General features: G+C 31.8%; 2 protein-coding genes across 4 annotated transcripts; both read left to right on the forward strand.

Annotated features, from left to right (window-relative positions):
* The first annotated feature begins 13,735 nt into the window (after window positions 1–13,735).
* Window positions 13,736–44,282, forward strand: LOC143079801 (uncharacterized). 3 transcript variants are annotated; one of them, XM_076255392.1, is made up of 5 exons: window positions 13,736–14,864; window positions 20,130–20,209; window positions 32,945–33,128; window positions 42,339–42,647; window positions 43,986–44,282. In XM_076255392.1, the coding sequence occupies exons 1-4, from the start codon at window positions 14,135–14,137 to the stop codon at window positions 42,611–42,613; spliced, it is 1,269 nt and encodes a 422-aa protein (XP_076111507.1). In that variant the 5' UTR covers window positions 13,736–14,134; the 3' UTR covers window positions 42,614–42,647; window positions 43,986–44,282. The 3 variants fall into 3 exon arrangements, with proteins under 3 accessions (XP_076111507.1, XP_076111506.1, XP_076111505.1); XM_076255391.1 differs by having other exon boundaries at window positions 43,989–44,282; XM_076255390.1 differs by lacking the exon at window positions 43,986–44,282 and having other exon boundaries at window positions 42,339–43,965.
* Window positions 44,283–67,536: 23,254 nt separating this feature from the next.
* LOC143078169 (GTP-binding protein GEM-like) lies at window positions 67,537–70,051 on the forward strand. The gene is made up of 4 exons (XM_076253117.1): window positions 67,537–68,190; window positions 68,424–68,506; window positions 68,897–69,074; window positions 69,335–70,051. The coding sequence occupies exons 1-4, from the start codon at window positions 67,638–67,640 to the stop codon at window positions 69,598–69,600; spliced, it is 1,080 nt and encodes a 359-aa protein (XP_076109232.1). The 5' UTR covers window positions 67,537–67,637; the 3' UTR covers window positions 69,601–70,051.
* The last annotated feature ends 2,038 nt before the right edge of the window (window positions 70,052–72,089 follow it).

The following is a 72,089-nucleotide window of genomic DNA, read 5'->3' on the forward strand; positions in this document are numbered from 1 at the left end:
TTATGCCATCATTACCCGGCTTAAATTGTCTACAGAACTTTATTAAATTAAACAACAAAATTTAAGAACTATTATATAATGACTTTTAAGTATCCCCATGATATGACAATGTTTTTTTTCATAATAGCGAAATACAGTGAAAAATATTTAAGCTATGATGAAATTAAGAGAATTTTTTGACGACCTCGCGGTCAGACAATACACAATATCATATTTTCCCTTGTTACAGCTTAGGCAAATTAAAATCCCTTGTTCAAACGTACTTTTCGTTTGAGCAAGAAAGCAATGTCCGTGAGATACTTGATAAAAACATTTAACAGACCTTTGAGTATTATTCTTTTACTATTAACTGGTCAATATTAGAGCCTGTTAATCAGCAAATTGTATTTTAAAATTTAACATAACATTTAGGGAGCTACCATTTGATTTTTATGGGGGGGGGAAGGGGGGGGGGGCTAGGATGAAAAATTTTGTCCTGCATTTTTTTTTAGTTGTAATCTCTGTCCTGTCTTTTTATTTTTCACTCTGTTCGGTCCTGCCTTTTTTTTTTAAAGTTTATCCTGACTTTTTTTTACTCAAAACTCCTGTCCTGCTTTTTTTTCAAATTTCATCCTAGCCCCCCCCCCCCCCATAAAAATCAAATGGTAGCTCCCTTACATTGTAACACATCAAACCCAATCAGGATTTTAAATATCATAGCAATTTGTCGTGAAATCAGCCAATACAAAGTCATGTGTATCAAGACATGTTCGTCAATTTTTCACATCAAATCTAGATTTTTTTTGCCTTTTCTTTTATTTTTCATTCACACAATTTAAAAAACGATTTCAAATACACCATTATAAATATAATTATCCGCTACATGTATTTCTAGTTCTATCATTGTAATAACTTAAAGTCATGTTAGCGTATTTGGCAAAACCTTTTGGTCTTCTGAATCAAATTATTACTTAAAATTATTAGTTTTTTATTAACATTTTTTATTTGAGCGTTCATGATGAGTCCTTTTTAGACGATACGTTTGGCTAGTGTACACAGTTTTGAACCCTGCATCTATGAATTATTGAACAAGTACTGAGTGAAATTCAATCAGATTGTGTGCTTAATAATGCTTACAGTGATTATATTTTAGCCCTTTATGGCCACGGTGAGTTCAGTTATGTCTGAACGTCGCATGAGTTGTACATTAACGGCTGATTGTATCGCATTTAACTCAAAAGTTCAGAGTTACATTTATTTTATATTACTTTTGGCTTAATTTCTCTTTCTACTAGAAACTTAGTTAAAATTCGTAGAGAAAACTATGACATGACTATTCAACAGCCAAAACTTTAGTATTAGGCTTACTCTATTAAAAGAAAATGTGGTATGATTGCCAATGAAACAACTGTCCACAAGAGACCAAAATGACATAAGACATTAACAACTATATGTCACCGTACTGCTCTATGGTCGGGTTGTTGTCTCTTTGACACATTCCCAATTTCCATTCTCAATTTTACTATCACCAATCGTCATTGAGCCTTCCAAATTTATTCTAAAACCTGATCAACAGCCTAAACAATGTTTTTGACAGACAACGAAAATAGATTACTTACTTGGCTTCTTTTGAAAGATTAAGTTTCCCTGAGATAGGACTTCCAATGAAATCGATACCAAACTACATTTGTATATTAAATTATAACTTAATAGTACATAACGTGTCATTCTCTTGTACACTGTCTAACATGTTTTAACTGTAGGGTTTCATTGCAGAGTTATGTAATTGGTCTGAATTGGTTTCGTTTTTTATGTCCCACCTACGATAGTAGAGGGGCATTATGTTTTCTGGTCTGTGCCTCCATTCGTCCGTCCGTCCGGTTAAAGTTTTTGGTCGAGGTAGTTTTTGATGAAGCTGAAGTCCAATCAACTTGAAACTTAATACACTTGTTCCCCATGATATGATCTTTCTAATTTTAATGCCAAATTATAGTTTTGACCCCAATTTCATGGTCCACTGAACATAGAAAATGACAGTGCAAAGTTCAGGTTAAAGTTTTTGGTCAAGGTAGTTTTTGATGAAGTTAAAGTTACATCAACTTGAAACTTAGTACACATGTTCCCTATGATATGATCTTTCTAATTTTAATTCCAAATTAAAGTTTTGACCCCAATTTCACGGTCCACTGAACATAGAAAATGATAGTGGGAGTGGGGCATCCGTGTACTGTGGACACATTCTTGTTGCTTGTGTTTTCTCACGAAGTACTACTAAAACGTGCTTTTCAGCTTTTATTAGTGTCAGTATGGAACAAAAGATGTTAAAACTTCAAAAGCATATATCTATTTGTCTATTTTTTTCATTATTTCCGTGATTAAGCTTTCTTGTCAAGGACCAAGTCTTATTATTTAAAAATTAATTACTATTATGCAACGAAACATCTTCTCGCACTTATCATCCTCTTTATGGTATTTATATCCTCATTAAACAGCTTGAAATGTCTGCAGAACTTTATTAAATAAAAAATTAAAAAATTCAAGGACCATTATATAATGACTATCTAGGATACCAAACTTTATTTTTTTCATTATAGAGAAATACAGTATTGATTTGTAGGCTAGCATAAAATAAGGAGAACGTCGCTGTTAGACATTAAAAATATCATATATTCCTCTTGTGACAGCTTAAATAAATTAATACCCATTGTTCAAAAGTACTTTTTAGTTTGCAATGGGCAAAAAACAAATGTATGAGAAGTACATAATAAAATTTAACAGATATTTGAGTTTGTTTGTACTGACCGAGATTTTGGACTGTTTATCAGCAAATTGCACTTTGAAAAAAAACAACGTTAAATGTATAACACGTCAGACTTAATCTAGATTCTTGTTTATCAATTTGTCATGTTTAAAAGATCAGAGATTTCTAGCAAATGTATGGGCAACTGATATATCGTGAGTGTCAAAACATCTTTTTAGAAAGTCTTTAATAATTTAAAAAGTTTAATTTTACAATTTAGAATTTTTAACTGTATTTATGACTTTATTATTGTACTGTATGCTCAATTAAGGTAGCTACCATTGGATTCGTATAGGAGGGGCAAAAATGAAAATTTTTGTCCTCCATTTTTTAGTTGTAATCTCTGTCTTGCCTGTTTATTTTTCACTCTATTCGGTGCTACCTTTTTTAATTCATCTACCCTGACTTTTTTTATATTATATAAATTGTCATGCTGCCTTTTTCCAAGTTGCTCATCCACTTTCTTTTATTATTCAAAACTCTTGTCATGTCTTTTTTCATCCTTCCACCCCCTAAAAATTAAATGGTAGCTCCCTTTATTCAATATTTGGTTTGTTTGTCCTTTTTTCAAGCTCAGGTCGGTTAAAACTAATGTTAGTAACGTAAGATATTTATTTTACAATTAATAAACAACTATCGGGTACTTGTATTTTCACATTAATCTTATGTACTGCAGTAAGTATAATACGCTGAGTTATTTGTACAGTGATGACTATTACCACCAAGGATTAAATTAAGCATTTTTTAGTATCATCATGAGGTCAGTTATACTATTGCACGGCACAAGAACTGTCTATTTTAAATCAACGGCAGATGCTATCACCTCTTCAACCCGTAAGTTCAAGGATAGTACATGTATATAACGTGTATTGCTTGGTAATTAGTAGTACTATGTTTACAAACATTCATTAATATGGGGTTATTATAACAGTCCTGATCGTTGACATTTGAAAACTCTTAAACAAAATGGCCACTTCAATGCTGACGATATTCGTGCAATTACACTTACTGTATCCGTCATGTCCTTCGCAGAACTATTATCGTCCTTCCCTACACCTATAAATACATTTATCATATACTTAGCATTGATATGATAGCTTTTGCATATGTGTAATGAGCGGAAGTACACAAGCAATAATTTCCCACCCGAGCTGATAACCCATATCAGGTGCATCTCGTGCACAAAACCCATAATAGTGCCTCTCGTGCAAGTTACTCCCGGTGTTTCCGGTATCGGTTGTTTACTTTTCCATTGTGACGTCAGATGTTTTTTATGACGACGTCAAAATTTACGGGAACTTTTGTGGGGATAGTTTAATACTTGCTAACAAATGCCATTGACAATTATGAATCATTTTATAGTACAACAAACATGGAGTAGTAATGATCGTAAAACTCTTCCAAATTTTCAATGTTTCAAAATGCCTCTATAGGAAATGTTACCATAAATATATAAGGAGTTAATGATGCTGTTGTTGGACAACTATAGTATATTTGATTCATAATTTTAATTTTCTTTATAAAATGTTTTACTGTTTTAGTTATTGCATTAGTTTATTTGCCTTACATAAAACTATTGTCGGAAGTATATGATAAAGCGATTAATACATGGCCTTTTCCATATCAGCCTGGGTATCATCCCTCGACCCATATCAGCACCTCGACTCCGTCTCGGGCTGATATGGGGGTCTCGGGATGATACCCAGGCTGATATGGAAAAGGCCATGTATTAATCTCTATTTATCATATACTTAGACTAAATAACATATGATTTTTACCGTATGATAATAGCATTAAATTAAAGTATTTTCCATATTTTTCGAATTGGTGTTTAGCGGGCTGATATGAAAAGTTTATCACATGCTTCGATTGTTATCACATGCCTTTCCGTGACGTTATCACATGGCATTCCGGTGATACTCGGCAAATTCCGGAAAATACACCTCAATGCTACGTTTTCAGTGAAAAACATTACAAAGTAGTGCACAAAACAATTATTTGAATAGTGGAAAGTATATTGTGTAAAATGATTACATTAAATTAAAAAAAAATATATATTAAATAAATGCAGTTTTTAAGTTTTTCTGAAACATAATTTAGAAAGTTACTTTAAAAAAGTTGACTTTTCCAAACAATGTTTATTATCTATATTGTTGAATTATTTTTAGTCGATTCGTCAATATTAAAATGTGTTTTTTTTTTCTTTGTTGAGGCATATGAAAGAAAGATTTCATATTGAATGTATCAAATTTGGGGTCCGACGTCCGTGAACTTTTTACTCTTTCAACTTCTTTTCGGGAACCACGTAGAAGGATCAATATATGAATCTGTTATTTTCCTCTACTGTTGAAGCATATGATAAAAAGATCATAACATGTCATTTTTCATATCGCATGTATTATCAGCCCTCGGTCAATATCAGCCCTCGAGCCATGCGGCTCTTGGGCTGATATTGAACCTAGGGCTGATAATACATGCGATATGAAAAATGCCATGTAATAATCTGATAGTATTACCCTGCTCAGTCCATCCATATTTCTCGTATCACAACATTGAGACGAGAGCAGACATTATCAGCATTGATATCGTAAAATATCAGCCGCGAGCCACAATGTTGACCTTTTTGGCGAGTGAGCGCATCAAACGAGCTAAAAAGATTCACATTATGTCGAGCGGCTGATATTTACAATATCTATACGAAGAAAACCCGATTATCTCTTTATCCTTCTATTAAGTGGTCGTTTTCCTCTTCCTAAGACAGTTTTACACTTGACGAAAGCAAGCTTGATAACGTCTCCTCTCGCACTGTGACGTCGCTGATAACTTCTCCTCTCACATTGTGGCGTCGCTGATTATGCCTGGTCTCGTTTTGAAGCCTTGATACGAGAATTACGGAGCGACAGAGCAGGGTGATATATGCGTAGGACAGGACGATAATGGACATTATCGGTCGTCGCACTGTCTATATCACTCTTAATATAACGGCTTTATGACGTCAAATACGTTGACCTTGTAAAATAACTTTGATCCGGACATATCAGCGACGTCATAGTGTTTGAAATGACGTTGATACGTTTGACCCGAACTAATCAAGTCAACTTCCGGGTTGCTAGAGAAACTAAGAAAACACTTCCAAAAGACACAAATACAGCCTGATAAATCGATTATCAGGTTATCTGCATATATTGATATTGTTAAATATCAGCTGCTCTACACAATATGAAGACTTTAACAAATTTAACAAACAATTCCGGTTAATTAAGGTGAACTATTTATGAAGTAGTACAAAAGAAATAAATGTTGGGAAAATTCATTTTTAACACATTTTCTTTCATTTACATTTTGACATTAAACAAATTATTACATTACATACAACAAACTCAATACCAAAACATGAAAAACTTATTTTGCTATCAATCATAATCTTGATAAACGTTACAGTTAATATATAAAATAACAGTTTTATACGTAACCATTGGCAATTATACGGTGTTTATTCATTTGATCTCGCCTGTTTATAATAAAATCATATGGAAGCTTCCTTAATGTACTGTTAACCATTCTTTGAAGCATTTTACGACTATTAATTTACATTAATAACTCATTTATATTGAAAGGTTCACGTCCAAAGTGTTTAGATGACGCAGAGAAACCCTTTACATGACGTTTATTTGCTACATTTGTTGAGGGCTGTTTTGCCTCTTAAAACTTCAATTGGCAATCGTATCTTTCAAATAAACATAGGGCGCACTGGAGTCATTGAGCAGGTGTATGCATCAACTTCCGAAGCAAGGTTGTCGGCTCTCCGAACATTCCCGAAGTCCTGCGTATTGATTGTTGAGTTTATGAGCTTCAGTCCTTGCTTGGAAGTTGGTGTATGCATCTGCTAGAAAGCATTATTTTTGCGAAAAGTAAAACAGATATAAAATTCTCTGAAAATTTTAGTTACCCTGTTAAATCATTAAAACGAAACATTCGTATATTACATTATTTTCTAAATTCTCTTCGTTCAAACGCACATAAATTATTTATATACTAGACTATATAATTTCTGTATACCGTCGGTCTGTTTCTTATCTCATTCATAATAGAAATAACTAAAAGACTAGTTTTAGAACTTGTCAGACACGATGACCATTCTCTTTTTTATAATATCAAATAAATGCAATACATGTTTATCAAATGATAACAAATTACAAAGGTTTGTAATTGTGTAAATACAGTCCACATCACAGAATAAGTCCTCTGTTTATTATAAATAAACTAAAAAAGGTTGTACTCAACAATCTACAAAAAACAAACAGAAAATGTTACAAAAAGTATTTAATACTGTTTTCGAATATATATGTGCTTAAGTATAACTAACAAAAACTACGGGTGTACATGCGAATGGTCAACGCCCTTATCGATGATTTCAAATCGAGTCCATCGTATTTAAATACACTCAGGTTCATAAAACCGGTTACAATTAGAATTATCATACCATAAAATTCTTCCGCCACGTACATAAATATATATTTACATTTTAAAACTAGAACTCAGGAACTACGAGTTAAAACAAGCTTTTAATTATATTGTTTTATATTTAAGGAATGATTGTAATATTTTTTCTGTCTAATATTTTTTTCCGCGTAGCGGGTTATTTAACAGTGTGCACCACATTTTTTATGTTCTTTCGAATAGACAGAAAAAATATTACAGTCATTTCTTATAATTTAATTCTAAATTCCATTTTAAACCATAGACAACCATGAAAAACGTTGATGACGTCACGGTCACATGACTAAATTATGTCTATGGGCTCATAACAAAATAACGTCAGCCAATCAGAAGACGCGTTACATCCAAAATTAAATTATTCTTATATATTAGATAAAACTGAATTATGTTGTACCGCCATCATGGAGAAGATATGTGCTATTGTGGATGTTTAGCTTTAACGAGATACAAATATCACTTAAAACACTAAGCGATTGTTGAGTGCCAATAACAGAAAACATATTATCCTTCCTGAAATATCTCAAGCTATGTGACTGTAGGTCATGCAGTATCAAACATTCTAACTTGCACGTCCTGATTTGCAATATTAAACATGCAGGACAGAATGACCTATAAATTCATTTTGTAGGTGTCTGCTACATTGAACTGTATACATGCAATCCATAAGATATAAAAAAAAGAAGATGTGGTATGATTGCCAATGAGACAACTGTCCACAAGAGACCAAAATGACACAGAAATAAACAACTATAGGTCACCGTACTGTCTTCAACAACAACAAAAAAACAAATATGTAACACATAAACAAACGACAACCACTGAATTACAGGCTCCTGACTTGGGACAGGCACATACATAAATAAATAGATGCATCCTTACTCAAAGTAATATTATATAGTTGGAAGTTCACCTGTTTTCGAGGATAAAACCTAACTAAGAATAAAATCTAGTAGTAAACAATACTAGTAGTGTCTAGAAAGTACCCGGCCACGTCTAGCTTTTTCAGCTGATTTTGATAGTTCGTTCTGATTTTGTACTGTTTCACCACTGTCTCAGGTTATGGGAAGGGTCGGGAACCCGCTAACATGTTTAACCCCGCCAAACTCTGTATGTACATAATGTATGTGATTGTCCTAAGTTATGTTCCTGTAATTCAGTGGTAACCGTTGTCGTTTGTTTAGGTGTTACATATTTGTTCGTTCACTTTTTATACATAAATTAGGCCGTTATTTTTCTCGTTTGAATTGTTTTTACATTGTCATTTCGAGGCTTTTAATAGCTGACTATACAGCATGGGCTTTGCTAATAGTTGAAGTCCATATGGTGACTTATAGCTGTTAATTTCTGTGTCATTTTTGGTCTCTTGAAGAGAGTTGTCTCATTGGATATCATACCACATCTTCTTTTTTGTAATTAATGCAAAAACAAAGACAGCTAGGTCATTATACTAAACTTTGTTTTCAAATGCTCGCTGCTTATCTTGGTTTCCGTTCTACATCTGCTATATTTGTTGAAAAAAATAAAGTAAAAATGAAAATAACACTTGATGTATGACGATTTGAGGCGCTTTTATAAAATGTGTAACTTCATACGTAATGACCAAACTCAACATTGAATCTTAAGTTAGGAAAGTGTAAATGTATTGTACCTGACTATCATTTAAGCATTTTAATATGCATCTAACGAAACAAATTCTCATGAAATAATAACAAGAAAAGGAAAAACACTTAGTCTTTTGCATGATATTTCGCTGGACAAATTTCGTAATTTTTTTTATTTACGGTGATTCCTAATGCATTGTCTTATTTAATTCTTTAATTATGTACCCAAAATAGTTATTCGAAAACAAAAGTATGACTGTTACTTTTATTGTGATATTCAAATTACAAATGAGATAACACACATAACATGTGAACAAAATATTGAAGGCAGATAAAAAAAAAAGAAGAAGAATGAAGCAATCTATTATTATACATGTAGCTAATCATAGCAATTTCATTTATGTTTGAATCAGATAGTTCAATATACGTTGTAACATAAATTGGATTTTTTCCTTTGATGTTTTTAAGAAATAATTTGCTTTAAAAGCGTGGTGAGGGAAAACCATGGTATATTATATGCAAATTTATGTTGTACCATACTTTGCTAATTAAATATGCAACTCGGCTAGAATCCAAAGGAAAAAAGGCGGAGCTTCAGCCATGGTATAACATATTCATTTTCATGTTATTCCATGGCTGAAGCTCCGCCTCTAAAATATTTAGGAAACTGTAAAACGTACTAAAAGGTCAAGATCTTCATTTGTTTTCATTTTATAAGAAAAAGCAATAAATTATGTGTACCACATTTCAAGAAACCCTTTTCAAACTATATAGGATTGTTACGAAATTCCCTTAATTTTGGAAACAATTACTAAATGTTTCTTCTTTAAGTTTTGAAAAAAATAAAATGTAAAACTATCATTTCCTTTGCGAAAATTCAATTAAATTTCGATTTAAAAAAGGGGGTACCTATACAAAAAGGAATAAATATCGGCTACAAATATCTGTGAAAAAACATGATTAGGGGACGTACACTATCTACGCCCCTGGATCCGCCACTGTTAAAATATTGTTTTATCATTAAAATTGTGTTTTAATAAATAATCTAATAAAATAACGGAAGAAAAGCATTTTTCAATTAGATGAAAATTCTGTAAAATATGATTAATTTGTATGATACATTGAAAACTAAAAAAAAAAAAACAATTCTTACCGTCATTAGAATAATTATTTAATCCTTGTCGCTGGAATCCGACAGTTTTGTTTACCTCAGTCTGATGACATTATGAAATTACCTGCGCCTACAATCATACACGGGGCGCAAAACTAAAAAAAAATCGGGAAAATCCGACATTTTCTTTACTTTCAAATTCAGGGGTTCTATTACATGAAATACACAGACGATCATACACGAAACGCAAAAGTGACTTGCGCGCGCTTCCATTTCATTGGATAAAACTGTAACGTGATCAGTGTCCAATATTAGTTGAAGGTCTTGAAGCTGTCAATCATTTTATTTATATTACAAATGTTATATACCATGTGTCTTACTCATTAACATATTTAAACAAACTCATCCTTCGGATTCGTTTGTTTAAATATGTTAACTCGTAAAAACCATGGTATATATAGTACTTGTATTTTATCTCTGATTATTGCGATTCTTTTATCTACATTGTATGAAGTATAATTGTTTTAAGTATATGTGGCAATATATACAATCACCTATTTACCACAGATTTATCTGTGTTGAAGCTAATTTTAGTACGGGGGTTAATTAAACACTTGATAATCACAGATTTTTTATTGACGCAAGGTTTTATCCTGCAAAGTTTGGTTGTAAAAATAGCCTTAAAATGAGACGTAAACAATTATTTTATCTCTTATATTTAGTTCTGACACGTGTGATTCAGAAATAATCATCATTATTCGTCCATCATCTTAAAAAAGATTACACCTGTTGACTTGTGTTCCTTCTTAGATGCATCAGATACCATAGTTACTGTAGTCACAGAGCACAACCTTTTTTCTTTCTAAATTTGTTTTTAGATTTTTCAATGCGTATTCATTTTTCTTTCCATTTGTCTTTTTCATTGTTTCGTTGATTGTTTGAATTTCAATAGATTTATGTCCAGTGGCAAATATTTCATGCGTATTCGGGATGATTGTTTCGTTGAATTGCAATATCTATTTAGATTACGAATATAAAACTATCGGACGTTAGATCGAATACTTTGAATAATGGATATTTCAATTTGTAATTGAAAGCTTGCAGTTTGTGCTATATTTACATGTTCTGGAATATAGAATTGAGAACTTACCTTATCCCCCCCTCCCCAAAAAAATCAATAATTAAGATGCACAGAAAAAAATCAGATCACTTAAACAAATACAGTCGTCTGAACTAGGCTATCATATATATTCATATAGCAAATCTTTACACGTTCATTGTTTCACAGTATTAAACTGAGACATTGTCAGTGACATTTGCCAAGAAACCTTACTCACAGAGTACAGAAGTAATGAAGGGAGAAAGTCTTAATATAGCCTATTACTAATGGTTTAGCTTAAGAACTTTTCAGACTTGATTCATCCTGCAGATTCTAAACATCGTTTGTTTTGTGTTGCGTTTTCATAGCTGAACGCACCCTATCTTTTGTAGGGTTGTTAAGCAACATCGGGGAAATCATTTAGCAAAGATGATTCTACTTATTATTTCACTTTGGTATAAAGTACACGCCTTCTTTTTTCAAAATAATTATTAACTCTTTCAAATAAAAAAAACAAGAGGAAAGCAAATGTTTTGCACCTGTGAATAAAAACTTGATGTTTACTTCAAAGAGAATGGATCTGAAATTCTAATTACAATCAGTAAATAACTTTTAACGATTTAATCCTTTTTTCAATTAAAATGTAAGCTTCCTTAAGCATAGAGACATGTGCGTTTACGTACGTTTATGCATGTTTGTGTTATAGGTAGCTTCTATGATCTTAATTGAAACGTTACGTACATGTATCTGTTTTTAATTATTTTAGTCTGCCTCTTATGACTTATAGAAGGGAGCTTGCCTTGAGTGCGGAATTTTGTGGTATTGACTCTAAAATTGGTGTTTGCTTGTTCTCCGAAAATCACACGTCTGCGAACAGCAAGATTAAAGACAATTTCACACAAAATGAGTCCGGTTAGGACATTTTGCAAATCTTCCGGCGGGATGTTACCTTGGAAACCAGCTCGTAAAAACGACTTAACGTGTCAGTCTAGTACAAAGCAGGTTTCATTATCACATCTCATTAACATTATTCTGTTTTCATTCCGAAAATACATGTTAAATTGTCGCATGATGTTAAAATCTGACCTATCTATTAAAATTAAATCAAAAGGTTGATGCTTTTTGGATATGCTAAATCTAACTAAAATTTTAGATTCTAGATATTGCAACATATATTAAAAAGAAGGAGCGAAACTACCAGAGTATCATTCACCATATAAATAAACTGAAAACGACATGGCTCAAAAAGAAAAATACAGACAGGCAAGCAAAAGTACACAAGACACAACATAGATAACTAATAAAAGACTAATCAACACGAACCCCACCAAAAACTGTGGTGATCTCAATTGCTCCGGAAGGGTAAGCAGATCGTGCTTCTCAAATCTTCCGTTTGATATTTATCTTGTAAACCAGCAAGTAAAAAAACGACTTAACATGTCAGTTTAGTATAGTGCAAAGCAATTTTCGTTTTCATATCACATTAGCATGATTAGATTCTCATCCCGAAAAACATGTAAAATTTGCAGATTGATGTGAAACTCTATCAAAATTAAATCAACATTTTAATGCTTGGAGTTCATTGATATGCCAAATCTAACAAAGTCTTTGGACTCTAAATATTGCACCCTAACAGGTAAACCTTGGGTCCCTTACAGGAGTTATTACCAATCCAATGTCCGATATTTGTCCATTTCTGCATCATTTTTACTAATAACTTGGAAAAAGTAAATATCTAAATAGAAACTCGATTTTTTTACATATTTGAAATGTCTGTATCTTATAGAAGAAACTGCCTCTCATTAGGCAAGACATGTTGAATGGAAAGAAACTATTTTGTCTGCTTCTCTTCTGAAACAAATAATGTCTTTCTCAAGAAATTTGGAATCAAACTTTTTTTAAAACGCTGCCATCCCTTATTTCTAATAAAAAGATATATGGTTGGTACATTATTCCTGTTTACAAGTGGATGTCTTTATTCTGGAGATGTATACATGAGTGGCTTTCCACGAAACCTTTTGTGTTTGGGTTACTGTCTATTTGAAGTTGTAAAAAATACGCGAAAAACGTTATAAAAAGCTGCGCGCAAATGTACATTTTGTAATGTACCGAGCTGAAGTTATCCCATATCTCAATTTCTTCATACCGGTGGACTCGGTTGCCGAGTGGTCCAAGTAATCGAACTACGGTATCACTAGCCTATCAACACTATTATTGTGAGTTCGAATCCTGTACGAGATCGGTACACCAATCTCAATCGACTAGCATTGTCAGATTTCCTACCCATGGTCAGTGGTTCTCTCAAGGCACTCCGGCTTCCTCCACCAACTGACCGCCACAAAATAGCACGATAGTGCTGAAAGTGGCATTAAACACATATCAATTGTTTAATCAATCGTCCATATATACCGATTGTATACTATATGTTATATGTACAATTGTAAGTTAAAAAGGAAAAGAAAGAAAATAGAATCGTGTTGAAGATAAAACGTAAATGTATCTATCGTCTTAAACTTCTCTTTCGGAGACTCCTTCATCTTTATCAATTAATTTTACCTGTCAGAAATCGCATACGCACCGATTTAGTAGAAAGCAGTACGCATCTATCTAATTTGATGAATAATTGAAAGTAAGAGAATGCGCGTGTGATAGTTAAGAAAAACTCTGTTATCTTATCTCGACAGAGCTACAGTAACTGCTGAAGGGTTGTAATACTATTTGCATCGAAGTGAGCATCTAAATAATAGAACTTAATTAATAATAAGTTTCGACATACTTACATACTCAGATTTAGTTGCGAAAATTCAAAGCTGATTTAGAATACTGCATTGGATTTAAGTTTACTTTTCCAAAGCTTTGGATCCGTTTTATTCACGAGGAAATACAAATATATTTATATATAAACGTTCTTTACCTTGCACCTTAATTGTCGTAATGCTAACTTTACTTGAATTATTTCAGAAATTCAAGTTTATAACACCGGATTAACCGTTTGATGAGGATTTTACATTTTGTAAAAAAATTTACTGAATTTTCGGTGAATAATGACGATTGACCATCATAGTGAAAAGAGAGTAATTCGCGGACCAAGTATTTCGTCAAACGCATCGACAAGTTCAGGTATTATGTCGTCCCATCTTCTCGTCCCCGGAATCCACGTTTCTCGTTCAGAATCAAACCGAGAGGACTACGACCATCACTCGGGTCACCGTGTTTTACCACTTCGTGCTGGTTCTTTTCGGGAACCAGGTGAACTTGAGAGAGAACAAAAAGCTAAAAGGCCTCATGTGAAAACTCGTAGAAACAAACGTGAATCTGCAGATTTATCAAGTGATCCAGACTTCTATTTAAGCGCAGCAGCAAACCAACACAGAAGACGAAGCAGTCTTCCTGCTAGTACACCTAATCTACTGGATTTCTTTACCAATGATGACGCAAGAGACAATAGAGATGCCAGAGGAGACGCTGCTTTGCGGAGAGTCCGCTCGTTTAAAACAACAACAAAAGGTGTTGTAAACAGAGGAGATTCGGTACGGAAGAGAAGTGGACGATCTTCACGGGATGGCTCAAATGAACAATCACGATCTACAGTTACATCTAGCCCTAGACCAACACGTCATGTGCCGTTTGAAGTAAACGTTGAAAAACCGTCAGACAATTCTGCTATTTCGTCCTACTTTAAAGTTGTTGTTTTAGGTGCACCTGGTGTAGGAAAAACTTCCATCACACAACAGTTTATGACGTCAGAATACGTTGCTTTTGAGAATTCCGTTGGTAAGTCTTTATTAAAACTTTTTCAATTGTTTTTTTTATAGATAAGAGACAAAACATAAATATATATTTCTAGATTGTGTCCAGTAGGTAGTAGTTCAAAACTATATATATTATCTGATTTAAAAAAAAATGTTATATATGAACATTTAAATACAAAAAAAAGTACTTTCACTTAACCTAATGACCTGACTTTAATAGGCACATATACATTAACACTGTTTAAGTTGTGTCTTTGATGCCCCTTTATAAGAATTGTAAGTTTGGTCTGTACTCGCCATGTTCACAGCAGTAATTTCGAAAAACGTTTTTTCAAGTATGCAACATTTGTAGCAAAATATAAACGATGCTAGTAATTGGAAAACTCAATACAAGAGTTTTTACTAAGTTGGTTAGTGCTTAAATGTGTTATTGAAAAAACTCACAGATAAACATATTAAGAATATAAGAAAAGTTAGGAGAAATTAACACAGAACCGCGAGCTAAATGAAGGACTTACAATGTACCAAAAAAAAAAACGGAAAACCAACGGTGTAATCTACTAGTATATGAAAAAAGAGAAACGAGAAACATATGACTTACAAAATTGCAACTGACGATTTTAATTGTTAAACAATATCCACATTCAATTTGATAGCAGTTCTTTTATAGTTCCTGTGTGATATACATGTTGTCACATTTTTTTACAACCCTGAATGATTTGTAAGAGCTTGACACATCTGTGGCTAAGACTTGTTGAAGGCTAGATATATAAATAATGTAAAAAAAAATGTATGTTTAACTTAGTAATTTTCGTCGGTCGACGCTGTCTTAATGACGTATAATACTAAACATCTCCTTTTAGGTACGTTTTAGCTACTTTTTAATATACTGTGCATTTGGTTTTCAATTTATTTTTTTTAAATTTTGAAAGATGTAATTGAACATGTAACATAAATGCATTTTTTGAATTTTTTTTTTTTGAATTCTTTTAAACTATGTTAATTTTCTGTTATAACATAATTTATTACATATCTTCAGTTGATCAGTTTTATGTATATGTTCTCAGTATCAATGTGTGATAATATAAGTTATATGGTTCGCTACTGACCCCATACGGAAAGATGTAATTGAACATGTAACATAAATGCATTTTTTGAATTTTTTTTTTTTGAATTCTTTTAAACTATGTTAATTTTCTGTTATAACATAATTTATTACATATCTTCAGTTGATCAGTTTTATGTATATGTTCTCAGTATCAATGTGTGATAATATAAGTTATATGGTTCGCTACTGACCCCATACGGATCCATAGAGGGTTAGTAAAATTCATAGGGGGTGAGGCCGGCGGCCGAGTCCCCTATGCATTTTATTCACCCTCTATGGATCCGTAGGGGGTCAGTAGTTAACCGTATAACGAATTTATCGGACGCTGGACTTTTTCTGCGGCGTTTTGTTGAAAAATAAACAACAACATTAATGGATGACGTCGCCATTAACGCGTCATGAACCCCATATGAAACTTACTAACCCCATACGGTCTCATAGGGGGTCACCACGTGACGGCGTTTAACCAATCACAACGTGATAATTCATCTGTGGTCCGATAATGATCAAGATAAACGTATTAAGTTTTACATATACATGTAGTGCGATACTTAGCAGATCTTTGATAACTTCCTTTTACTTAAATTATAACTAATAGACTCGGGATGATCTATAGTCTAAGAGCTTGACATAGTGTGTAGACACCTATCTGTTAATGGACGTTGTAACGTATGTAGCAGTCTTTAGGTAATTTTGGTTATTGGGTGGCTCTCAAAAATCTCCTTCATTCATAATTAACTTGAAGATGGTGTACCGATATCTGCTAAAATATACATGTAGCAATCCGAGGTATTAAGAAACAATGAACTCAAACGGAGTAAGGCCCAGTATTTCTTTAACAATACTGGTATTGAATGGTTTGAAATACTTGTGTAGAAATTGTCATTTGTAACTGTTAAACATGAGCATGATGAGGGGAAATTCATAATACATTTGATACTTCTCTAAAACTTACGACAATATTTATGCAACACAAATGCTAGCTTTTATTATTGTCCTCTTGCGTTTTCTCATTTATCAATTTGATGGTATAAAACAATTTAAAGAAACCATAAAATATATAACATTTTCTTTTTGGTATGTGTTTGTTGTTGGGCTGCGTACCATCTCAATAACTTATGATACCACATCTTCATTTAATTTGTAAAAACAATTTAATAGAATTAGTTTTTCTAAACTTTCTACATTTTTGCTTCATATCGTTACTGAATACTCTAAAAATGAAGAAACAACCTACCAAACAATGTTCTACAATTAACAGAGTTGACCTTGTTTGACTATAACGAAAACAATGTCTGTTTTCTATTTCCTGGTTGACTGTACTTAAATCTGGCAGAACAACTCAATCTTCTCTCGTATCTTATTGATTGCGATTGGTAATTAAGAATGACAGCAGACGATATAGGTACATGGCACAACAATTGTATTCAATCACTCATACACTTATACTTATAATATAATGCTAACATTAACCTTTTCCACTTCACCTCTTGAGTTTTTTTTTTTAAATAAGGGGGTTCTATTGGGCCCATCTAGAAAAAAAAGGTATTACAGCGTCGATCGATTTCTATTGGATCAAAAATTCCAAAGATATGTTTCAATCACCGGATTTATCCCTTGGAGCGACCAATTTAGTTTATACATGTACAAAGCACTTATTATGTTTTCTTTCTATAAAGAATTCTATAATAACGTTCTGTCGTATAATCGAAAAACAACCGAACATTATTGAACGAGTAAATTGAAGAAAACATTCATGATTGTATGCATTGCCATTGAATATCGTTCCCATGATTATTAACGTTGAAATACACCTGAAACGAAAGGATTAGTAGAATTATATATTTTTTTCATTTTGAAAGATACATTATACATGTACGTGATATGTCAACGCATAATAACGAAGTCCTGTAAAACCATCAACAATCTGTACTGTGATCAATTTGAAACTTTGACGATATACATGTAGCTACATTTGAGAATAACAAATGTACATGTATTCCGAACAATTGTTAGCAAGTCGACTAACATATGTACGTTAGTTTTCTAGTTTGAATCGTTTTACATTTGTAATTTCGGGTCTTTAATAGCTGACTATGCGGTAAGGGCTTTGTTCATTGTTGAAGGCCGTACGATGACCAAAGGTTGTTAATTTCTGTGTTATTTTGGTCTCTTATTGGCAATCATACCACATCTTCTTTTTTTACATATACTATACTGTCGTATAATTTAAACACAATTGCACATTATTGAAAGAGAAAACATGGTACATGTATGCATAGACATTGAATATCATTCTCACAATGATTAAAGATGAAGTACACCTGAGATGAAAGGATCAGTAAAATTATATATGTTTGGTTCTTCATTTTGAAAGTTGCGTGATAAGTCAACGCATTATAACGAAGCCCTATAAGACCACCAACAATCTGTTCTTTGATCAATTTGAAACTTTGACGATATAGCTACATTTGAGAATAACAAATTACATGTATTCCGAGAAATAGTTAGCAAGTCGACATATACATAATTATGTACGTTAGTTTTCTCGTTTGAATTGTTTTACATTTGTAATTTCGGAGCCTTTAATAGCCGACTATGCGGTATGAGCTTTGCTCATTGTTGAAAGCCGTACGGTGACCTATAGTTGTTAGTTTCTGTGTCATTTGGTATCTTATGAAGACTTTTCTCATTGGCAATCCTTTACGTATTGCTATTTAAGACATTTCTATTTTACATTGTGATAATCAAATAATAAAAAAACAACATGATTTAGGAGGATTGTATTTGTCGTGTTGTGTCTTCTTTTATTTTTTTTTTGTATACCAGAAGTGTGTTAGTGACCACCCTGAAGTGTAGTCGTTTTCAAAAACTCCCACATTTTACCCATAGTGTAAACATTGGCATGACACGAATGATCACCTTTACAAAATTATAAACATGGTGGCTAAGAATAGCAAATCCATTAAAACAATGATAATTATATTAAACAATGTTTTTACGAAATCTGATGGCCCTTGATTCTCTAGTGTCAGTGTTTAGATTTATAGTTCTGTTAAATCATTTCTATGGTAAAGACGTTCTATTTTCAGCAACAATTGTATAACCGAATCCTGTAAAATCACTCGCTCAGTAATTAGTCAAAGAGATCGCATCATGTTTTCTTCGCTTATAACTTCTCCGAATTACACAGATGAAGTGACCTGGTATTTTTTTTAGCAATATAATGGATTTTCCTTAGATTTACTAAAAATCATGACTGCTATGAATGATACTGTTACATTTCACGAACGAAATGAATGATAACAATGTGATTTTGCCGTGTATTTCTGTACTTAAGTTGTTTTTTTTTTCAGTTACATCGTCTTTTAATTAGTATGTCTTATAAAAATGGTATTGCAAAGAATCTTAGAAAGTCAAAATGTTCTCTAAGATTGATATTAATTAGTGCATCTGGGTTGTTCTGCAGATACTCAAAAGTGCAATAGCATGTTAATAATGTGGTGATATGCTCAACCAGCACAGATAAAAGCAATTAAAACAAATCTTGCAATAGTTTCATTTAACCATGACTTCTAAATTATCTGTTTACTACGATTATTGAAAACCCGAGTTATCATTTGTATTGTACTTAACAACTTTAAGGAACATGAATATTGTATATATTTATCCAAAATCTCCTTTATTCGTTCATATTTCTTTACAAGCATTGCATGAGAGATGACATTATTGTTTATGCTTCGAAGAGATACGAACCTTAGACTTTTGTTTTTATGCAGGATAGCGGGTCAACTTGATTCGAGAGAGTTTACAAACAGTATTCAAAAAGAATACTGTACAGTACTCCTCTTTCATTAATTAAAATTTAAATTCGATCACAGAAGAGATGTTAATTAAGGCACCTTAATAGCAGTATTTATTACCTATTACAGCAGTTCACTATACCCTTCATTTGTAGCTTTTTACTCGTCCTCGAGCATAACTGAAGAGACATGATCATTGTCGAAATACGCTTCTATTGCTGTAATATTGATACCGTAAATTTTATAACTTATACTACATGTACCACTGGGTCGATACCTCTGCGGAGGTATAGAAATTGTGATTCTTAAATTCTGTTGTAATGAGAGATTTTTGCAATTGATTTTCTTTATCAATATTTTTTGATTTTTTTTATAGACCAGGAAGAAAATTTAGTTACTGTCCAGTTAAATGGCGAGGAAAGCACTCTCGAGTTCCTTGATGCAAGTGATAATGAAGTGAGTAAGAATGTTTTGAATGCGAAAACGTTGTTTCTCTGCATTTTACAAGCATTGAAATCATGTTACCTGAATAGATGATGCATTTGTCAACAAGTTTTATCAGTAGGAACTTTAAAATCGAGCCATGTGCATGAAAGGTCATACAAGGGAGTCAAAATATCGGATATCTATTATAACTGTTACAGTTTCAAAGCGTGCCTTGCCTCATATTTATTAAGAATAAATTAATTTATTCACTAGTATCTTGGTGTTCACATAGAAATTCTACAATGAAACAGTAAAAAGATCCTGCTTTTGACACTGAAACCATTTAAAGTAAACAAGATTAAGAGTGTGGCGTGTGGCGCTTTGGCTATAAAACTAATAGCGAGAGTGAAGAAAAACAATTAAAAAATTAAATCAATAAAATAGAAAAAAAGAGGGGATAATAAACTAAGGGTCACTGAAACCCATAAAACAAAAATGACAGAAGACAGCATGAACATTAGAAGTATATACAGAAAGACAACAATATTTCTCACAAACGCTACACAGAAACACACAAGACAACGAACATAAACAACAAAGAAAAGCAACACAACCCACATAAAACGTGGAGATGAATTTCGAAGCTCTCGAAAGGTAAGCAGATCTTGCTTGACTAGAGGCACCCACTATGCATTTGTTATGTGTTGTCATAATGAATACACGATCGGTTATGAGTATCACTTTGTTATGTCACTATCAAAGAAAAGAGGAATGGTGTATTGGCTTTTACATGGGGAAAGTAAACATGCATCAACGATGTAGATTTTGAAACGGTCAATCCAATGATGGTATCAGTGATACTTTTGTAAAGATGATGTAAAGAACTACAATGTAAATTCTACCAAGAAAAAACATTACAAGGAATGAAACAGTGTAACTGCTGTTCTTTTTTCTCTTTTATTTGTTTTATGATCATAGGCTTCAATAATTAACTTCTGCGTTTTTTAGTTTTATACATAACTTCTGTGGGATATCATAAGAGAATACATGCCTTGTTTACACTGCATGTAGTTATACAATTATATTATCGTTCGACAGAAAAGCTATCCGTTATGATTAATTACAATACATAATACGAATTAGAAAAGATATGTATACATGAAAGAACAGTATATCATGAATTTGTAAAAATAAACAACATAAGCTTCATCAAAAACCCTTTTGACTTATCTTAATGTATAGTATGTTATCTCGGGAATTTTTATCAGATTTTATTTATACATGCTTTTATCTTGATAAGCCATCTGCAATATACAAAGAAACAACACTACGAATAATCTAAACTGCCAATCATATGACACCTGAGTTTGATACACGCCCTGTTTGGCATTTATTATCTGTGAAATATGTAGCATTATGACAAAACAAATTATGTAACAATATGAAAGGTTATAGCGTGTTTTTTGTGTGTATGAATGATCATATATTAGTGCAAATATTATTATAGAAAATATAACTTATACATGTAGCCGTTTTCTTTCTGTTCCAAGTCAGAAACATCTAGCCTTTAAGGTAAGGTTCCTGGTTCGATTCCCGTTCGCGATGAAAATTTCAGGAACCCAATTTTTGGCTCTTCCTTGACATCATTTGCAAGTATGGTCTTGAGGAAACGATGATAGTCCGTCAGAAGGGGACGATAAATGGCTGACCCGTGTTAAGAGAGAGCCATTATAAACACTGTGCGGGACAAATTTGCCATTCCAGGATTGGCAAATCTGACTTTGTCGGTTTACAAGATATCAAAAATATTTTTTGCCCAATTGATAGATAATCAAAAATATTAAATTTCCCCGTATGTCCCAACATGTCACCGTTGTCACTGTTGTCACCACAGCTGGTTAAAAGTACATTTCCCATGGGAAATTTAAAAATTCCCACTGGAATATTCGAACTTCCCATGGGAAAAGTTAAAGTTACCATGGGAAAAAGTACTTTTCCCATGGGAATTTTAAAATTCCCATCGGAACTTAACAGTTCCCATGGGAAAAGAAGAATACAGAGTGTTCCCATGGGAATTTAACTTTTCCGATGGGAACAATTTTTCTTCCCATCGGAACAACTTTTCTTCCCATTGGAACAACTTTTCTTCTCATGGGAAAATTTGTCTACCTATGGGAACAATTTTCTTCTCAATGAAACAGATATCTTTTGTATGGAACATGTTTTCCGCTCCTAGAAAAATAAAAATTTGTTGAAAATGCAAGATTTATATTAAGTAATTACAGTATGCAGGTTTTCTACAAAATGTCAATAAAAACTCTGATTATCCAGTTACATATGAAGCAATGGCAAGTAAGTTTTAAATAAGTTGTGCGTGTGTGTTGTGGATACAAAATATTCTTTTTTGTATTATTGAACTTATTGGAAAATAGATACTAAATGCTGACTAACTTTTTACCCGGTGCTTAGAAATGACACAATTTTTTTTTATTTTTTATTTTTTTGTACAAAATACAAGTTCCCATAAAACAAAACACTATGACTTTTACCACGATAACATGAGGAGATACTTAGTAATATATTCATTTATAATCTGTATACACGTGCCTAATTAACGGGTTTTGGTTGAATGACCATGAATTTCGTTAAATCACACACAGATGACGATCAATAGAGTGTGGCACGTGTCGTTAAAACATCTACATGGTAAATACCAAAGATGTGATTTTATAATTTGGAATTATTTTTTCAATTTAAAAATAACATAGCTTCATGTGGCACCTGCATCATCACATTAAGTCCATAGTGCGTATTATTGAGGTGGTCATTTGTGGTATTTCTACGGACGTCTTTATTTCAATATTTTGATTCCTTTCGTATTATATTATTTATAGACAGTTTGTGTAGATGAATTACAAGAACAGAAAAAAAGTAAAGTGAGGTCATATTATTAGTCTCCGTTGTATTGTTTAGAAAAAACTTAACATTGTTATGAATTAGTGATTTCTGTGACATACATGTACAAGTATCAAATGTACAAGTTTGTTACTTTGAGTATTTTGTTGTGTGACTTATCTTCGATTTTGTTTAGTTTTTTGTTTAAACACATTTTACTTTCAAAAGTAGCATATGAGATTGAACGCAAAATACATAAGATAATAACGAAAATCAAAATAGAAATACATGTAATACAAACTATAAACAAAAACGAAAATGCAATACAATATTTTTGTAATTTGAATTGGCGTGAAAAGTAGGCATTCAGAAATTTAATTGTACGTGAAGTTCTAAATCTTTGTGTAAGTAATTCTGATATAAGATTGCACGTTTCAAAAATTGTTTAGCTTTGCTAAAATGTATCATTGAAAGGTCACTGTGAACAGCCAATATAAGCTCAAATGGTATAGCATATATATTTGAAATCAAAAACAATATTTATCTTGCTTCATTTTGAAATGGGCACTCGAAAAAATTGTAAATACAATCCTCAACAGCATGCATGCGGACACAGATTTGCATACTTCTAAACCATGAATGATATTAAGTTTTTTAACACCTCAACTAAAGAAGAAAGGTGGCTGTTTTCATATTTCAGGAAGTCCATATGTCGGGGTTTAAAATTCCATTCAATAGAAGTAGATGGGGAAGAAAAGATGTTTTAAATTGGTTATATCTAGTCAATGACGCGGGGTACTACATAGTTGTTACTAATTCGTAATGACCAATAATTGTAAGCATTAAATCGCAGAGATAATCAAGGGCAGTCTCTTTATGTAAAATATATAACACAATTAACTTTCTTGACTTACTTCTGTATACTAGCAATTCCCCGCTATTTCGAAATATGTAGCTTAACGACTGACATATGTATGCATATTCCATAATTAGTATAATAAAAACTAAGTTTATACGATCAAGTTTATTTCTCTATATACATATTTCAAGTTTTCAAGTAAATATTGGGGAATAATTGAGAGCAATTTCTTTTATGGATTATCTCACATATAGTTAGAAACCCTAATTTACTAGCGGTGTTCCGTGGAAAATTGTTTCCAATTTTCTAATTTGTTCTTAATTTTTTTTTTATCTGGGGCTAATATACATTTACAAAACTTTTTATGTCGAGTATTTCGGCACGGGACATTTGCGCTTTTTCATAAGACATTTGCGCTTTTTTATTTGGACACTTGCGCTTCAAAACATAGGACATTTGCGTTTTTTTTTAAGGGACATTTGCGCTTTTTACATATGACATTTGCGCTTTTGCAATATTTGTTTTTTATGACTTCCCTCCTCTTTTCCGGCAATGGACATTTGAGCGCATTGACAGGACATTTGAGCGAAAAAAAAAGGACGTTTGAGCGCCAAAGTATAGGACATTTGAGCGCCTAAATTTTAGGACATTTGAGCGAAAATAAGAATAAGCGTAGGACATTTGAGCGAAAACAAGTCTTGGATAGAGAATTGTCTTATTGGCAATCATACCACATTTTCTTACGAATATAGTTCATTAAATGAGGAGTTTACCAACAAAAAGATTAAAACATATTTTAATTGTAAAAAACAAAGCACTAAAAACAAAGCACAGTCATAAAACAGGAGTTTACCAACAAAAAGATTAAAACATCTTTTAATTGTAAACAAAGCACTAAAAACAAAGCACTGTCATAAAACATAAAACTCGGCAACGGCATTATTTACAAGTCTGTTTGGGCTTGGAACTTATATCCCAGGCTTCTGACATAAAAATCCCTCGTAATTTCCTGCTGGCAGTATTTCGAATGCAAATCCCGGAGATTCTGTTCCTTCTCCTTTTCTGTTCGGCTCTGCGGTGCATCAATGTTCAAACTCCGAATTTTTATGTAAGTCACAGATTGCAATTTGATAATAGTGTCAAGGAAAGTATAAATTGATGGATGACTGTGATAGAACTGCTCGTTATAATGGGCATGAAATGATTCGGGCCCATTGTTAGTACGTTTTAACGAGGATGGAACTTCGGCCCAGAGATGAGGGGGAAATAACGATTCATCTGTTATATAAGTATCAGTCAGGTAATCTGCAAATTCTATACAAGGCTTGTCGTTAGGTACAACGGCCATAAAATCTTCTACGAAACAGTCGGCTACTTCGTCTGGAGCTATAAAGGCTATCCCAAAAATCCCTTTAAGCCATTTACTAATGTCTGAATCAAGCTCTTTGTATTGTTGACTAAGTCCAACTTTCTGGATTTTTCGCCACCAGGCTTGGCCTAAGTGAAACCTACAGCATTTGATCTCTATAGACGGGAAAAAATCCTTCATAACTTTCATTACCCGTTCTTCAAAATCGACGTGTACTGCTTTCGGTTGAAGTGTGTGACCTTGATCGGAACATAGCTTGACAATTGAGGAAAAGCAATTCACGTAAATTTCTTCAGACTTTCCAGGAAGTAAGCAGAATACAAGAGGGACATAATTTCCTTTGTTATAGCCATGAATAGTATATAACTGTTTAAAGAACTTTGGGCAATATTTGTAAGTACCATCCATAAAAATTTCCGGCACACTGCATAAACATTCAAGATTGGTTGGACACGTAAGAATAATTATACCAGTTTGTTCATCATTAAACTGCACAAAATTTTCAAATTTATTTGACTGAATATTAATCTTCTTTAATGATTGGTGTGTTTCCTCTCTAGATTTAGGAAATAAAATAAAAAATATTTATAACTAAATCTTACTTTTTTTTCTTACTTTTAAAAAAAAATCTTAATTCGTGTAAAATTATCAGGGAAAATTTCGCTCAAATGTCCTGTCTGAAAACTCAGGTAAGGTTAATATCCCGGCGCTCAAATGTCCTATGAAGTCGGCGCTCAAATGACCCTATGTGCTTTTTTCTTTTTCGCTCAAATGTCCTATGCCCCTCTTTTCCGGGGTTAGGTCTGGCAGCATGACTCGGTCTGGTATACAGCTGGTATAAAAAATTTCGGCAACAATTAAATGTTCCGTCCGGTTGTGAGTGAATTTGTTCATTTTACTGACTTAAAATATTAGTATTCCCATTGTCCGTTTTAATTCTAGCATTACCCTTTGTCACGGTACAATTCCATGAAAGATCTTCACTTTTGAGAGTTTGATCAAAACGATATGAAAATCCATCATGACATATATAGATATAGGAATATGCATTTTTTACCTTAAATCAAGGATTTGTATAGTTAGATATACAAATCCTTGCTTAAATAAATTAAAAGTCTCTAAAACTTAAAACTCTGTCTAAGACTTTGTTAATGTGAACTAACTAATGCCAAATATAAATTGATTTTATTTACGTAATGCTTACTTCTCACTAAAATTACAGGTAAACGACTATATGTAAAAAGCGCAAATGTCCGGTCAATTTAATATAGGTGAATCAAAATTTAAAGCGCAAATGTCCATAGTGTTTGAAGCGCAAATGTCCTATCGATTTACAGGTAAAAAAGCGCAAACGTCCTGTGCCCGAGTATTTATATAATACCTGTATTTAATTCCTTTACTTGACCATTAGCATGGTTAAAGAAATTATTGCCAGGGGCACTGTGAGGTGACACTTCCAGGTATTCAAGCGATTTCCTGTCGGGCTTCAAACTCTTATTATTACACGTAATGCAAGTTTACACACCGCACCGCCTGCTGAGCAGTGTACGCGCGGACGGTAATTTGGAACTTTATTGAAGAAAAAAAAATCTTTTATAATATACATCATGTGTACATTGATATACTATATAATTTACTAAACTCATACGTGTAGTCAATTTTATATACTGCCAGTTGTTTATGAAGTACATTTCTCGTGCAATGAATGATATTTAATTCCAACAAAAGATTTGAGGAATAAACAATTTATTGAGATATTTTCCATCAGTAAAATTTGAAAAATGTAAGTGTGTACTACTTGTCAATAATAATGGATATTTCAAACATCTAAATATCGATTCACAAAAATGAACGCATTGGTCGATCGTTGGTTTAGAAAGATAGAAAACTAAAGATAGTCACATTTAAAGTATTTATTTTGAAAAAAAAGACAAAAACCGCCCAGAACAGATCTGATTTAAATCCAGCCTCCGTATATGTGCACAATGGTACTTCAGTTAAGATTTGATCGGAACGGACGGATTTTCTACATGTTCTATAATAAATTTGTACAACGATTGATATGTCTCTGATACTAGTTATACATGAATACACCACAAGTTATTCCTATGTAATCTCATTTAGATATTTAATGCAAAGTAAATTTTAAAGATGAAAATCGTATTAGTTCGGTAATGCTTCAAACTAAATATAAACTGAGAATACATGTATAACGGCCATATTCCGAATCCCTGACATTCATTTTTGAAAATGAAGAAAAATTACAATGATCGGTATATATCTGATTGAATCTACGTCTCAATCAAGCTTCATAAAGATATAACAGAATATTCAAGATTTACAGCTTTTCTTGAATATGATTGCCAATGAAATAAACTATGCAGGAGATTTCAAATTAGCCCAATTAATATGTGTGAAACTGAAACCGTAATTCTGCTGTAGTGCACGTCGATCGTATCTGTAACAGGAAGGCGTATGGTAACTATACTACCTTACTTAGTTTAAAAGTACATAACAACCCTTTCTTTGTGCATTATACGCGCAGGAACATACATCTTACTATTTTGCATGGATTGGTAGTAAATGTTACTTTTTCAACTGTAGTCCTTAACCAAAAGCGTTTTTTTCTCCATCTGACAGGCTTAATTTTGGATCAAGTGATCATACAAGTACGGATGCTAGTATTTATAATTCGGCTAGTCTTGATGACTTTTTGCAATACCCGCGCTCCGTATTCATTATACGATTTAAACATACATAATTTAAAATTTAGATCCTTCAGTTTGCATATGAATATGATATTTAAATTTCGTATGGCTATAAACGTACAACCTGCAAAACATTTTATTTGATGTCACCAATGGTAAACATGTAAAATGAAACAATAACTTACCATACCAATATAAACTTTTGTTGTATGTTTAATAAAATTAACGGTACCAATTTTCTTGCACCAGATGCGCATTTCGACAATACATGTCTCTTCAGTGATGCTCGTGGCCAAAATATTTGAAATCCAAAGCTTATATAAAAGATGAAGAGCTATAATCCAAAAGGATTAATATATTAATATGCAAACAGAAATCACTACTAGACGAGGGGTTGACACGCCTAAATTAAAAAAAATGTGTTTCAAAGAACCAATGCACTAAATTGATTTTATAGGATTTAGTTTAACATTTTAAACCTGTTTAGGGGGGATGTATTACTTGACAAGAACAATAAATCGGACGAAATTTGTTCAAAGAATACGGTACCAAGCATGTGACTAAAAGACGGGTATGTAACAAAGGTATCGCAATTGCTGATGGATTGGTGGATAGCTACTGTTTTTTCAACGTTCAGTGACAAGTATCTCATGCATATTGAAAGACCAAACTAAGTAGGGCAGACGACAAAAGCAAAATTGTGATAAATTCGTTGTTCAAAATTTATTTCCAAGTGTTATTTATGAAGTCAAACATGTATACTGAAAGTAAATTTTACTATTATTTATTGAACAAAATAAAAAGATCAAAACCGCTAAAAGAAATTAAACCCGGTGAATGACACTCCTTGGTAGATTTGTGTTTTGCTGACCTTGATTGATATTACGTTATAAAACAATTATTTAAATTAAATATACAATAATTTAACTTTTGAGGGGGGGGGGGGGGGGTAACAATACAGGCTTATAGTATTTTGAAGCTTTTTTGAAGCATTCAAATATAATGAAACGTATGATAATTTTTACGAATACAAAGAAAAAGCAAGTCTGCCCAAAAATGATTGATATTCAGTCAAAGAAACATGTATAGTGTGTACATTGTAAACGTAAACGTACATGCATGCAATCACTTCTACGATTATAAATCAGCGATTTACCATTCATGCAATAATATTGTGTCGAATGTGATCGAGATGCCCTTATTAGGTAATTCAAAGTCTCGGACACTTATTTTTTTTCCAGAACACGTTATAGTTTATATCTGAGCCATATAAAACATGTATTATATCTGGGACTATAATACTTTAGTATAATAGTTCCTGATTATATTCTCTGTTAATATGCATCCTTCTTTTATTATTAAAAGTCTTGTTTTTTACTTAAACACTTTACACCGTATATCGGCACTGTCGATAATCTTTCAAAAAGCAAATTTAAGTTTCAACCTTTAAAACGTGTATGTAGAATCAATTGACCACATAACAAGAAATTATACAATAAACATTGGTCACGCACGACAGATTCCGATGTAAGACACGTGCTGTTACAATAGCCAGTTTACACGCATCAGCGCACACAGGTTTGTCGACTTGTGACCAGTTGATTGGAGGAAAGTAACAGAAAACCACGCCTACCTTTAACTGACACCCAATCAAATGCCTTTACAGAGATTTTGTTGCGTATTCAATATTTGAAAAAGTTTAGACTCTTAATTCCAACTTAGAAGTAGAGGAGTATAGAATATGCCCGTAATGCAATTTTTCAATACATTTTATACATTATTTCACGTACCTAGTGAGGAAAAAATACAAATTTGCAAATTACAAATATTTCGAAATTCTGATTATGCTAATAACGGAATAGAAACTAAGTGGATATCATATATGAAAAATGTTTTTGATAATATTACGGTCTTATCTGTGGTATGATTATGTTCAATATTATAATGCACAGTTTGAGATAAACGGGTGTCATTGTGTTAAACAAAAACCCAAAGACCAGTTTGCTGTTATTACAGAATTGTCGTATTTTTAAAAAGAATTAATAATTTGAAAACTAATTTTCATAATGACATATTTACCTTACTAAATTCATATTATGCAAATATAGATGTGGTAGTCAGTCACCACTTGCCGATTGAATCTGGAAGGTGACAGGATTTAAAGAGAGAAAACATAATCTGCCGTCTCTGTGACACAAACAACATTGGTGACGAGTACCATTACATTATGAATTGTAGAACATTTTAACTATAGAAAGAAGGAAATTTTTACGGAACTACTGTTAGTCAAACCCTAATATCTTTAAAGTTGATCAACAGTTAAACTCATCAAATAATACCTTTAAACTATAAATTACACGAAGAATGCATACGAATAAAGTACAAGTGAATATATCATAAAGATTATATTTAATCCTGATTCGTCCTTGGAAATGGAAAACTCTGGATTCTCTTTGATATTTACCTGAGAGATCATAAAAGAAAAATCTAACAAGACTTTCAAAAGTTTGTCAAAAATGAAAAGAAATAATAGATTTTTGTGTAGACGAGTAACAACATTGCATTAGCATGATTAGGAAATTTGACAAAATGAATGAAATAAACTTTTAAAAAATAAGTGCACATCTTTCTAGTGGCGAAAACCACGCATATCGAGTTACGTCGACGAAAGAGAATAAGTACATTAATAATAATTATGATGTCAATTTCATGAAATTATAGGGTTTTAATTAGAAACAATCTTAATCTCCATGTATATAGATTAAAACAGAATTATAATTTTTATTCTTAGATTAAATTCTGAAATACAAAAGCATGGCTCTATTAAATGACAGTTCAGCAAACACTATTACATGAAATACACGATGCTATTGACCTAACACAAAGGTGAGAGATTCAAATTGTAAAATCAGCTGCTGAACGGTAGAATTTCTATCAATCATTCGACGATAATAAAAGACTTTTGAGTGTAAAAGTATGATATAAATACTTTTAAGTTGTTGAAATAACACCTTTTTATCAAGTGGAATGCTTGTTAAACTGTTCCAGTCATTGTTACTAGTGACTGTCAGTCCATTGCGATATTTCACAGCTCTTTTACAAATTCTGAAGAAGAAAAAAGAAAAAACAATGTTCCCATGGGAAAAATGTATCTTCCCATGGGAAGAATTTTAGTTCCCATGGGAAGAATAAATGTTCCCAAGGGAAAAAGGTGTTCCCATGGGAAGAAAAATTAGTTCCCATGGGAAGAAAATTCCCTTGGGAAATTTAGAATTTCCCATGGGAAGAAACTATCTACCAATGTTCCCATGGGAAATTGTAGTTCCGATGGGAACTTTTACTTTTCCCATGGGAACTTTAACTTTTCCCATGGGAATTTTTAAATTTCCCATGGGAAATGTACTTTTAATCAGCTGTGGTGACAACAGTGACAACGGTGACATGTTGGGACATATGAGAAAATTTAATATTTTTGATTATCTATCACTTGGGCAAAAAATATTTTTTATATCTTGTAAACCGACAAAGTCAGATTTGCCAATCCTGGAATGGCAAATTTGTCCCGCACAGTGTTTCATATCTCTTGCACGTTAAAGACACCCTTGCAGATTTCGAAAAAGAGTAGGCTAAAGCCGCTACAAGGCAGCACTCGCACCCGCAAATTGGAAAGTGATTAATATAAGATGCAAAACTTGTTTCCCAATCCACTATAAATAAATATGTTTAAACTAATCTTGTGTGTTTTAAGAAATACATTGGTTCATTTGAATGTTTCGGAGTTAATTGTACCGTCAATTTCACTGAAGCAATTACATTTTTGGTTAGGGGCCAGCTGAAGCACGCATTTGGTGTGGGATTTTCTCGCTGCATTAAAGACATTTGGTGGCATTCTGCTGATTTCGTTTTTGTCATTCGATAATTCCCTGTTTCAACTCACTATTCTAACGGAGGTAATGCATTCGAAAAATTGAGTATTAGTTGAACATTAAAGGGAAAAGAACAACGTGTAGAATATAACACAGAACGCCAACACTTGTCTTATTTGACAACTTCAAATATTATATGCCTCAAATACTGTTATATTTAAATTTCTCATACGAAAGTAGTTTTTCTATGAAATTTCTCATGAAAAACTAAAGGTTACAAATTCATTTTATCACTCTGATTTAATTATGAAAAAAAAATATATATACCAGTCATTCGCTTTTGAAGTCTTAATTATGATATTAATTTGAAGTCGTGTTGCGTTTAGTCAATTATATATATCATTGTTACTCTACTTTCAAAGGTCTTAAACATTGAACATTGTCATCCATAAAGAACTGTTTTCTTTGCCGAGTCAATCAAATGAAACTTGTTGAGCGAAATTCTAAAACCTGCAAATTTTAATCTGACAGGACAATTTGGTATTTGATTTATAATTTTAAATTTTCTACGAATAATAAAAGAACAGTGGCATGCTTGTTTCAATACTGCTTTTCTCAGCAATACTATCCTACGAGAATGCAGTGCGTGCGTCATTAAGTCGGTCTGAAAATAATATAATGCCAATATTCTTAGTATCGGTAAGGGTAATACAGGATGATCAACGTGTTTCTTTGACAGAATATGAAAGTGCATATAGTAGCTAAACAAAAGTTCTTTTACGCATACAAAACGTGACGACATTTGTTCGGATGCATGAGTGACGTCATTGGTTAATGTTTCAGAGTATCACATCTATACAGTGATCCAAAGAAATATTTTACAATTTGATCAAAGGGAAAACGTAAAGAAATTGATAATTTAGAAATTTTTATTATGTTCCTGTTATTGCATATTTAAAATTCTTAGATTTCGCTAGAGTCTATTCCTCATATGGTCAAATAATATAATAAAATAAGAATGTTAAATTAATTTCAATTTATATATGTATAGTTTTATTATTTTTATAGGTTAACCTTGAAAACATTCGTGCAGATGCTTACATAATAATATTTTCGATTCCACATCGTGATACGTTTGATACAGCAGTAGACCTACTGTCCGAACTACGGATGGACATGGGAATAGATAGAACAGTTATAATGGTTGGAAATAAGTTAGACTTGGTCAGAAAGAGAAAAGTCAAGACAGAAGGTACTTAAAATACCAAGTAGCATTCTTTAAAGTCATATGAAACTTCAAATTAAAAATAATGATACGTATGTTTTTTTTTGTAACTAAATGGCTAGGTCTTATTATAAAACTTATGTACATAATATACTTGTTTCTCAAGAAAGTCTGTCCAAATTTAGAAGAAATTTAATAGTTAGCTTCCAGTAAACAATTCGCCGATATGTTTTCCGTATGCAGTGAACTCAACTCAGCTAGACCTTTCTGGTAAAAATCCGGTGATCGCAATACGCATGGATCTGTCATTGAATAAACTGTTATCTTATTGTACTTACGGAACAGGGACCGTAGAAGACGAAAACCCTTTTTATAACATTGCCCCTGTCTATTCATTACAGAGTAATTGCATGTTTTATGGACTGTCAACAGAGATATAACTGTATTTTTTTTGGATGCGTAAAAAAGAATAAAATCGTGCACATAAGACGAAGTTTGTGATCTGTACATGTACATGCTTTGGTTCTAGAATTGGATAAACGTTATTTTTCACCAGTCACTCGTTTCATATGACATTAAGGAGACATCCTCTTTTTTGGTGTTTTGATTCGTGTTTCCGTTATGACTTTATCAGCACAAATATCATTCGCGACCACAGGTCGAGCTTATAAATTCAGTATAAAAATATAAAATGCCGATATTTGTTATAAGTTATATGTCATATACATAACAATCTGTTTCCTTTTTGTGTTGTTGTCTAACTGCAATGAGTGTGATATTTTCTTTAAGTATTTTATATTTTATAAAAAAAATATGAAACTATATATTAACATCTGGGGAACATTAGAGTCCATTTGTTTTTGTAATAGAACACTACGGTAAAATATTACAATTCTTGAAAGATCGTCGTTAGTGTTAGAATTCATTCATTTGTCATTCTTAAGATAATACAATTTAATTAAGACATCACGCGTTAACATTTCGGTATTATCAGAATTAAAACAATCAACGATAATGGTACTATCATCTTACTAGATCTAATTTATTCTTGCAGAGTAGAATTACTTTTAAATTTGTAAATTGATTAATAGATGCTCCATAATAGTTCACAATAGCTATACCCTGTGTAATCTTTCATAAAGCGACCACTTTTAAAAAAAAAATCTGGTTCATGAAGGCAAAAATCAGGTACTAGTTACTTTTACAGCCGATTCCATTGAGTGTGTACACAAATGTAATATCTTCGGTTAGCTTGCTTGCCAGCTGAACCGTGAAGTCAATATTAGGTAAGGTATACTACCCTCCTTTCGAAATAGCCTAGACCTACAGACAGATAAATTGGTTAGCTGCTGGACTAGTCTACTCTTACACGAAGGTAGTATACCTAACATCAGAATGACTTCATGGTTCAGCTAGCAAGCAAGCTAACCATATATATTACATTTGCTTACACACTGGATGGAATCAGCTGTAAGTAGTCTTTGACACGATACAAACCTTTTAGGATATGCAAGTGACAGTTTTATTGATTTTAATGATATATGAGTACTCGGGACCTTGATCGATTAAAAAAGTCTAAATGGGTCAAATGACTGAGGTAAATTAAATGTGAACTTTTAAGATTCTTTATCGTTTATAAATATATGTACGGAGAATTTGGAGAATTTCGCTACAAATAATTTACCCATGTGAACCCTTTCTCATTTACGCCTATGCTACGATTTTTTTTACATGTTTGCAAAAATCTTGTACAATTTAGCAAGAAATGTTTTATTCCATATATGAATTCTTATTTTTATTTTATCTACGAGACTCTACACAGTTTACAATTGCTTTGAGGCTTACACATAAATGTATATGTGTAGTCAGTCGCTTTTTTACATTTTGGAACTAAATTGGTTTTGGACTGCATACTTTGATTAAGGGAGTGCAATACAGCATACAACAGAAATACTTTGGACAAGACATTTTATTTCTTTCTAATAGCACCATACATAAAGTTAATTTTGCGCATATGAATTCACAATTCTGGCTTCAATTGATGCCCTCGAAAAATGAGATTTGTGGCAAATGTTATATTACAAAAAAAATAACATTTGCTACAATAGGAATTCAGCCAATATTTAAGACGATATGTTTTACAAATCGTTACAGATCTTACTATTGAGTCAAAGGTGCATCAGCAGCGATATCGACCCAGATCTAAGATAAGAGCATTGACATAAATAATCAAAACAATTAATGGCCTTCAAACTTGCAACATATTGCAACTTAATAAATCTTAATTTGATATATTAATACAGGAACACAACCATTAAATAAAAAATGCACATTTTTTTTATCTAATGAATAACAGACTCAGTCGTTACAGACTATAATTATTGGAACAGAGTGTCCTATAATTCCGGACACGTGATCAGTTTTCACGAGGCTTTTGTACATAAATCAACAATTGTTAGCGTCACAAATTAGGAGTTGTGTTTTCGATTAAAGTCTGTCGTGGCAAATTTGTTTTGAAATGCCACTAATAAATATTTCATCAAAGATATAAGAATCAGGCACGTAGCTACGTTTACGTCAAAACGCACGTGCGTAAACTTGATTTTTGTTTTTTCTTTTAAAAGTCTGAATCTACTATGAATCCTTTTGTTTAAAGCAAACTATTATCTGCTGAGATTTGATATGAGTGGTTTGCACTTTTGTCGAACTTGTGACATAGCAATCCTCAATTTTGTGATAAAAAATATATCCAGAGCATAATGATGGTTTTTTTTTTACAAATATATCATGCCTACATGAGGTAACTGCCAAACATACCGGTTCAAAGGTTAGCAATTTTCAGATCCGTTAGGCGAGTGAATTTTGTCCCCTCTCAATCGGTATTTTTGGCAAATATTTCTTGTAAGCATAATATATACGTTTAATTCCACCGAAGGCTCTTTGTTTTTCCAATCTGCCGTCAGATTTGTTAGTAAATAGAGTAGAAGTCACAAATGGAATTCCCTTATGACACCGACAAAGAAAAGAAAATCTCAATACATGTATATAAAAAAATTGTAAAAAATACCAATTCTCTCATCCAGTGAATATAAAGCATTATTATATTAGGTGGAATTATATGTTAAACTTTCACGTATTTTACGGATAAAAGGATTTTGTTTTGCAATTAACAACTAGTTTCAGTCTAGGGTTAAAGTTTGTTAAACGTTATTTACTTTGTCAAACTTAAATCGAATTTTATGTTTTAGCAGAAGCTTTTTATGCCCCACCTACGATAGTAGAGGGGCATTATGTTTTCTGGTCTGTGCCTCCGTTCGTCCGTCCGCTTCAGGTTTAAGTTTTTGGTAAAGGTAGTTTTTGAAGAAGTTGAAGTCCAATCAACTTGAAACTTAGTACACTTGTTCCCCATGATATGATCTTTCTAATTTTAATGCCAAATTATAGTTTTGACCCCAATTTCATGGTCCACTGAACATAGAAAATGATAGTGCGAAGTTCAGGTTAAAGTTTTTGGTCAAGGTAGTTTTTGATGAAGTTAAAGTTACATCAACTTGAAACTTAGTACACATGTTCCCTATGATATGATCTTTCTAATTTTAATTCCAAATTAAAGTTTTGACCCCAATTTCACGGTCCACTCAACATAGAAAATGATAGTGCGAGTGGGGCATTCGTGTACTATGGACACATTCTTGTTATATTTTTCTTTTCGTTCATTTTTCAGTATCATACTGCATGACAAACGGACTTATCTTTACGCAATTAACAGACGGTCAGCGATTTTGTTTTTATATATTTTAAAAACCTTTATAGATTGTCATGTAATTTGGACTGACGTACAGACCATTAAAAAACATAATGCCCTACGGGGCATAAAAATACACCCGTGATTTAGATTCTAAAGTATGTTGCTATTGATGAGTTTTTAATGACAGCAAAGGTATCGCATTATCGATAACTCGTTAGCTTTTCGGGGCTTCGCCCCCTCGAGCCCACTACCAACCGGTGCTTTGATCTGGACCCACTTGGGGCCGTTAGACCCCTTGCCGAGTTTCAGGAGTACATGTTAAAGTGACCTAGCTACGTATACGCCACTGAAAATTATCTGTTCTTTTGGAAATTCTTGAGTATTTGTTGTTTATTTCTCACTGTTTCCTGACATACTTTTAACACAAGGACTATACACTCAAATACATATGTACTTAATTGTACGTAACTGAAAAAGAGATCCATAATATACAAATAAAAAGATGTGTTATGATTGCCAATGAGACAAGTCTCCACCAGAGACCAAATGACATATAATAGTTCAGTCCATAATGAAAATATGCCTGCTAAATAACTAGACGTACAAAATTGACAAATGTATCTCAACAATTGTGAAAACTTGTGGCAATATGGTAATGAGATTGTTTTGGGCGTTCTGATTGGTCCAACGTAATTATCGATTGTTTTGGGCGTTCTGATTGGTCCAACGTAATTATCATTCAATTCCGGCATATAAAAAAGGTTATACAAGGTTCAAACCTGTTATAGCTCCATCTTGAGGTTTAAGAGCTTCGGTCAATACACACTTACTCTTAAATGTTCAAGAAATAATTATGTATCATGTGAAAATATTTGATTTTGAACGAAAATTTCTTAAATATATCACCAAACCTACATGTAGTTGCATGTTTATCATAGATTGTATTGCAGGATTTTTTTTATATATGAGTTGAAGATAGACACGCAAACATGCGATGGTACATGTATACTAGTTTATAAAACGCGTTTAAAATCAAGCGGTTCTCTCCAAGGATTTGTATAGATAAAATGTGGTATGACTACATGTACATGTATTATAAATGACATCAATGACAATACACGTTAAGATAAAAGGAATTATGAAGGGAAACAGATGTTTTTCTATTTCTCAACTGTTTAGAATAGAATTTGTTAGTCACGATTTTGTGTCCGAATTGTTCGACTTCATCAAATGCAAACTAATTATTGTTAATCATTTTAGAATTTTCTAACTTTGTTCATTGAAGTAATGGTTTATTATCATCATCAATTTTTTTTAATGTCAACTGAAAAATGAGTGGGCAATTTGTTTTGTATTTTCACAATGAATGAAGATGATTAGAATATTCAACGTTTTTATTTTGTTTTAATTTAAACTGTATTTTTGCATATTGTGTCCAATGGTAATTTTTTTTTATCAGAAATCAACAATCTTTTGTGGTAGTTATATTCGATTGCTTTGTTTACATTTTGGTTAAAAAATTGCTTCGAGTATCACTTAAGAGACATTTATAATGAATGTGTTTACTTAATGGTGTGCAGTTTTATGGTATTAATTGCTTAAGACGTAAACAAGGTTTTGAGGTTTTTGCTGATGTCCTTGAAAAACACAAGTTTCGTTGGATAAAAATTCCTTAAAAGCAAATAGAAGACATTGCTGTATGTTGTCTGAGTATTAGTATTTGACGATCGCAGGAGAAAGACCTGTCGTTTGTTTCCCTGATCACTGCTTTCTGTCAGCTTATTTTATTTTCCTGATATGATGACGTTTTTTGACATATTGATACTGCTTTTAGTGAACTTTGTTCCTATTTTGTTCTAACATTTTGTCTTCATCTGTTACCTAACATTTTTTGAATTTTAACTAATTACTATGCAATTACTGCATCAAACCTTTTGCATTTGTTCTGACATTTTGTTTTTCTCCGTTTTTATTCTTGGTATTTTGTTGTTGTGACAATATTTACGTTACAAATGCTAATACATTTTAAATACAACGAGTATCTTAATTTTGTTCTAATTTTGTTCTGATTATTGGTCTTCAGCTGTTTCTTGGTAGTTTAATGTACACTGACCACGCCCTCAAAAGAAATACCTTTCTATTGTGTTCATAATGTGTTCTGACATTTTGTCCTCAGCTGTTCCTTCATATTTTGATTTCAATATATTAACCCTTATTTTATTGGAACAAATTTTGATTTTATTCTGACATTTGGTCTCATCCATTGTCGTTTCTTGATATTTTATTGTTATGTGACATTTTGCAATATTAACATTACAAATAAATACACATTGTATTTAAAAATAGTAATTTGATTTGAAATCAATGGCCACTGATCGTTAAGATTAGGTCAAGGGCAAATTCCTGTTAAAAGAGTAATCGATAGGCCCTATTTTGTTATATATTTTTTTTAAAGTCATAAACAATAAGTTTGCCGATTAATAAAAACACGAATCCCCAGATTGAGGCACCCATAAGCTCATATGTTCACATATACTTGTAATGTTCCCAAATCATGGAACGTATTTTAGTTGGTTCATCTCCTAAACGTTGACACATAATTCAATTTGGTCGAGGCAGTTTAGTTGTTTTGTGTTGTGGTGAAAAAAATGTATGTCGTTCTAAGTACATGTACATGGCAGTCGCAAATACCAAGTTTAAAGATGGGCCGTTTGAAGTTCCTTCAATAGTGTTTAAAACTGAACGCTGTCAGTGGCTAATTTGAATTATAGTAGTAAAAACTGTACATGTGCATGTATTTATAATATTGGTACCACTATCTACCGTTTCATAAAACATTTATAAACACGGCCTCATCACGTGAACATTATTGAAGTACCACACAACCCAAACATTGTGCAACAGATGTTTCGTAGGTTTGAAAGCCTTCAGATAACCTTTTTTCGGTACTTGATTAGATATAGAAATATACATTTATTCATATGATTCACTTATTTTAAAATTGGACCATTGTTAATTAAACTAAGAGTAAATGTGGATCAAATGCGTTCTATGTAAAAAAAAAAGGTTTTATTGGTGGTAAATATATTTCCTAAATCACGTTTTATAGAAAGCCTCGTAGCGTTTTAAAAACCATTTAAAACGACAAAATATGCATTTCATTCTTGTTACCATATGTTAATGTTAAAACAAAGAAAATTGTGATTCAAATGAAACCAACTATAATTTGCACTAAAAGTCACACTAAGTGATGTAACGTTGTTATCGATCACGTGCAGTATTGGGGATATTAAAGTATGACAATAAAAGTGACAAATAAAAATGGCGTCGTTGAAAGCGGCACACATTATTTCCAATAAATAAAGAACAGTGATAGAGTCAACGAACTCTTTACGATTAGTAATATACTAGTAAAAAAGCAAATTGTGTAAATGGATCAACAACACTATATTTTAATGTTGCATGTTAACGATTTTCAAATGGGTCGGTATTCCTAATGAGTTGAAATATGGTCTTCAAGGTGGGGAACAATGTGGGAATATCATCACATATTTATTAACCAACAAACCTTTAGCCTTAGATATTGGGTATTTTAAAACAGTAACCTTACCTGACCATATGTGTTTTTAAGTGCACAAGGGTCAGTGTATAAAGTTGCAAAACGAAAGCAGTATAATATTTAATAAGTTACAGATAATATCAATGAGAAAAAACTAAATATTCCGAGAAGACCACCCATAAAGACACTTTTGGGTATGAAAAATAGAAAGTTGAATATATGGGTCATTTTCAAAAAATGTCGAATTTTGAAATTGAAAAATTTATTAAAAGTTACTTATTCAAACAACCCTCTACATAAGCAAATCAAAACAAACAGTACTTTAAGAACAACATATTAAAAGATGCAATCTTAATGATGTCATACAAGAATATCTTGAAACATTTTTTGATCGGTGGTACAATATTTTGTCTATCCTGTTACCATTTTCAAAAGAAATTTTGGGTTATTAAGAAAAGGTTTAGATAAAATGTTAAGCTTGTTTTACGTAGCCAATTAGATGGTTTTCAAGAGAATAAACTTCTATATATATTCATTCTGTAAAATAATAGATTATTTGCCAATTTTCTAGGTTGTACTGAAAAATGGCTCTAAAAATTGGTTTTCAAAGGTTGTAAAAATTACCACCAGTAATGCAAGTCTAAGATAGCAATTTATATTGTTCGGCCTTTTTTCACCCTTTCAAATAAACCCAACATCAAGTAAATCCCTCATAAGTTAATTTACTTTTCTCTTTATTTCGTTGGTAACAGGAACGTACGTTTCTGATATATCACTATATAAAAGTCTATCCTGTTACCTTTTTGTCTATCCTGTTACCTTTTTGTCTATCCTGTTACCGATATCAGTATTGCACCTGCAAATGCTTAATTGGGAAGATTAAGACGTTATAACATTAAGTTGAGTTCAAACAATGAAATATTTCATTCGTTTTCCACCTACATGTTAAGATAAAAAATTTAACGACGTTTTTGTCTATAATTGTCTATCCTGTTACTGTAACCATAGCAACCATAGTAACAGGATAGACATAACAGGATAGACAAATTTCTTCGTTTTTGATTGCTGTTGTGAAATAACTACTCCCTTTGGTGAAGTGATTATGGTTTTCTATTGGGAATTTGGTTTCCAACACGTTATTGCACTTTTTACAACCATATTGTTAGTGTAATTAATCAAAATGGTTGGTAACAGCATAGACATGAAAAAAGTACGCTCTATTTTTTTCACTAAATGTCTTGAAATTTCTTTTCTGTACACTGTCGTTCAAGAAACGAGGCGTTTTAAATGTAAAGATTACTTTGCATTTTTGAAATCAACACTGACTGATTCAATATTTATAGGGAGAATAATTTAACGACTGATTTAAGTAGCGGTAACAGGATAGACATGAACCTCCTGTACGCTGATTGAATTTAGTTTGTAGATAATCTGTTACATACAATGATAAAGAAGCTACGATTTTTCGTTAGAATTATAATTAACGTTCTTAAAAAGTCCCTTTTGCAGATATCAAGGCGATCAGAAAATCGGAAAAAAATCATTTGAAATGTGTTTTTCTGACAATGTACGCACACAAATACCCCCAAAATCGGACTTAAATGCAGTTTAATCTTATCAAAATAGATGTAAGGTGTGTTTATTATTAATGTTCTGAATCACAAATCCGACAAGCTTTCATTTAAACCATTACAACTGAAATTTCCATTAGAAATAAAAAATTTAGCATGGGTGTACTGAAAATTCGACATTTTTTGAAAATGACCCATATATCTATATTCTTATGTTTTTGCATTTTTATATGTATATGTTTGTCGAATTTGAAGCTCTATTTACATTAACAAAATCGACAGAAAGTATGTTTTATGTATAATACTGATTTTGATCGCTACATATTGTTTTTATTTTTAATTATATTTTATATCTATAGAGGCACAAGAAGTCAGTAAAATGTATGATGGGAAGTATATAGAAGTGTCTGCGGGACTAAACCATAACATAGATGAATTATTGGTAGGAATACTGGGTTCTATTCGATATAAACTAAATCCATCTTTAACAGATCCAGTTCTACGTGTTGATACAAAGAAGGCAGGACTTTCAGCTTTGTCAATGAAAGGACCAATCAATTTCTTTGGAAGACTGTTCCGGCGTGTCAGTAGAAAATCTAGAGGAAGAAAGAAGCGCCACCATACGGTTGCGTAGTATCCAAAGTATTATACTGTGTTCAAGTATTGTAGTAAATTATATTTATATTTTTGCATTTTTATATGTTTATGTTTGTCTAAGCTGTATTTAATGTTTTAAATGTTGTCTTCATTTAAGCATTAAAGAACATGTATAATTTCAGGCACGCAATTTTGATACCCTGATCTATCAAAATTTTTGTACATCGTTATGTAAAATAGTGAAAGATCAACCATTTTTGATCATATATGAAAAAATAATATGGTCAAACATTTTTCGAACATCGTTTCACTCTTGAAATTCGAACATCATTATTATTCTATATCGTTAAAAAATGTCCATCTCATGTTTTAAATGGACAAAAGTTCAGTGGCATACACTTGATCATTATAAGAAAACTATTGATTTTCTTGTATTACATTTTCTTTTCTCAAATTTCTACAACTTACGACCAATACAGACTCCTTGTAATGTGCTATTGTATCAAATAAATTGAAGTTTTGCGTTAGTGACGTCTTTCATTATAAGGTCAATGTGATCGCATTTCAAAAGTATATATCTTTCGATTTTGAATCCAATGTTACATATAATTTTCATTTAAAAATGTTCATAGATCATCGAGGCTGGGCTATGGTGCAAATACTTGTATAGTAATGTGTAATATTATTTTTGTACATAACGTTTTCAAGAGGGTTTATGTTTTTTACATCACAAGTAGGCTTTTGATAGCAATATATGCATTTTTGTATCTGATGCATTAAATTTGTAAATCATATGCTTGAATGAACATTTTTATTCCCTCCGACCCTATAAATTATTTTGAATCAAAGTCTTCAGCAGATTTATTCATTGACACAATTATAACAGCACACATTGTATCTGTCATGGTAAAACCTAGGTAGATTTATTTTTAAATATCAGTTATTTTGTTGGTTTACGCTATAAGTGCAAATATAACCTTTTGTTAAACAGTATAAATAAATTCTTAATAAATTTGATTTACGTTTGCGATCTGTAAATACAGCCATTGCCTCTCAATGCTCTTCAGATCTCATTTGGTTGTAGCGTCTAGTGATTAGTCTTTTAGAGACCACACGCGCATATGGCTTACCTTTTTTGAATCCTGGTATATATGATTAGTTCGTTTTCATCAAAGTACTGCAACATTACACCAACGTGTGACAAGTGACGAACATTTATTTGGCCTATTAACCATACTGTCATAAATTTACCTTATACCAGCAGGGTATATGTTAGATTATTGTACTAACTTAAAAGTTTACGTCTAACCATTGTTGATGTCAATTTAGTGTCTGAGAAGAAACCAAAATGTTACACTTAAGACAATAAAGTATTTTATATTGTTCAAATAGATTTATGTTATACTTAGTAGGAAATACAGACTTTCAAGTTTGAGGATGATGGAAGTTTTTAACGAGCTTGACTGGCTTGTGATATAACCAATGACCACTGTTCCGCATCAAGAATATGTGATATAACATACCAGCATCAGTTGATCAGTATCTTCATATCAAACACACCCAGAAAAGAAACGAATTGTTTTTGGTTTGAATAATGTTTTTTTTTTCAATATCCCATATTTCTTATTGTATATATTTGAAAAGATATAACAAAAAGAAGAGAAAGGATCATGAATCATGCAAATCAAGATAATAATTAAAGAACATTTCTATATTTTAGACAATTGTGCCTTATTTACCTAGAGTGGTGATACAAAGTCATATTACTGCATTCCAACCTAATACGAAATAACAATACTGTACTAATTGTTATACAGTATCGTTCACAGTGCAAGACGTTAATAAAAAAAGTCTCAACCACCTCAGGCTAGATATTCCGACCATTGTTTTAAGGTGATACCTAACATTACAGGGAGATAACTCTTTAAAATCAGCTAAACGTTTTAATTACGTTGTGTTGTTAAGGGAATACTATAAGCTGCTCAATGATCAAAATTAGTTTTTGTCAAACTGCTATATAACCAGTGTAATTTTTCTGATAAATTGGTTGGTTCAAATATTTTGAAATTTTTATATTTTTGTCAAAGGGTCAAAGTAAATACTTTTCAAAAATTTATGAAAATTAAACGAGCCAAATTAATTTTAGTGAAGGTGTTTGGTACCGCCTTAAGGGGAAGTTGTGTTCCTCAATATTTACTTTTACCTACTTGTGTTACTTTTAGCATATAAATTCATTGAAAAAACACAGAATTAAAATTTCGACTTTACATGTAATGATAAAAGTTATCATGGCACAACATGGTGGATTTGTGAAAACATCACATCGGAAGCAGATAGATAAATTTTCAGAACATTAGTTGTTGATGAGATACATGTTTCAACATACTAAGAATTGCACTAGATTACATATTGATTTTAAACACAAACTGTTACATCCTGGATACGTACGTGTATTTCTTACTCATAGAAACAGTGTGATTATACTTCGGGGAGACAGCAAATATTGATTTTCTCCCTGTTTAAAATTAATGTCAGGATCCCCCCAGCTTTTGAGACAGCCACACTACCACGACATCTGTCTGTGGTTCAAATTGTATGACCGTCTAGTAGGTCAGCGGTGTAGTTGAGTTTTTATGTCTACGGGTGAATATTAAATGGCAATACTGGTGAGTGCACGTGTATGGTTTTTCAAAGTAAAAAAGTTTAAGAAAGGGCTTGATGGAAGACAGGTCAATCCAATGGAACAAATTATTCCGAATCAATACTGCACGCAACAAGGTTTCTTTTAAATGACTTTTTTTACGGAGTATCATCAAATTTTAAGTAAGAAAAGATAAATTAGGGTTGCACCCATGAACTTCAGATAAACCCTAACTTAAAACTATTGACGCATTTTAATGGAATATAAAGAATCGTTTATCTAAAAAAATAAATGGGTCAACCTTTTTAAGTGAATAGTGATTTATTAGATTTATCTAATTTAAACTTTAAATTTATTAAGTAAGCCTAATTCAAACAGTTCAGAAATAGCTCAGAAAACGTTATAAATGAGAAACTTTTCAATTTATATAATAATCTATCCTTTTTATTTGACAACTAACGAGCTGTTCTCGGTACGTCTTCTGATCGTAGTTAGCAGCTGAAAAAATGCCATGAATGACGTAAGAATTAAACATATTCATCCAAAACCTAGAGCAAACACATATTTCATTTTTCTACATTGAACTATATCTTTGTCGTCGAGGATCGCCAATTGAAACCAACTTCACGTATTTTTCCATTAGAAAGGGGTCAAACGCTAAACGAAAGACATTATATTTTAACAAATGGTTTGATAAAACTAATGTACTTGATGAATATACGGACATGCTCAGGAAATTAAATGATAGGAAAGTGCTCCAATTTGCAAAAAATACAAAATGTGTAAATTCTTCGGAAATGTGTTATAAATGTCATCCATAAAATCTTATGGCATAAACCACTGCCAAAGTTTATGAAGGAATCATGACCAACAATACTAAAATCACCGTATATCATACGGATTTAAGCATTGAAAGAAACAATCAAAATTAGACAAACCACTAATAGATATGACACGGAATTTAAGCAAACAGCAGCCAATCAATTTCCCTCAATACATACATATTTCTTCTCTTGCTGTTACCGTATCGCGGGTTATTTTCCGAGGTGTAAATTTTCGCTTATTTTCAACAATAGATAGAACGGATAGAACAAAATCGCCAAAAACAAATTCTGTCAACTTAAAAGTGCATATGCATAGGTATTGATAAAAGTTTTGAATCTGTCGAAATAATAACCATCAAAATATTTCGTATACCTTCTTCTTTGATGAAAATTGCGAAATTCTACACCCGCGAAAATAACCCCCTATATGGCAACTTTCATTGAAAAATAAAGTTTGAGTTCAGTGTCCCTTGAAAAATTAGGGCGACACAGTTTTCTGATGTTCGTGTTTCGTTAATCGATTAGGAAAAACACCAACCAAGGAAACAAACAAAAACGGGGAATTAACATGAAATCTTAAAGGAGGAATACATGGATACCAGGAAATCGAACCAATCAAACTTATCGTGAAGATGATCGTAATATTTTATAGTGTTGATTTCAGTCGTTTTTCTCCATAACTCTTTTGGAGCAGGTTTTGTTTGTTTAAGGAGCTAATCCCTGTTGGTAAATTTCGTATTGTTTGAAAAAGCACTCGTAGGGGGTATGTTACTGGTGAGCGATAGAAAATTTACAATTGGAAAGTTGCAGTCATCACATTTGTCAAAGATTCTAATTTAAAAACATCTTTCTATGGCAATATCATGTAGAGGATCAAGATCTTCTACTTTCAGAATTATACATAATTTCAAGTTCACTGGGATATAAAAGATCTGGACACTCAAAATATGTGATTAAATGAGTCATGAAAAGTGATATAACACTCTAAACGGAAAATCACTAAGCAAATGACAAAATATAAAAAAAAAACTCAAAAAGTTATCAAAGGTACCTGGATTATTATTTAATACGCCGTCGCGCGTTTCGTCTACATAAGACTCCCCAGTGACGCTCAAATCAAAATAGCTATACAGCCAAACACGTACAAAGTTGAAGAGCATTGAGGATCTACAATTCCCAAAAGTTGTGCCAAATACGGCTAAGGTAATCTATTCCTTGTATAAGAAAATCCTTAGTTTTTCGAAAAATCAAAGTTTTGTCAAAAACATCAACGAATGGATAACAATGGTCATATTCCTAACTTGGTACAGGCTTTTTCTTATGAAGAGAATGATGGATTAAACCTGGTTTCACAATAGCTTAACCTATTGAGTGACATAACACAATCAATATTATTAAAGAAGAGGGACGAAATATACCACAGGGACATTCATATTCATAGATCGAAGATGAACTGACAACGCCATAGCTAAAAAAGAAAAAGACTAACAGATAAATAATAGTATACACAAACTAAAGACTAAGCAACAGGAATCCCACCAAAGACTGGGGATGACATCAGATGCCCCCCGAAGGATAATCAGATCTAGCTCCACATGTATTAAGTTAAATCATAGAACTTTGCAATATCATTTTTTATCCCTTTGTCTATGTTAGCTGAAATATCCATTAATCAAATACAGCAAATTGTCGATAAAAAGTTTCATTAATTTATCCATATCATGGCAAGTCATCCGGTATAATCTATGCATAAAAAAGTCCTTTTCTGTTTTATTTAGGTTTTCAGCTGTACCAGTAACTTCAATTTCTTCCAGCTAGTTAGCTAGAAAGTTCGACTATTAAATCGTTCTTTGTTTTTTGTTTATGATTCCGTGGTACAGTTACAAAATCGATAAACAAGATTTTACAAAATGTTTTTTCCCGAAATATTACATCTGTGTCTCAAATCACAAGAACCATTTCTTTCACAGTGTAATATCTTAAGTTAACAGGAAGTTTCCGAATTGTACATTTATCGATTATGTCCCATTTCGTATTGTGACATTGACAGAACGTGTTTTCATCATGTCAGGTGATAGTATCATGAGATCATTGTCCTTTCGTCGCAAACAAACTCTCCGTTTTAAATTGAAGCGATTCCCTCACGAAATATCTTTTTTCTAGGATATTTACAATCTAAATGAATTTTACGATAGTTCAGCATCGGTAAATAACTTTTGCCTCTTACGTTAATCCATAATTTCTCCACGTCTGGTCAACAACTAGTGTAATGTTACGCGGCTGGTTTTTTAATTTGATTTTACCCTTTGATTTCTATGAAGGTTTTTATTGTTTTATTCGAACGATAGAATTTAGATATAGGTAAAGGTTGCAAATTACCTTTATATCTATACTATGGTAATTTAACAAACGTCCGAAAGGAACGAGTTTTTGACAAGGCTGGCGTCTGATAATAGTCACACAATCCACAATACTACTAGACGTATACAATTTCGTTGAATATCTACTTTCAAGGTTTTTCATTGTTATATTTTTTTATCCAATTTTTTAGTTGTTTCTTTTAATTAAATTTATAGTAAAATTGAAAATGAACTTAAACGCTTTTATTGTAAATACAGTTAAATGAGCTCGTACATTTTTTTCTATTAAAATTATCTTTTGCACACACACACACACACACACACACACACACACACACACACACACGTTTAAATGCATAATTGATGTTTACTCAATGATTGTAATACAAAAAAGTCAGACGACAAATATAATGCATGATAGCACTGAGAATGGTAATTTGGAATGTGTCAACGAAACAACCACCTAATCATATATAGAGTATGAGTATTGTATTTTTTGGTGACAGAATAGTGTTACACAGGGAAAGTATAGTTAGAAAGTTTAGACAGCATTCCCTCAAACACATGACGATCATACGACTTCTAAATTTCAATTATGTCCTTTGGTTGACATTTAACACTGGGTGTATGAGTTTGGTGAATGATAATTTTTGTCATTCAACATTTTCACTGATTTTTCTACCTTTACTTTTCCTTTCATCATCCTTTGTTTTTCACTTCTTTTTTCACCTTTTTCACTCAGTCTATGTTTTGTAATTGATCGTCATATATATATATATACTTCAAAACGATAATAATTCTTCGCCTAGTGCTGTATAAAAGTAGATGTGCTCTGTAAGGTCCTAAAACGTTACGAAATTACAAAAAACAAATAATTTGAGGATAAATTAAAAACTAATAAAGCTGTGAAAGTATTTATGCATCAGTTGTATAATACTGATGTTTGATGTCGACAAAGGTAAATATTTAATTATTACTTATCCTGTACGTCATACAATCCTAATTTCACGCCTCATCTATTTACGTGTTCTATGTAAAAATATGTTATGACGACTAAAACAGTAGATGTACTACTTATGGCTGTAAACAGGTTGGCAAATACCAAAAGAGACGATTATCATTTTCTTAAATATGACATTTAATAACTCAAAAAAAGACAACAGTCACTTAAATATATTTAATAATTTGATATAACTTAAGGTGGTTCCTAACACTACAGGGAGATGACTCTGTAAAATCAGCGAAACGTTTTAATTACGTTGTGTGGTTAAGGTAATATAAAGCTTTTCAATGATCAAAATAAGTGTTTGTCAAACTGCTATACAACCAGTGTAATTTTTCTGATTAAACGGTTGGTTCAAATTTTTTGAAATTTTTATATTTTTGTCAAAGGGTCAAAGTAAATACTTTGTCAAAATTTTAAGAAAATTAAACGAGCCAAATTATTTTTAGTTCAGGTGTTGGGTACCACCTTAAATAGTAGATAGAAATAAGACTAAACAGACAAGGCCAATCTTTTTTTCTATCTCTTCAAAACTGTTTCTACAAACACGCATTTTTATAGAATAAAGAAGGCCTTCATTAATATTGGTATGAGGAACACTTAACCGGTGATGTCAATCAGATGTGGAGTGTTAAAATATCTAAAGGTGCATTTGTTTAAAAATCTTTACAGCTATGCAGTGATATGTATGTTTTATGTTAAGTTTTTTCAATGATTTTTTAGCATCATTTCACCTTTGTTTTCCGAGTAAATATTACTTAGAAGCTACCCATAGAATGAACAAGCAATGCATTAATTTCTGTTTTTACTCGTAATAGATTAAATAGGAAAAATCCCTAAATCGAAATATGCTCTTAACAAAATAGATCTTCTATTACTACAATTTAATATGATTTGAGACTTAATCTAGTAAAACAGGTATATCATTGCTTCCGAGCAAACATGCCAAAATACAGAGACGAATTAAAAAAAAACGGTTGAAAGCACCAATTGTATCGCAATGGATTTATATTTTGACAAATAATGTCTCATCAGTAATTGTCAAGGCTAACACATTACGCTTTGTGTTGATATTACAAAAAATAAAGAACAACATGAACAAAAAGCAATGACAAATTCGTAGAAAAAATCATTCCTAGATTCCAATTTGATTTTCTTTGTATCATCAATGAAATTGTCATACAAAAATCTCTGTATTTTATATGCTGGGTACAAAAGTACTAACCTTAACAAAATAGTATTACAGACAAACAGCTGCTTCTACCAATTCACAGACAAAACAATGTCTCAACTTAGTTTTAAAAATATCGTTTTAAAATTAGCAGATGTAATGTGTAGGTTGACAAAGTTGACCTCTTTGCGACCAGATATTCATTCCTTAGTTACATCATAGATTTCATAAGGAAGAGAAATTTAAAATCGCTTAACATCGCTTGAAATTGGCGGTTTCAGAATCTAAAGCATCATGGGTAATTTCATTGTTCGTACCCCAAAGTGAAAATAACGTTATGTCATTGGTTGAATTTCCATTGTTTATAACGTTTTAAACCAATCAGAACGCTTTGGTGTACGCTTTTGAAAATATTACCCAGGATGCATTAGATTCTGAAACGGCCAATTGGTTGATATTCATTGCCATTTACAGCACCTTTAGACGCACTTATATTTTTTTGGAATTGATCGTCATAAATATACTGTTTTAACGATAATAACTTCACGCAACATCTATTTTGCTCTTATATACAAAAGTATGTATAGGACGATAAATTCCCCAAAAAGTAGATGTACTCCTTAAGGCCATAAAATGCTACAAAAATACAAAAAAATAGATAATTTAAAGGTTAATGAAAAATAAAAAAAGATCATACGATCATAATTTCACGCTCTGTCTATTTTGGTCTTTTATGAAGTATGTTATGACGATAAATTCTTAAAAATGTAGATGCACTGCTAAATAAGTAGGAAATACAAAAAGTGATCATTAAAAAATATGTTTGAACATTTATTAGATCCCCCAAAAGTCACTTTCTATGAATTTTGATATAACTAGAAATAATAGACAGAATTGAGAGTTAACAGACACGGTCAAACTTTTATTCTAGCTTGACAAATTTTTTGTACCAACATTCATTTTACAGAACAGAAAGGCCCTCATTAATATTGGTATGAGGTGTGCATAACCTGCCGTGTCAATTAGATATGACGTGTTAGTTTTTTTTTAAGGTATACTTGATTAAAATTCTTTACAGCTTGGCAGTGATATGATCGTTTTATGTTCATTTTTTTCAATAAGTTGTTAGCATCATTTCACCTTCGTATTTCCGAGTCAATATTACTTAGAAGCTTCCCAAATAACAAGCAATGCATTGATTTTTTTAATGGCAATAAAATGAATAGGATAAAACCCCTCATTCCTAGTATGCTCTTAACAGAAAATATCTTCTCCTTACCATAATTTAACATGATTTGGAACTTAATCTAGTAAAACAGGTATGCCACTTGTTCCGAGTCTATTCATAAAACAAACATGCTAAATACAGAGACCAATTTATAATAATAAAAACCGTTGAAAGCACCAACTGTATAGCAATGAATTTACATTTTGACAAATTATGACTCGTTAGTAATGATAAGGGCTTAACGGTAAGCTTTGTGTTATATTACCAAAAATTTAGAACAACATGAAGAAGAAACAATGACAAATTTGAAAAAAGGATTCAAATTTAATTTTCCTTGTATTATCTAGGAAAATTTCATACATCGCCGTATCTTATATGTATGGTACCAAAGTACTCAACTAAACGAAATAGTATTATAGACAAACAGCTGCTTCTATCAATGCACAAACAAAACAATGTTTCAACTTTGTCATTTAGAAATCGTGTAAAATTATCAAATGCAATGTGAAGGTTGAGAAACTTGATCTGTTTGCGACCAGATTTTTATTTCATTTGTTGCATTATAAAGTTCATAAGGAATAGGATTCGAAATCGCTTGAAATCGCTTGATTTAATAATTAAGAGTTTTTAGAGTTTGTAGTAGCCATTATAATATTTCATTTGATAACAAACGGACATATTTATGACTGGGCAATATTTTTAAACAACATTTTTGAACAGGTGATTGAGAAATCAAATTGTAAGTGCAAAAAAATAAATTACTATTCTTGTTAGTACTGGACTTTTGGTTGATTTTCATTGGTATTTAACACTTTTAGAAGTACCTTTATTTTTGTAATTTATCGTCATATATATTCTGATTCTTTTATCGTAACTTCACGCCACATCTATTTTGGTGTTATGTAAAATATATATACATATATATGACATTAAATCCCCAAAATGTACTTCTGAAGATGATAAAATGCTACGAAATTAAAAAAAAACAAATAATTTGAAGATAAATTAAAAATAAAAAAAAAAGCTGTGAAAGCATTTATGCATTAGTCGTATTATATCGATGTTTAATGTCAACGAAATAAAGGTTTAATTTTTAGTTATCCTGAGCGTCATACGATAACTTAATTTCATGCCTCATTTATTTTGGTATTCTATGAAAAAATATGTTATGACGATAAATTACTAAAAAAAGTAGATGTTTTTCTTAGCGTGCTAACTAGCTAAGAAAATACAAAAGGAGATGATTAAAAAAGAATTAGATAGAACATTTATTAGATCCAAAAAAGTTACTTAGGTATATTTAATCATTTGATATAACTAGAAGTATATATTATTGAGCGTTAACATACAAGGTCCAACTTTTTAGTTCTTCCTCGTCAAAACTGTCTACGTTTGTACCAACACCTATTTTATAGAAAAAAAAGAATACTTTCATTAATATTGGTATGAGGTACAAGTAACCGGTGGTGTTTATCAGATGTTTAGTGTTAAGTTACACCTTTTTTTAAAGTGCACTTGTTAAAAAATGTGCAGGGATATGTTTGTTTATGTTCTATTTTGTCAATCAGTTTTTAAGAACATTTCAAATTCGAATAACCGAGTCAATGTGTTTTACTGCTATAATGGTGATTTCCGTATTATTGTCTATCATTTTAGCATATTTTGTCTTTATGGCATTTTTTACTTTCTATTTTGACATGCATGCGACTGTCATTCAAGTGAGAGGTTAAGCTATCTATAGTACAAGGTTTTATCCTTTATTTTCTGCATACGAAAAATGCCTGTTCCAAGTCAGGAATATGACCGTTGTTACATGTATCTATTCGTTTGAAGTGTTTGGTGTATTTATTTTGCAATTTGATATTGTGAATTTCCCTTCGAGTTTAGTATTTTGTCTTATTTTACCTGAAAACACACATACACTTTAAATAGATTCATTACATATATGCAATTTTACACAAAAAATAGTTTTACAAGTACATATATACAGACGGCTAGGAAAAAAATATTATGATTTTTAGAAAATGCAGGGTTTATTTCCTATAATATAAAAAAAAGATATATTTGTCCGTCCTTTTTAAACACGACACAGTTCTATGTTTCTGTTATTCTATATCTTTATTGAATTTCCATTAAATATGTTATTTTTATGAGACTGACTTCGAATTCATACAGGAACTGCTTAGGAAAAAAAATAAGAAGTTAGCAATATCCTTTAACTATACTTTCGGCTATATAGATGATGTTCTCTCGCTAAATAAATCAAAATTTGGTGACTATGTTGAATGCATCTATCCCACAGAACAAGAGATAAAGGATACAACAGATACAATCAATTATACCTCAGATCTCGACATACATCTAGAAATTGACATGATCAGTTGATCACAAAAACTTTACGACAGAAGACATGATTTCAGATTCCAAATTGTGAACTTTTCATTTCTATATAGCAACATTCCGGCAGCGCCTGCAAACGGAGTATATATTTCCCAATTGATACGATATTCCCGGGCTTGTATTTTCTATCATGTTTTCCTTGATAGAGTGTTGCTGATCACAAGGCAGCTATTAAATCAATAGTTCCAAATGGTGAAGTTAAAATAATCCCTTCGTATATTTTACGGACACCGTTATTGAATAAACTTTTCATATATGATATCCGATATGTTCCTTATGTCCGAACTACAATCCCGTACCCTTTTACGAATATACCTATCGAATTAGAATATATACCGGCTTTGTAGTATCATGAGCAACACGTCGAGTGCCACAAGTGGAGCAGGATCTGCTTACCTTTCTGGATCACCTAAGATCACCCAAGTTTTGGTGGGGTTTGTGTTGCTTAGTCTTAAGTTTTCTATGTTATGTCATGTGTACTATTATTTGTCTGTTTGCCTTTTTCTTTTTTGTTCATGGCGTTATAAAGTTTTTGTGGAGAAAAGGCGTGACATGGAATGGCGTACACAATTATAACCTAATTATTACTGACGAGTTTGTAATGCTAATTTTCAGCATAAAACAAAACTCTTTTTTTTCAATGACCTGCATTGTTTTTTTCAAAAGAATGATAGCCCACATGTTATCTTTTCAATTATGATATTACAGAGAATAGGAATGGTACAACCTTGCCTTGTGATTTGCCATTGGTAAGTGTTTGCATTATATCTTGGCGTTACGTTGTTATTTTTCCTTATTAGCGAAATTAATAATGAAACTCAACATAGTACAATGTTTGGCGACGTCTTTTTTAGATATATTAACATGTATGTATATCAAAATATGACATGTTTCGTAAACAAATTTGGCAATCATCGAAAAAGTAATTTCACTTTTATGTATTTGTTCTTCATTATAAGCAACTCTGCAAGAACAGCAAGGTGTCTCATACGGAATTAATATGATATTGACGTGCTAAACAAGGCGTTGTTACTCGTTTATTAGTTGGTGAAACATCTCTTAATATATACATCTGATTTAAACGGACATGTACATAACTAAAGTCATACTTTAAAGCAAAACAAAGCAACTAACATGACTAAACAGCATATCTAACAATGTAAACTAACTATGTAAAACCTGTTTCAGACTCTAATTGTGATTTATTTATAGTTCAGAAAGAACTACATGCACAATGCTTGCATCACAATATCATAAAAAAATATACACAGAGAAATATTATTGGATTATCTTATCCCAAGAATATATAACCTTAGCTGTAATTGGCACTACCTTTTAGGAATTTTGGGTCCTCAATCTCTTCAATTTATACTTGTATGGCTTTCTAACTAGTTTAATCTGAGCATCACTGATGAGTTTGGTGTATACGAAACGCCTGTCTGGCGTATCACATTATAAGTCTGGCACCTTTGATAACCAGAAGCTATATGACTTTTCCTGTTCTTTTGTTACAACCAAATGGTATATAAATAAAGGCAACAGTAGCATACCGCTGTTCAAATGTCAGAGACGTTATGGTACTGTTTAGAACATTATCGTTATTAGGAAAAAATATAGTCGCGTCTACACACAGATATGGACTTCATTCATTTACACAATATCGCGGTCGAAACAAAAAATCAAAAGGAGCAATTATTGATAACCTAGAGTTCGTGGAAAGGTAATGACAACAATCTGTAGTTTGCACAATAATGTTACAGAAAGCTGAAACTGTTTCGCCGTGTTAATTAGTAAAACAAGGAGCATAATTTTGCTATCCACATATTAATTGTCTTGAGTTAACAGACAGACAGACAAAGGTGACAACATACCACGAAATCAATCAGATGCAAACAAATGCTGTCATACCTAACGTATTCCAGTTTTGAACATTGACTGCAAATACACTAATTGAATATGTTCACCTGACATTTTGTAGACATATGGCTTAATTCGCAGTTTCCCAAGTATTGAACTATCTTTGAACTAATCGAAAGCTGTAAGTGTGTCAGGTGAAATGTCGGTGATCAGATTTCTGAAATATTCTAGCTTTGCCAAGCGAGTGCACATATATGGCGCTAACATATACAGTTTTAAATAATTCCCGCGAGAAAAAACATTTCTTTATTCTAATTATTTTTGGTATAATCACTGCAAATTTCATATAACCTATCTTCATATTATTGGGAACGGAAGTATTATCATGGTTGTAGGCTGAAATTTTATCATTGACAAACAGCTGCTTCTACCAATGCAAAGACAAATGATGTCTTAACAGATTTTTTTTAAATGTAGTGTGAAAATTAACGGATTACGAGTCTAGGTTCGGCAAACTTGACCTTGATATATACATTTTTATTGAATGAGAGTATTGGATATCGCTTAAAATCAAACGATATATAATTCTCTTGAGTTTCTGTAATAATTGAAATTACTTACATGCTGTTACATGTACATCTAAACAATTTGATGTAGTAACTCTTTTGTCAAACTTTTACATCATCAATTGCAACCCGCTTGTCAGCCTCAGAATTATATCAAATTTAATAAAAGTAATATATGGATATGGAAGCTGTGAATTATTTTGTTGAGTGTTGTAGAACACACCAATCTCATTTACAAAGGAGAAAAAGTAGCCCGGTCTGACTGTTGTGACTATTTTGGGATAAAAGTGTTACAAATGATCTGATGTTTGCTATACGTATATTTACAGGTTGCACTTTGTAAATACAGCTGTTTCTCAAAACAAGCCTCTTTTGGGGAGGTCTTGAATATTCATAGAAAATTAAGTTTGTTTACAGGTTCCCAATTATGCTCTCTGTGTTCCATCTCACAGAGACATAACTTGGGAATGTTACCAGTAAATAAACATGTGCATATTGTTTACATTGAAATCTATGTAAACCTTTCATTCAAGGTATTACTAGATTTATTTCACTTTACTGGGCGGAGTTTAACCGGTTCGATCATAATAAACAAGTCCATCGATAGATAGGAGTTTTAGGATAAACTCATCAGTGAAGTGTCCAGTAAATTCTTTTGATGACACTGATATGTGATTAGAAATCATTAATAATTATAACGGCAATCATCCTTATCACACACATATTCAAATAGACTGTGCTTATGCAAATTAAACGTAAGCTCCGCCCGATCAGTTGAAATGACATTGGTAATAGGGGTAGTTAAGAAAATTTGTGTTAGTTTAAACTTTGAGAAGTTCAGGGCATATACACGTTGAAAATATACCGCACACCCCTATATTTTGACCTTTGAAAACAATTGTGGCGCATCAATTTGAAAACAAGACTTTAATTATTTCCAGCTTACCTTATTTGCATTTTATTCTGATAAAAAAAATGCCTAAAACCTGTTTAAAACTGTTTGATAACATATTGAAAGCATATCAGAATACTATAAATGTTTAGCAGTCAATCATTACAACATTCAAGATTATATAAAGTATCCAATCAAGCCTCTGTCTCCAGTCCACATCTTACTGTATGCCTATTTGTCAATTAAAGAACACATTTTCTGCCTCAAATTGTCAATTTAGAACTCTTGTCACAACAGTATCATCTGTAACCATATATCTGACACAATTCAGCTAATATATATACTAGAAGTGTTCAAACAAAGCCATATTTGCAATAGTTGTATGTATGCAGATACCAGTCTGAGATATAAATTCATTTAAAATGTTGTAGAGATGACTGCTCAGCTAACATCTGATTTTTGCATAAACTCCAAGCATAGTTATTGTTTTCTATATCAAGAACTTTAAAATCATAAAATTATAGCAGTTAAATTATTTGTTTTATGACCCAGGGGGTAGGCAATTTTCAATGTTGTTTGCCCCTGGGGCCTCAAATTTCCTAAATCATTCTGCTGTTTCTAGCAACATGAGCAATTTGGAAACTTTAGTACATATTCAGGATAGAACACATTACTGTAAGTTTTCTTGAGATATTTTTGTTAAACTTGGCACAGTTTTAGCCGTAAAAGGAGTTCCTATGGAAAATTGCATTGTCAGTATTTACAGAAATGCAACCTTCAACAATTTCCTCATTTCATCGAATTTGTTTTTTTCATCAATTGATTAAATACAATGTATTTTAAAATTTTTCATCGAAAAATACCAAAACCTTTTGAATAAATTTTCCGTACCAACTTCACAAATAATACACAATGGTGTCGAAGTAAAGATTATATGAACTGACGTTGCACATCATCTTAATTACGTGTTACATGTAGCTATAAAATTATCTTTTATTTGTCATAGTAAATTTTTACTTTTACCGTTAAACCTAGTTTTGATAATATTCATTAGACGTGGATCGGTACTTATATATCCCATCACTGTGTTATTGTGCTATTGTAATATTTTGTATTATTGCCTCTCATTTTTGCATAGTATATTCTCTGTCTATTTGTCTTTTCGTTTTCTTTGTTGACATGTTGGTTTGTTTAAAAAGTGATTCAGACAATGTTGACTGCTATATTGAAAATTTAACATATTATGACTGATACTATTTTGGTCATATATTGTTGTCAATGTAATGGAATTTAATATGACTGTCATACAAGTGAGAGGTTTAGCTAGTTATAAAACCTGGTTGAATTTACCATTTTCTTCATAAAAAAATTACTGTTCAAGGTGGTCAAGAATGTGTCAGTCGTTTAATGTTTTTGATTTTTTTGTTTTTCCACTTTGTAATAGACTTTCCGATTTGAGATTCATTAGAGTTTGATATCTTTGTTATTTAACAATTCCTGCATTAGAACATGCTGGATACAACATGTGGATTCGTTTTACTTATGCATTGAGAACCAATTCAGATCTTCGATGTACATGTACGATGAACAAACGGGTTTCTGACCCTTTCAGAAAACATGAGTTTATTTGTGCAATCCTGCTACATAAGATGCATCATTGTATATCAAAATCAACCAGATGTTGAGTCTAAAAAATTCTACAGGTCCTCTCTATAATATTTAATGAAAATCTCTACAGTTTTACAGCAATATGCTTTGTTTTATGAACACATTTTTAAATTATTTTCAATGATATTTCACACTTTAATTAATGTGTCAATATCGCTTTTTAAGCTTAAAATCAAATAGTGTTTCAGTATAATTTTTAATTTATGTTAATAGGTTTCAAAAACAATGACTGGTACAATAGAAATTGTTCTATATTTTATAGATTATCGTCTTTCCCTTATATAACATTGTTTTTAAACAGTGGGAAAATTCCAGTATTCCTATAAAAAAAAATGCTAATTACAGAGACAATTTAATTGAACACATTATATAAAGCATCAATTGTATTTTGTCAAATTATTATTTTGACAAAAAATGTCTTTTAACTAAAAGAAAAATAGGGGCAAATGGATCGACACTAGAAAGATACATTGTAATTCCATGATTCAAATTTGATTTGTTTTGTAAGATCATTGAAAATGTCATGTAACCAATCTTCGTATTTTCATGATGAATGCGGAAGTATTGTGGATGTACGCCGGTCAATTAACATTGACACACTGCTTCTTCTACCAATGCAAAGATAAAATGATGTCTCGACTGCGTTTTTAATAGTCGTGTGATAATTAACGGATTAATGAATAGGTTTCTACATACTTGATCTGTTTATTGACCAGCTATGATTTCGTTTATGCTAGTATTATAAAAGGTTTCATTACAAATAAGAATTACATATCGCTTGATATCAAATTTTCAAAAGTTTATAAAGTAGATTTTTCTTTTTAATGAAGTATGGGCGACATTGACATGTTGAAAAAATACCAGTTTTTGTTCAAATGCATAAACTGTTTTTAATTGATTTTATTTTATTAAAATTTTAATGGGCAACAAGATGCTTGTCCGCTACCGACAGTGAAATTGTAAATATATGCAATGATGCATTCTACATTTATTTCAGTTTGTCGCAAAATACATGTAGAAACATTCATGCACAACAAGATTGTGTTACGTGAATCTGACTTTATTTTGACAAATTCATGCTCGAGTGTTGGATATCGTAATTTTCTGTAACTTAAAGTTTAATTATTAATTTAATGAATCATTTATTAACGCACTAGAGTGTTTCGTATTACATATTCCTTTTAATTTGGGTTTTACACCGAATAACGATAACGGGAGGTGATGATTGCTGATCTTTGATTTTTTAAGTTTTATTTACGTTATTATGAATTTTGATCATGTGCATCTTGGCAATATTAAATAACCTGCCATATGGCGAATGAGTTTTGCATTTTATGAACCTTCCCGTTGCTTGTCGTTGACTTGATGAAAATGAGCAAACATCTCCTGTTATTGATTTTTAATTTCTATAACAGTACTGGCTAACACGATGTTAATCTTGGTTTGTTTCTAGGATGAGTCAATTGAAGCAAATCTGAAAATCAGTTCGTCACTGTAACGTTTTGGACTATTTAACAAAACAAAACATCTTTCATCTAACTGATTTTTTTAAGTCTTCAGTAATTGCGTGTCATTTAAACTGCTGAAACATTTCAATTTATGATAAATATACATATTAAAGGAACACAAGGAAAACGTTTAATATTATACATCATCACAAGCATTGTGATTGCAAACTAAATAATAAGAAACTAAAAGCATTGGATGAAATAAAACATTATTTCTTAATTACAAATCATATAAAAAGAAGATGTGGTATGATTGCCAATGAGACAACTATCCACAAAAGACCAAACTGATACAGACAAAAAAATACAGTATAAGAAATAGATCATGACTTTTATTATGGTGTCCCAAGAACGAAATCATAAAGCATGCCACAGGGACAAAGTTGACATCCTTTGAAATGTGGTGTATTCTATTATAATCCTTTGTGTGGATAGTATCAAACTTGCAAAGTTGCCTACACTTTAACATGGTTTTTTTTCTGTCAACGCATCACAAAGGAAGAAGTGAGATGAGATAACAAATGTTACAAAAATTGGCATTTGAAGGTAAAGTAATGGTTTTGTAAAGTTGACAGTTTACACAATTAGTAATTATGAAGCTGCCAAACGGAATTATAAACTCCATTAACATACAACTATCTTTATTTTGATTTATAACTGATAAAACTGTTACTTATTTTGAGATAATGTATCCCAAAAGTAGTACGGAATACACACATACCTGATTAATATAAAAAAGATGCAATTTTGTTGGATTTCATTTATTGTTTATAAAAGCACAACGAAATAGCTGTTTTCTCGGACTAAAGAGATGGAATCAGTAAATGCAGATATAGGTTCTGTATTTTGTCAACTTCACTCAATGGTTTGATAGTATCAATTGTCAAACTGGATGACAGTAAGCATTATAGTACGGTGACCGAGTAAGGAAAAGTCGCTTATTTAAGGAGTTTAATCGTCATTCGGACTATACGGCTATAAATCACAGTATTGGTAGTTAAAAGGTTAAACTTAACATTTTGACTTGTCGTCAAAAAATCGTACGGTGCAGTTTTCGTAAAATGGGATTTGAAGTACGTTAGTTTATTTGAACGAAAAATCGACTAAGACAAGTTTTGAGGTCAACATTGTAAAATAAGATTCGTGATATGATTTCTGTTGTTGTATACATTGTTGTTACACCTTATTCGTGTTATTTTAACGATTTCAAGTAAAGTTAAGCCAAATCAATTCGTTATTAAAGAGTTTTTTTTTTAAGTTTAACACTACGAATACCTTGCATTTAATAGAGTACTTCCAACTTAATTTCATATTTTTTTTTTACGCAAAATGTAAAATATTTAACATTTATATGATATTTCATACATTTGTACCTTCATCAATATTATCAAATTCATTTGTCTCAGAAGCACTATTTCAGCAATTCAAGCCAGACAAAATTCATAACGCTCATATGACGGAGCTATTCGAAGCTCATATATAGCCTCTTATAGATACATATACACAACTGGGATGTGATGTATTCCTTACATTTACATACTGGGATATAGTCCTTAAAGCAGTAGAAAAATGTTAGAGCAGAACGAGAGGGAAACTGGTCTCTTCCTTGAGATCGTCATCTCAAATGTAAAATTATATTTTTGTAACCAACCGTACCGCACGAAGGTGGATGCCAGTTCACATACTCGATATGCTTAAATTTTCTGAGAACATTCGATCACCTTTTATAGATGGCTACTTTGCTTTTTAGACAGATTCCTGGACATTTTAACAGTAATATGACATGGCCACAGAAAAGACCGTTATAAAAGCCTCAAGGGAATTAGGTGGCACTGTAGGCATAAAAAATCAAAAGTCTGCGCTTGTTAGATAGACCCTTGCTAGACATTTCATATAATCATTAGTCGTGTAATGCTGAAAAGGGATGGAATTGCTGCAAATTATGCAAATTCACAAGAAGAAAAAAGCCAACAGCAATGAAAAGAGCTAAAGAACATGTTATTGCAATTGAGAACCATCTAAATGATCCATGACTGATCCCTTTGGTGTGGAATCCCACCTCAATGTCTTATTAATATCTCTTCTTAAATGCATGCTTCAAGACATATTCGAGGTTCTTTGCTCACAGTTGTCGAGGAAGGCTTGAACATCACAAGGAGTTTTTATAGTCCAATATCACAGGTCGCATAAATCCATAACTTGTGACTAGACGTGCACTGATTTCGGCAAAATGTAGAGATGATGTTATCATAGAACATGTGTTGTCGCACCCATTCCATTATCCCCTTTTCGAAATGACGGCACCATGAGAAAATCATGCAAGTCGGATTTTCTTAAGCAATTCGAATCTTTTAAGTCTCTTGTTCACTTTTCCTACCTCCCTTTATACCATCACTCACAACTTACAGAAGAGATGGTATGGCATTGGTTCAAGATATTAATGCTAAGAAAGGTAAAACAAGCGGCGACCTTGCAGCTTACTATTAAAAAAATATGTCCCAATGAATTTCTATGGCGCACATAGTAGCATATGTGTTTGACCGATACGACAAGAACATCTCTATAAAGTCGCACAAAGACTACAGCTTCCATTACAGTGTACCAGATCATAGAGCGGAGAAGTATTCCTGACTGGAAAACTTTGACAAATCCCATAAGATTCCACCTGATGTGAGCTTTACATAGTCAGAACGTTTGTTAATTCCGAAATTGTAAAAAACACTGTTCATAGCTGTCGTAACTTGTTCAGCACTCAAGAGAAGGCCTATACCCAATGCCTTAAACTTTGACACGGAGTTTAGGGGAATGTGAAAGAGTGGAAGAACAATCATACGGACCTCTTATACAATTGTAATTGTTCTGTGTGTTCGCTACTATAAAAATAGGACACAAACAATTTGTAAACTATTGCCTGCTGCACATGTACTTACCGGATGCGACGCAACTTCGTCTCTGTTTGGAGTAGGTATACAAACTGTCTACAAGACTTCGAAGGACACGCACGACTATTTCAGTTGTTTTTAGAGTTTCGGTAATATTGACAATGATGAATACCTTGTTTTGGCATAAAAGATAATTTCAAAGGTGTATGATCAGAACTATCTCTTTAAAACCACTCCATCATAATACTTATTCAAGTTTGCCACTAGTAAAGATGTAAGTTTAGTCAGGTTATCTTCCTGCGAGACGGCACTGAAACAATATGTTTTACGTACTTCGTTTTTTAAAAACATTTTCGAGATAATTCATTGATAATTGATATAAGAAAATGTCTGTATCTAGAATTTAACCTAAATTGTTGTATATTTTTTCAAATTTTGAAAGTATGGAAGAAAAAAATAAAAACAGAATTTGATCTTTGACCTCATTTTATGCAAAACTGTTACCACATTTCTTTTTGACGACATCGATATTTCAATAGTACTAATTTTTCCGAATCCAATGATATATAATATAGCCATATAGTATGTTTGACGATTAAATCTAAAAAATATTGGGTCTGGTCACCGTACTATTAAGATTTGTATACTTTAAATGATAGAAATTCTGCAAACTCATTGTTGCAAAACAAAGTGTGTTTGACACATTTATTAATCGGTTTCTTTTAATGCTGTAGTAACATATTGACGTTCTATCAGACAGGTGCTTACGTTTTATATTTCAAAGACCATTCGAATTTCATAACTCATTTTAAGTTCTGAATCTAAAGAAAGTAGAGTATAACAGAAAACATAAATTTAAAAAAAAAAATGATCTGAAAGTAAAACAACATTTGTAAAGTATGGTTTTGTCTAAACTTTCAACACTATTACTTTAAAAATATAATCAAATTGTTAACCGATTAGTTCATAGATTTATACAATTTTAAAATGATTAACGAAACAATTTGTTCTTTTATTTTGACGATTTGAATACCACCCGGAATTGCGGGTATACTACAAAATCATTTTTTTAAACGCCTAGATTACAATACTAGCAAATAAACAATACGTTTTGCTTCACGAATAATATATGCAGTCTATAGAATAATTACACATTGTTTCACATATTATACTTATGCCTCATGAAACGCTGAAGTAAGTGCTATTCTAATTTAAACTTGTTGAGATTAGTTATGTCTAAAGTCTTGAGAAGAAGATAAGTTTTTCTCCTCTTCCAAAATCTATTCAAAACTCATCTGATGTATTTAACTTGTATTTCTCGTCATTTATTGATTATTCTTCGGACACATTTTTGTTTGTTTTCAAATAACATCTATACATCACTTTTTAACATATAAAACAATTAATGCATGGGTAAAACAGCCCTTATATACCATGCAAGACAGCGAATATACAAAGGGTATACAATTCGTCGAGATAGAGAACAACATGATGAAAACAAGGTAAAAGTAAAAACGAAATGTTCAGAGAACAATTAAAGGTCCATCTGTAAAGATCTATTTCGATATGAAATCATAGAATTCGGATTAAAATGTCATTTCCAGCATCAAAAGCTAGCTTATTGTAGGCTGATTTCAAAACATATGGTTTCTATACATTTTTTTTTTAAATAATGGAGATAATTTGTTACTACCTGTTTAAGAAATGTTACTTACAGTGTTATTTGAATGTTAACTTGACTTTACACTTAACACACGTTTACTTCCGGTTGGCTTTTCTAAGGTCAAATGGCTTGCAACCTGATGCTAAAAGTCCAACGGCTTTATCATGTATACACACGAGGTAAAAGCAGAGGTCAAAATCAAGAATGTCAAATTTACCTATGACCTTGAAATTCGGATACTTTTCGATACTAATATTCGATAATAACAGTTGTCAAACGTAGAGCAAAATTCGTTATATTAAAAAGTGGTTCTTCGCACTGTCATTGTACAAAATGTAAATCAATAAAGCGATTACATGGACTTTTTGATATATAAACTGTGTTCCTTTTATCATTGCTCAATGGCTCTACTTATAATACTTAAGTATAAAATGTATTTAAAAGAACTATACCAAAAGCGGAAAATACTTTTTAAACATATATCATAGATGCGAGTTTCAAATTGATATTCACAATGGGACTTGCTATTGTTTAGAACGTTTTACGGGTACGAGTACACTAGACACGATTGTAATACGACTTGTTTTTAACTGTTATTTCATGTTTCCTTTATCTTTTTTCCCCTTATAAGAATTTTTATCACCAACTCTGAAATCATTACACATTTTTCAAACACGCACTAATAACGTATATTTCAAACACAGAATTGTAATGCATACAATACTTAAATATTGTTCACCAGCCTACGTATACCTTCAATTTTCTTTCTTTTGTATTTGGGGGCCTCGATGGCCAAGTTGTCTAAGTAGTTACTACTGAGGTTGTGAGTTCGAACCCCGCTCGTGCGGGTGCAATCGGGTGCGAATTTAATTTACTAGGCCTGCTGATTTTCCTGTCGAAGGTCGGTGGTATACTCCGGGCACTTAGGCTCCCTACACCAATAAAAACTGGTCGCCACGAAATGGCCAAAAGCGTTGCTTACAAATGACGTTTAAACTCAGAAAGTCAAAGTCAAATCATTTATATTGGTGTGGACACCTGATACATCGATATGCTAACTGTATTGTCATGCCGTTGTTTATGTTAAATGGGACAACAGCTAAACAAAACTTTAACTGTAAAATGTAAAAGTACTTCCTTTTTTAATAATTTGAATTCAGCACTTTTAAACTCAACAGAAACCTTCACGACAGAAGGAACAATTGTTCCCCCGATTTTTTAATTTCCTTTTTGTTAGACGTTGATGGTCAATTGGCACCGTCTTACGGTGTTCATATATCACATATCGTACGATATGCCGGTGTCTGCACACACGTTGTGAATTTCTATGAGCATAATCTATGTAGTACTGGTAAATTGTTAAGTTATGTGTTTGTTTTCTACAGATCTTTATACAATTCTTTCTCTTTGGCTATATCTGTAAAATGTTATTTAAAACGTAAAAGCACATCCATATGTTTCGAGAATGATATTTACCGAGCCCGAAAAAAAAAATAAGATCCGGGTAAATTTACCAATCTTTTACAAACAGTTTTGTAAAAGGTTACCAATTCAACACTGTAATTCAATATTTTAATATTGTTTCTGTTGGTATAAATACAAATATTGTTGTCAGTAAATTTAAACCATTCTAAATAATATTGTTATACACATAAACAAAAAGGGCATGTTTATGTCTCAATGAAAACGCATTCATTTGTGTTTTGTCAGCAACAATTGAAAAATCTGTGGTCGACGCCAAACAAAATATGCATTTGTTTAAATACAAACGTGTGTAACGAACTAAGCACAAACGTGAAATGTTTGACATGTTTTTACAAATTAAAGGACAAAATTTTGGATCTTCATATAACAACTTCATTCTTACACATCACTAATGTGTGTTAAATAAAAAAATAGAGAATGTTAATTTTTTATATCAAATTCTATTGATTGCTTTTCTTTAGGTCGAATTTATTTTTTTTTTTATTAAATTTGACTTGTTTTCGGATGTTTAAAATATAATGTTGAAGCGGATTACACTTTGTAAATGCGTTTCATAAACGTCAACCAATGTTAACTGACTGTTAACAATACTCCTTTATCGTCCTCCTACAGGATTTATCCAAATCGACAGTCGATTGTCGCATAGAATCAGTTCCTTTGCTCAGAAATACAAGTTAACCAATAGATTATTGACATTGAAATATTACAGCAGTGACATACCACGTGGTCAATTAACGCTATCGAAGAAAAAGTATAAATAAGGCATGATATTGGAAAATGTTTGTATCATTAGTTTGTATGTCATTCTTAGAGGATGGTAATAGAACTGTATTATTGAAACTTTATTGTGACGTTGTTCAAACATATTTCATCAAGTTTTTGTATTTTACTACATTCTAAATTGTATTTAATAATGACAAAGGATAGAGATATGAACGTATTTGAAAACAACGAAATGCAGAATTGCCAGAAACCAAAATATGCTTTTTCGAAACTTTTACCATTAGGAATTAATAAAGGTACACAGTCAGAACCGAATTCTCGGACAAGTTCTTTAAAGAAAAAACGGAGACATACAAGCGATTTTGTACAAAAGGATCTACACAGGAACAGTTTACATTTATCTCCGGTTACAAAGTCAAAATCGGCTAGTGACTTGATTGCAAACGAAATAAAAAAACAATTTAAACGAGTACGGTCTTTTAAACTCACATCGGATGGACTTTTAAATGATAGGCTTCAATGTCGTCGTAGAAAAAGCAGTGGTTCATCAGTATCATCTCACTATAGATCTAGACTTACAAGTGACGCATCAATGGAAAGTTCTACTACTTGGAGTTGCTCATCATCTTGCTCAACTGGATACTACAGGATACAAATTATGGGTGCTCATGGTGTTGGTAAAACTGCACTCGAAAATCGCTTTATGAGCTCAGAGTACATGTCGTCTTCGGAAGTTTTAATCGGTAAGTTCTCCTCTTCATTGTAGATCTCAGATTTTATATTTTTCCTATTATAGTTTATAAACGAATCAATGAAATAAAAAAAGTGTACTTCAATACTCTGTGACAAACTTTAACTATTACTTTCAAATAGGTAGATGAAAAACTCAATTGCAGAAAATTGTTAAAGATAGAATTTTAAAATGTCAATAATGTACACATACAGTCAGTTTTAACATACATTTCTTATATTTCAGATGAATATGATGAAAACACGCTCTCTGTTGTAGTCGACAATGAGGAATCTACAATGGAATTCATAGATTTTGTATCCGTTGAGGTATGTAGATCCTTATTTTTATTTGAGTAATGACGAATTACTGACGAAAAGAAAATATATATGTATATATTGCACTCCATCTATTCTCATATTCACCATGTACATGTTGTTTACATTGAAAACCAAGAGGAATATAGGAGTTTTGATGTAGGCAGGTGAACTAGTTTATTATTTACCAGATATTATTTTCATATGAAACCACTCTCAAATTAAATATCACAAAGTTTAGTCTGTGTTTTGTATTCAATATTAAATATAAATGAATGTTGTATAAGAAATTAATAAAGCGAGGAAACAAATAATTTGAATATCGCATGCGTCTCTTATTCTGTATATGTAGGGTAAATGTACATTGTACTCTTTTTTTTACAATTGTTTTATTCTGTTTAGAATGATGATCTACCAGCTGATGCCTACATTGTTGTGTTCTCTGTCCACGATAGCGATTCGTTTACAATAGCAGAGGGATTTCTACATTATCTGCGCAATGAACTTGATAGTGATAGACCTATTATATTAGTTGCAAACAAAATAGATCTAGTAAGGAAACGACAAATAACAAAAGAAGGTAAGATTTCCGTTATTGTTTTTTGTTTATCTTTTTATCTTTATTGATTCATTATTTATTTTGTTTTATAAAATAACAATTCAATAATTTGTGATTGGCATGTCTTTTAAACATCAGTACACTGCTGCTGTATTAAATTAACAATTGTCAAGAAAGCTTTATTGAAAAAACAAAGTATCACGAATTGACTACGACTAACAAGATGTTTTACACTAATTTAGCTTATTTATCAGTAATATCAATTGTTATTTATTTTTCAGAAGCACATCAACTGGCCAAAGAATTCGATTGCAAATACATCGAAACATCAGCTGTCTTAAATCACAAAGTTGACGAACTATTAGTTGGAATATTAAAACAAATACAACTGACGCTTAACCCAGAGGCCATTGAAAAAGCAGTCATGCTTTCACAGGACAAAGTGAAAAAACATTCATCTTGTAAGGGTCCAAGACAACTTCTAAATAAACTCTTTAGAAAAAACTCGAAACCTTTATCTCGATGTGAAAATTTGTTTGATCTGTGATTTTTAACATAATGTATGCATTTATGGATGACTATAAATTGCTTTTAAACGAAATGTATAATATACAGTATCTTGTATAAACAAAGGGTTATACTGATTATGATAGATAAGTTAACTTTACGTTTTGAGAAAAACCTTGAACATACATTCATAAACGTTTTATATATCATCAGTATGTAAGGTATATGCAAATATCTTTGTATACACTATTTAGTTTTTTTTATAGCAATAAGACAAATCACACATTGAAGTGCCTAATATTTGAATAGAAAATAATGTTGCCATTTGCTTTTTATTTTGATGGTTTCCGATTCGATAATTTTGTCTTATACTTGCAACCATGCAGGTATTTTTATGTAATCGATAGTATAATGAATGGATACACATACTAAAATGTTATGTTACGTTATCAAGTTTGATGTATTTGTTATTATCATGATTATTGTCTGTGGTTTTACCATATTATTTGAATAAGATATCAGTTATCATTGGTTATTTGTTTATGATGATTGTTAAATTGTTATTTATAAAAATATAAATAAATATATTTGAAACAAAGTTGTTTATATCATGTTTTCATGTTTTGCACTAGCATATTCAAAAAAAAAAATCAATGTTACGTAATTTCAAGTTACAAAAAATGATAATATGCACGGAAGAACAGAATATAACTTGACGATACGACGTACATCAAATATAAAACATGATAACTATAACAAGGAACAAGATGTAGGACACAACAGAAAGGCGAAAGAAATTTAAAGGACATTCAAATTCATAACTTGTCCGACAATAAACCTACAACGACATGTCAAGAATAACAACTTTATTAACAATACACAAAACACAGCAAACTAATCGTCTAAACAACATGAACCCCGTCAGAAAATATCAGATACTCCGGGAGGGTAAGACAATCTTTCTCTATATGAGGGATTTTTGCAAGTTACATTTTCAATTTTTCAAATGATTTGCCAACTCTTCGTTGCGAGGACTTACGAATTTATTTAGGAAATGTGTCAATGGTACGACAGATCAATTTTATATCTAATTATTTTGATAAAGTAGCATAAGTCTGTAAAGGCTCATCATATCGATATATTTAGTCTAGCATCATCATTTTTCGCCCTTACATTTACAAACTATGCAAAGGAGTAGGAAATATGAAGTAGTAACCTCATAATTGCAGACGGACTTGATTAAAAATGCGTTATGTTTATACAGAAGTATGAATACGTCAATGAGCTAAAGACAATCACCAATAAAATAAAAGCGACAACACCATGGAAAAAAATCTAAAAAGTAAAAACAGGTCATAAAACATAACACAAAAAGCTCTAAACAAAGCAAAATATTCTCGGTACAGATTTAAATAACCATTGTAAATCGTATTTTTTATCTATAAGTTATTGCTGATGCAGAGTTTTCTCGTGAAAGTATATCTTCAACATGTTCTCAACAAAGATTTTGCAGCCCAGTAGGCAGCACTTCGGTGTTGACAAGAATATCAATTATATGGTTATTTTTATAAATTTCCTGTTACAAAACTTAAAATTGTTCTAAAAATAAGAATTTTCTTATCCCAAGAATAGATTACCTTAGCCGTAATTGGCACAACTGTATGAAACTTGGGTCCTCAATACTCTTCAACCTTGTACTTGTTTGGCTTTATAACTATTTTGATTTGAGCGTCACTGGTAAGTCTTATGTAGACGAAACGCGCGTTTGACGTATTAAATTATAATCCTGGAACCTTTGATAACTATTCACACTACTGGGTAGATGCAACTACTGGTGGACGTTTCGTCTCGAGGGTATCACTGTCCTAGTAGTGAGCACTTTAGTGTAGACATGAATGTCAATTATATATTCATTTTTATAAATTTCCTGTTACAAATTAAGAATATTTAAAAAAAAATCTAAGGATTTTCCTGAGAAATTACCTTCCACGACTAGATTTTTTAAAGTAAAATCACCAATTGTAACATATCGAGATCATTTTTCGTAGTTATTAGGGAATTAAAATAACTGTGAACAATTCATATTTTATACTCGCTTTTCAAATTCATTTACCCAGCACCAATGTACAATTACGAAACGCAGGGCAACGGTTCTAGGATTTTTTGAAATGGAAAAACCCTTTTTTTTTTAAATAAAATTATCATATTCCGTTTACCAAAAACCTAAAAATCATTTTGGCTATGATGCATGGAACGTCAGGAAAAGGTGTTATACTTTGATTACCGCCTTAATTTTCCTAAGATTTATCAATCATGTTTTATAGCGTTTATTAAAGGCTTTTCAATATGCAAGAGTAATGAAATTTTTGACTTGTTTAAGTCAGCCTCTTAGATTTCCAATGGCAGTATATCTAGAAAATAAACATTTAAAAATTGAACTGTGTCGAAACTCAGTTAAATGCAGAAACCACACGATTCTGCTATAAAACAAACGTCGACGGATCAGCTACTCAGTGTGTTCTTGAATCA

The sequence above is a fragment of the Mytilus galloprovincialis genome, chromosome 6 (assembly GCF_965363235.1).
Source record: "Mytilus galloprovincialis chromosome 6, xbMytGall1.hap1.1, whole genome shotgun sequence".
NCBI lineage: Eukaryota > Metazoa > Mollusca > Bivalvia > Mytilida > Mytilidae > Mytilus > Mytilus galloprovincialis.

Coding starts and splice junctions, on each gene's coding strand:
- LOC143079801 (XM_076255392.1), top strand. CDS start 14,135: ATGACGATTGACCATCATAGTGAAAAGAGAGTAATTCGCGGACCAAGT. Junction 14,865..20,129: donor TGCTTTTGAGAATTCCGTTG/GTAAGTCTTTAT, acceptor TTTTTTTTATAG/ACCAGGAAGAAAATTTAGTT. Junction 20,210..32,944: donor TTGATGCAAGTGATAATGAA/GTGAGTAAGAAT, acceptor TTATTTTTATAG/GTTAACCTTGAAAACATTCG.
- LOC143078169 (XM_076253117.1), top strand. CDS start 67,638: ATGACAAAGGATAGAGATATGAACGTATTTGAAAACAACGAAATGCAG. Junction 68,191..68,423: donor GTCTTCGGAAGTTTTAATCG/GTAAGTTCTCCT, acceptor CTTATATTTCAG/ATGAATATGATGAAAACACG. Junction 69,075..69,334: donor ACGACAAATAACAAAAGAAG/GTAAGATTTCCG, acceptor TTTATTTTTCAG/AAGCACATCAACTGGCCAAA.